The 72,089-nt window shown below is 36.4% G+C and overlaps 3 protein-coding genes and 2 pseudogenes across 5 annotated transcripts; all 5 read right to left on the bottom strand.

Moving 5' to 3' along the window:
• Window positions 1-8,413: 8,413 nt before the first annotated feature.
• On the bottom strand, window positions 8,414-9,346 carry LOC114032295 (olfactory receptor 8G1-like). The gene has a single exon (XM_027847545.1). It carries the CDS (start codon window positions 9,344-9,346, stop codon window positions 8,414-8,416), a length of 933 nt encoding a protein of 310 aa, XP_027703346.1.
• Window positions 9,347-20,979: 11,633 nt separating this feature from the next.
• On the bottom strand, window positions 20,980-21,912 carry LOC114032296 (olfactory receptor 8G1-like). Its single transcript, XM_027847546.1, has one exon. It carries the CDS (start codon window positions 21,910-21,912, stop codon window positions 20,980-20,982), a length of 933 nt encoding a protein of 310 aa, XP_027703347.1.
• A 15,859-nt stretch (window positions 21,913-37,771) lies between these two features.
• Window positions 37,772-38,568, bottom strand: LOC114032326 (annotated as a pseudogene).
• A 14,569-nt stretch (window positions 38,569-53,137) lies between these two features.
• On the bottom strand, window positions 53,138-54,246 carry LOC114032311 (annotated as a pseudogene).
• Window positions 54,247-62,771: 8,525 nt separating this feature from the next.
• LOC114032299 (olfactory receptor 150-like) lies at window positions 62,772-69,021 on the bottom strand. Of its 3 annotated transcripts, none has more exons than XM_027847549.1 (2): window positions 69,012-69,021; window positions 62,772-63,688 (listed from the first exon to the last, which is right to left on the bottom strand). In XM_027847549.1, the coding sequence occupies exons 1-2, from the start codon at window positions 69,019-69,021 to the stop codon at window positions 62,772-62,774; spliced, it is 927 nt and encodes a 308-aa protein (XP_027703350.1). The 3 variants fall into 3 exon arrangements, with proteins under 3 accessions (XP_027703350.1, XP_027703353.1, XP_027703351.1); XM_027847552.1 differs by lacking the exon at window positions 69,012-69,021 and adding an exon at window positions 66,087-66,096; XM_027847550.1 differs by lacking the exon at window positions 69,012-69,021 and having other exon boundaries at window positions 62,772-63,713.
• Window positions 69,022-72,089: the final 3,068 nt, after the last annotated feature.

Here is a 72,089-nt window from a genome sequence, read left to right as displayed (position 1 = left end):
ATAAGAGAGGATTCAAAATATATAACGATAAATTTACATTTCAAGAAAGTCAGTATGATAAATACTACACTTTCAGTTGACAACTGCCGATCTTTTCTTTGCTTCCTTCTAAGTTTTCCTTTGTTCTCTGCTGTGTACTTTCTACTTTGTTCTTTTTTTATCCTTCCTTCCCCCTTCCCCACCCCAGAAGGCTACAATTAAGTGTGGATATATATGTGTGTATATATATGTATATGTATATGTATATGTATATACACACATGTATATATGTATGTATGTATGTATACATACACATATACATTATACACATGTATACATACATATATGGACATAAACTTTCCCTAACAAATTCTACTCCTGATCTGTTTTTACATTTATGCGTATCTCTTGTTTCCTATCCCTCTATGTGTCCCCTTCTTATCCCCTTACCATTTTATTTCTTCTAAATTTAGAAAACTTTTAGACTCTTCTAGATACATACATATTGTTCGCTCTGAAACCCATTCCCAATGAAAGTAGGTTACCAGAATGACCAGCCCTCCTCCCCCGTCTACTTCCTCTGTGTTGATTCTTCTTTTTGCACCTCATTTGTATAAAACAATTACTCTTTTTAGCTGTTCCTAAATGGTTTTACTTTTTAAAGTTATGTCATGCTCAGGTCTACCCCAATCTTTCTTACAAACTACACAGTTACTAATGACGATCTTAAACAAACATTTTACATTTTACTTATATAAGATTTCAATGGTCTGTACTTACTGAATCCCTTATGATCATTCTTTGGTATGTACCTTATGTTTCTCTTGGGTCTTATAGGTCAAATCTTCTATTGTTTAAGTTTTTTTTTTTTAAATAAAATTCTGAAAGTCAGGCAGTTGATCAAATATCTATTGTTTTTTCATTCAGGATTATGCTTTGCTGGGTATGATATTTTTGGCCAGTAGACCAGTACATTTGCTCTTCAATATATAGTGTTCCAAGACCTGTGGTACTTTAGTGTCTCTGCTGGTAGGTCTTATATGATTTTAATTGTGGCACCATTATATTTAATTTTTTTCTTGTTGCTCTTAATATTTTATCCTTGAACTGGGAATTTTAGAATTTGGCTATAATATTCCTATGTGTTTTCCTCAAAGGATCTCTTTGGATTGATGGAATTTCTCTATTTCTACTTTCCCTCCTTGTTCTAATGCTTCAGGACAATTTTCCTTAATTGTTTCTTGTATTATCGTATCAAGATTCTTTTTTTGATCATAGCTTTCAGGTAGTCTGATTATTCTTATATTTTATCTTCTTACCTTGTTCTCTAGATCAGTTGTTTTTCCTATAAGATGTTTAACTTTCTCTTCTATTTTTTCTTTCTTTATATTTTGTTTAATTATTTCTTGATTGCTTATAACTTTTCTGGCTTCACCTTGCTCAGTTCTAATTTTCAAGTTGCCATTTTCTTCTGTAAGATTCTGGATCTCCAGGGGAAGGTAGGTGGCGCAGTAGATAGAGCACCAGCCCTGGGGTCAGGAGGATCTGAGTTCAAATCCAGCCTCGTACACGTAACACACACTAGCTATGTGACCCTGTGCAAGTCACTTAACCTCATTGCCTAGCAAAAACCAAAAAAAAAAAAAAAAAGATTCTGGATCTCCTTTTCTAATTGGCTGACTTTCTTTCATAGTCTTCTTGTTTTTCTTGGATTGTTATTTTTGTTTTTTAGTTTTTCCTCAATCTCTCTCATTTGACTTTTAAAGTCTTTATAAAGTTCTTCTATAAATCCTTTTTGGGCAGGTGACCATTTGACATTACTCTTTGGTGTAGAAGAGGGTTTCTTTGCTTCAATAGCCTCCTCTGAAGATGAACCCCAGTCTTTCCTTTTCCCATAATAACTTTTTATGGTTGAATTCTTTATCCTTTGCTTGTGAATTTTTTGTAGTGATAATTTAATTTTTGAAATTACCTCTAGTCTTCAGGTATGGGGGATAGTGCCTCTTGCCCCAGTTCTTCAGTTCTCCCCTCTAACCTGGAACCAAAGCCAAACCTCCAGCCTCCTGTAAGTGCCCACAGCCAGGGACATTCTGCCTCACTGCTTCTGCACTCACCAGGAGTAGTGGCTCCTTCTCCCCCCCTCCCCCTCTCCCCTCCCGCCACTCTCCACAGTACAGCTGTGTCTGTTCCTTGTCAGCAGAGATTCCCTAGATCTTCCCTGGCTCAGATGCCCAACTCCCCTCACTATCCCTGGGTAAAAGTTCCTGTGGCTGAGGCTGAGGCAGCCTCCCAAACCAGCTAACCCCAGGGCTTGTTGCTTGTTGTTTATGGAGCTTGGCTAGTTGTTAACATTGACTCTAGTCTGGGGGTGTTTACTCTTCACAGGGATGAAACGTCATTCTGAGACTTTTCTTCTGATCTTCTGGAATTGTCCCTGTTGTGGAAGTTCCTTGTTGTTCCTCTATTCTTATTTGTTTTTACCCACACTTTGTTGGCCCTGAAGTGCAATTATTTCTTTTGCAGGGGAAAATCTTGAGAGCTTGGAATTTTTTCACTTACTCCACCACCTGCCCTGAATTCTCCCCCTCCTAATTTCTTACAGCACAATAGTATTCCATTACTATCATATACCATAACTTGGTTAGCCATTCTCCAATTCTCCATATATCTCTATCTATATCTATATATGTATACACACACACATATATATACATGCATATACATATACATACACACACACACACACACACATATATATTTAGGTCCTTTCCACTTCTTTGCATCTATTTGGGATAAAGATCTGGTAGTGATGTTGCCGGATCAAAGGGTATGCACAATTTTATAGCCATTTGCACATAGTTCCAAATTGCTCTCCAGAATGGTTGGAACAATTCATGACTCCAACAGTATGTTAGCGTCCCAATTTTCCAACATCCTTTCTAACATTTATCATGTTCCTTTTCCATCATTTTAGCTAATCTGATGGGTTCTAGGTGGTAAATTTTAAAATTTGCATTTTGCTAACTAATAGTAATTTAGAGCATCTTTTATGTGACTAGATAACTTTCATTTCTTCATCTGAAAACTGCCTGTTAATATTATTTGACCACTTATCAATTGGGAAATGACTTGTATTCTTATAAATGTCTGTGGTTTTCTATATATTTGAGAAACTTTATCACAGAAACTTGATGTAAAAAAATTTCCCCAGATTTCTGCTTTCCTTTTTATCTTGATTGCATTGTTTTGTTTCTGCAAAATCTTTTTCATTTAATAAATTGAAAATATCCATTTTACAACTCATAATGCTTTCTATCTCTTATTTGGTCATAAATTCTTTTCTCATCAATAGGTCTGACAGGTAAACTATTCCATGCTCCCCCAATCTGCTTATGGAATCACCCTTTATGTCCAGATCATATAGCCATTTTGACACTATCATGGTATAATGTGTAAGATGTTGGTTTGGACCTACTTTCTATCAAACTGTTTTTCAGTTTTGCCAGTAATTTTTGTCAAATAGTGAGTTCTTGTCCCTAAAGCTTTGATCTTTGTGTGTATCAGACACTGGATTACTATGGTCATTTACTACTGTGTATTGTATACCTAATCTATTCCACTAACCACCACTTCATTTCTTAGCCCATAGAAGATTGTTTTGATGCTTATCACTTTATAATACAGCTTGAGAGCTGGTATGGATAGGGCACCTTCCTTCACATTTTTTTTCCCATTAATTGCCTTCATATTCTTGACCTTTTTTTCCTTCCAAATGAATTTTGTTCTTATTTTTTCTAGCACTTTAAAATATTGTTTTGGTAGATTGATTGGTATGACACCAAATAAATAAAATTAATTTAGGTAGAATTGTCATTTTATTATATTGGCTTGACCTACTTTTGAGCAATTGATATTTTTCAAATTGTTTAGATCTGAATTTATTTGTGTGAAAAAGATTATTTCACATGAAGAGGCACTAAAGGCCTATTATAGTGGAGGGGAAGATGAAAGGGTGGACAGTTGGCATCACTTGAACCTTACTCTCGTTGGAACCTTACTCTCAAAGAAGGGAGCATATACACAATCAGTTGAATATAGAAATCTATCTTGTCCAAAGTGGAAGTAGGAGAGGAGGAAGAAAAGAGAAGGGGTGAATGACAGAAGGGAGGGTAGATTGGGGAGCCAGTGGTCAGAAGCAAAACACTGGTGAAGAGGGAAAGGTCTGATTATTCTTGTTTTCTCTTCTTGATCTGTTCTCCAGATAAGTTGTATTTCCTATGAGATGTTTTACATTATCTTCTATTTTTTCATTCTTTATATTTTGTTTTATTATTTCTTAGTCTCTTTCTTTTTCAGCCAAAGACTAGGTTTATTAAAAATCTGCCATATTAGCCAGACTCTTAAGGAATCTGAGTGCCTATGAGCTATTGACTAGATTGTAAAAATCTGAGCAGTGGCTAGATTCTAAGAATCTGAGCACCTTAATGGAGACAAGATGGACCTTATATACAAAAAGATTATGGGAGGGATCTAGGAGTGCCAAGTAGTCTGCAGGGACTGTGAGATGATACAACACCAGGGACCTGGACCACATGGCCAAGGGAGAATGAAGCCTAGTTAGGATTAAGGGTGGGAAGTGGCCAGGAGCTATAAGGAGATATATTTCTTAGTCTCTTACAACTTCACTGGCTTCACTGGCTTCCCAATTCTGATTTTCAAAATCTTAGGATTTTTGATCTTTTCTAATTGGTTGACTTTCTTTTCATCATCTTCTTGTTTTTCTTGGATTGTTCTTATTTTATTTCAGTTTTCCGCAATCTCTCTCATTTGATGTTTAAAGTCTTTTTAAAATTCTTCTATAAATTATTTTCCTGCAAGTGACCATTTGACATTACTCTTTTGGGGTTGAAGAGGGTTTCTTTGCTTCACTATCCTTCTCTGAAGATGAACCCCACTCTTCTCTATTCCCATAGTACCTTTCTATGGTTGAATTCTTTCTCCTTTGCCTCATTTAAAAAAAATGTAGCAGCTTTTTTTTGGTAATCACCTCTGGGGGTATGGGAGATGGTGACTCTGGCCTCACACCCTTCATTTCTTCCTCTGCCCTGGAACCAAAACCAAGATCTCTAGCCTTCAGTAAGTGCCCATAGTCAGCAGTGTCCCTGCCCCACTGCTTCTCTACTCACTGGACATGAGCTGGTTCCTTCTCTCCCAAGGCAATGTCTCTACAACACAGCTGGGTCTGGTGTTCCTTGTCAGCAGAGGTTACCTCAATCTTCCCTGGCTCAGCTGCCCAACTCCCTCACTGTCCTACGGTAAAAGTTCCTGTGGCTGGGGCTGGGACTGCCTCCCAACCCAGCTATCTCTAGGTCTCACTGCTTGTTGTTTAAGCAGAACTAGCCTGGAAGTGTTTACCCTTCAGAGGGGCCAAATCTCATCCTGAGATTTTTTTCTTCAGATCTTCTCTGATTGTCCCGGGTTGACCATTGTTCTGCTTCTAGTCTTATTTATTTTTACCACTCTGTGTTGTCCTTGAGGGGCTATTTTATCTCATTTCTGGGGGAAATCTGGAGAGCTTGGAATTTTCTGACCTACTATGCCATCTTCCTAGAATCCTAAATGTTTTTTTTAATAAGAATGCATGTGGTATCTTGTCAAAACCTTTCCCACACCTATTGAGATGATCATTTGATTTCTGTTGGTTTTGTTATTGATATGGTCAATTGTGATTTCTTAATATTGAATCATCCCTGCATTTCTGGTATAAATCCCACCTGGTAATAATGTGTGATCCTTATGATTTATTGCTATAATCTATTAGTATTTTTTTCATCAATAGTCATTAGGGAAATTGGTCTATAGTTTTCTTTTTCTGTTTTTGTTCTTCCTGGTTTAGGTATCAGCACTATATTTGTGTCATAAAAGGGATTTGGTAGGACTCTTTCTTTGACTATTTTTCCAAATAGTTTATATAATATTGGAATTAAATAGTCTTTAAATGTTCGGTAGAATTCACTTGTGAATCTATCTGGCCCCAGAATTTTTTCTTAAGGAGTTCATTGATTGCTGGTTCAATTTCCTTTTCTAAGATGAGGTTATTTAATTATTCTATTTTCTCTTCATTAATATGGGCAATTTGGATTTTTGATTTCACTTAGATTGTCAAATTTATTGGCATATAATAAGAGAAAATAGCTCCCAACAATTATTTTAATTTCTTTTTGTTGGTGGCAAATTTATCCTTTCCATTTTTGATACTAGTAATTTGGTTAAAACCTTGGCTGAACTCTTACCTAAAATTCTCTAATATTCATATTTATAGAGGATCTGAAGACTAATGGCAATGAAGGACAAGGTGTAAGCAATACATGTGCCAAAGGCAATTTACACCTTTTGAACCTCAAGGCCTGGAAGTCCTCTCTGTGACCCAACTCACTATTATCAAGGACATTTCCTAGGCAGCTTTTTTGTTTCCTTACAGAGGTCCTGCTCCTCAAAGTCCCCTTTTCCCTTGTCTGACTCCTTCCTTGTATCTGTGTCTGACTAGAGTATGTGTATCTTAGCTCCCTGATAGGTATGTGTCTCCCATTTGTCTAGTTAATTTACTTCAAAATGAAATGACTGACTGGGAGTGGGTAGGAGAGAGAAATCCTCTCTCCACATCCTATGAATGATTGCATCTCTGGGCCTCAGTTTCTTCTCTACTAATGGATAATAATGATAACACATAGGCCAGGAACAGTTAGATCAATGAGATTTTTCTAGACTGCAAAAGAAATCTAGACATTCTAACATCAATTAAGCAATTTACTTTACAAAATGGAACAAACTTTCAAATCAACTTCTCCTTTACTTGGACAGAGAGAAGGAAGGGGAAAAGGGAGATTATGCTTCATAGACTGGTACCTGTTCTCCCCACTGGAAAGTTAGTTATCACTACTCCTACACTGGCTAGTGAAAGGGAAGGAAACTGCAAGGCCTGAGGCAGCAACAGTGGGCCCACAGGCCACTTGCACCCAAGGCCTAGGCAGCATGCCCAAAGACTTCTGGGACATAATGTCCTCTTCCCCATATGTCATCTTCTATCCCAAATGCCATTCAATATCATTAATTTCTCAATATATATGCCACCCCACCTTGCTGCTGCCACAGCCAATATTCTCAGCTGCAACTTCACATACATCATTCTGCATACATGCTTATTTTTAAATAGATTTTTATTTATATATTTTGTTTTTATATAACTCAAACATCTCTAAATATTCATTCCTATTCCTTTCTCAAAGAACTCTCCTATGTAATGAATATTTTTATTAAAGAAAAGAAGTAAAAGGATGAGAGGAAAAAAATCAAGAGAACCAATAGACACATTGAAAAAATCTGAAAATATATGCAATTTTCCACACCTGTTATAGGGTCAGCTTTAAAAGTGCCAGTGAGACAATAGTCTTTCCCACAGCTCATGCTTCTATTTTTGCTATTGACTCTGAGCCTGAGATAGCCTCAGTTCTTGCAGCACAGGAAGAAAAACACTGTGTGACTGGAACAACATTTCCCAGAAATGTTTCTCTCTACCTGCATGAGGTCATCTTAAAAGCTGGTTATATGAATAAGGAACTTTTTTATACATTTTTATGGGGTTAGAGGATGGGTCCTTAATATTTCCTGTATACATCCTTTCACATTTAAGGTTGTAATTTTATTTTCCACTTTTTAATTCCTTTGTATTGATGAGTACGTGATGTTTTGGAGAAGATAAAAGACTGAGAGCGAAGAGACTAAGTGCTAAACCTGGTTTTGTTATTGGCTTGCCCTCTGACTTTGGGCAAGTTACTTCTCTTTGTTATCCAATTTCTTCAGCTGAAAAACAAGTGGGAGGCAATTGCAATTCTTTAAATACTTTTCTAGTCTCTGTATCATTCATGTTGTGAAGGCTTGGAAATTTAATTTCTAATTGCAGCAATCATTTCCTCACAGAAGGTTATCCAGGAAAATTACATTTCTATAGATGTTTTTAAATTAGAAGAGCCATCTCTTTCAGTATAAGGAGCAGATCAATCCATGGATAAATTTCACAGTTATTCTACTCATCTGATATGCAAGCCAGAGTTGTAAGAGAAGTGTAAATGTGGGAAGAGAAATTCAGCCTACCCTGGTTTAAGATACATCCCCAAAGCATCTCTGAGTTGGGACTCAAATTAATTATATGTGTTGGACAGGGTATCTGCTTTGTACAAATCTCTCCCTCTTTCCCTACCTTCCCCCATCTCTCTCTCTTTCCTTTCTCTCTCTCTCTCTCTCTCTCTCTCTCTCTCTCTCTTTCTCTCTCTCTCTCTCTCTCTCTCTCTCTCTCTCTCTCTCTCTCTCTCTCTCTCTCTTTCTTTCCCTTGCAATATTAACTTCCACTAAACTAATTATTCTGATACTGCTCCTTTCAATAAAATTTTCTTTTTATCATTTTCTTCAAGGCAATTTTGACATCCTTATTTCTCAGACTGTAGATGAGGGGGTTTAACATGGGCACTATAATAGTGTAAAAGACAGAGGACACCTTCCCCTGATCCATAGAGCTTACTGAAGATGGCTGCAAGTACATGAATGCACAAGAGCCAAAGAAGACACCAACTGCTGCAATATGGGAGCTGCAAGTGCTGAAGGCTTTTGATCTGCCTTTGGTGGAGTGAATTTTTAAAATACTAGCAATGATCAAGACATAAGAACAAATAATTGTCAAGGTTGGGAAAAGGAGGTTAAATGTACTGAAGGCCAGAGCCACCACTTCATTAACATATGTGTTAGAACAAGAGAGCTTCAAGAGTGGAAGGAGATCACAGAAGTAATGATTAATGGCATTTTCCTTACAGAAGAGCACTCTAAGCAAGCAGCCTGTGTGAGCTGTGGCCCCAGTGAGGCCCAATGCATACACCCCACCCACCAACCAGGAGCACACTTGCCAGGACATGATAAGACTATAAAGAAGGGGATGACATATAGCAACATAGCGATCATATGCCATCACTGACAACATTTGACATTCAGAAATTGCAAAAAAGGCAAAAAAATAGAACTGAGTCATGCATTCAGGGTAGGAGATGGTGTTTTTCTTTGATAAAAAGTTCATCAGCATTTTGGGAGTAATGACAGTTGACTGACAGAGATCAATGAAGGATAAACTGCAGAGGAAATAATACATGGGGTTGTGAAGATGAGGACTGAGTCTAATCAATGTTATCATGCCCAGGTTCCCCACCACTGTGATTACATAAATCCCTAGGAAGAGGAAGAAGAGGGGCAGTTGGACCTCTGACTGGTCTGTTAGCCCTATGAGAATAAACTCAGTCACTAGGGAATAATTTCCTTTCTCCATTCTTTTTGATTGCAGAGGAGGAGGAGGCAAGAAACTGTAAACATGAAGAAAAAACATAAATAACAAGAAAGAGGGTGTCTTCATTATTACCAGTCTCAAAAATCAGCTCAGACAGAATACAATTGTGTACAATCATCTAATCTTTTTGTCTTATTCTGTTTTGCTACAAATAGCTACTGACTATCAGTTTTCACAGCTACATAATTCATGTATGCCAGATCTTTGGAAAAATTCATGACTGACATTCTCTCCAACATACAATAATAATTATTTTTATTCTTATAAACATTCATAGTTTCAAAGTTCTTTGCTTGCAAGGTATAGCATATGCAACAAGGATTGAAGTAGGTATAAAAATCTTGTATAAAATCTTAGATGGCTCTGGCCTTCAGTACATGTATAAAAATCTTAGAGAATATTGAGGGTCACAGCTAGTAAACATAAGAGATAGAACCCAAAATTAATTCTCACTTGATGTCAATTATAGTAGCGGTTATGCTGAATTTTAAATAATGCCTTTCTACAATTGTTAATATGGCTATGGGGGTGAGAAAGACAATGATGATATTATCCAAGGTCCAAGATTGATGCCATTGAGGAAGATGTATAATTCTTTCATCTACAATCTAAAAAGATTATTTAGCTTCAATCTGAATGATTAGATTAAATCTATTTTACTTTCCTGTGACCTTTCCATTATAGATCTTAAATCTTGCAAAATTCTGTCCATAGCCCATGAACTGTGCAGAAAATACTGTTGGAGTTTGCCAACTTGGCGACTGTGGACTCTGTCTCCTTTCTCATGACAGTGAAAAAAGGTCTCAGAGAAGTACAGTTATTGCTAAGGGCAAACAATTGGAAAGCTATGAGCTGAGAAAAAAATCTGGTGTCCTCTGTTGAGACAGTTCTTAGGAACTCCAGATAGTTTTTACTAGAATGGCTTGTTAATAGGATTGCCACCCAGGAATCTGCTGTAATACATACTGTGCCTAAATTTTATCAAAATATTTCATAAAAATCCTCTTATAGAAAGAACGAAGGGATATGGATTGGTTAGAATTGGAATTTGGTGGACTCACAAAGAGTAGTCATACTTCTTAAAAGTTATCTTGAAAGACAGTCTCCAGTATAGCGCATCAGGAATTCTTGCTTGGTCTTGTGTTGTTAAATACCTTGGATATAAGCATAGATGGTATGCTTATCAAATATAAACATTACACAAAGCTTGGAGAGATGACTGATTTACTGTTACAGTAAACTTACAGTTTGACCTAAACATGATCCAAAAATATCATGACAGTTTAAAAGATTGGGCCGAATCTAATATGATGAAATTTACTAAAGACATACATGTAAAATTGTGAACAGCAGTTAAAACATGTTTCAATAGTCCAAAAAATATAGAGATATGTTTAAAAGTCAGTTTGTTTGACAAAGAGCTGAGTTTTTTAGTTGACTGCAAACTCAATATAATTAAGAAATATGTGACAGTAAAAAAAAAACAAAAACAAAAAGTAATGTTCTTCTGAGCTACATAAAGAGTCTTAACTTCCAACAATGGTAAGTGTGAACAAAGTTCCTGCTGATGTACCTTAAGGCTTTTATGACTGTTTAGAAGATTCCTAGTCTCTCATTAGTAATACAGAGACAGAGGTTTTCATGATGGTTTTGGTGATAGTTTTATCATACTCTACTTTGGTCAAACCACACTGGGAACATTTTATCCAGTTCTGTTTGCCATAGTTTAGGAGGGCCATTGACAGGTTGGAGAACATTCAGAAAAGGGCAATGAGGGTCATGAGTGGAATTATGCATTATAAGGATTATTTGTACATTATAAGGTGCATTATAAGGATGTTTTGAACTACTTTAGAAATTTTGGCCAGAGAGCGGAAGAATCATAGGAACATAATAATTGTTTCTAAGCATTTTAAGGGCTTTCATTTAGAAAAGGGATTAGACTTGTTCAGTTTATCTCCAAAGAATAGAACCAAGGGCAGTGTATGAAAGTAGCAAAAGGGCAAATTTAGGTTTAATGCGAGGATACAAATCTCTAACAATTATACACACCTCAAAGTGAGATAGACTGCCTTGGTAGTAGTAGATTCCTTCTCAGAGCCGATCTTCAAGTGGAGACAGAATGACTACGCTGCTGCATGGGTATTGGGGGAAGTTGTAGGGGATGAAAATGGAAGGTCACTTCTGATTCTAATACACAATAGTTCTGAGCTGGAGTTCCTCATACCTCCAAAATCTCTTTCCAATTTTGAAACCATTTGTTTCCAGTCTTCAGCCTCATGCCATTGTCAGTGATTCATAGAAGAGGATGTGGAGATGCCTTTTCTTTTGTAAAATTCCATGAATCCCTATTTAGAAGGAAGAATAATTTCAAATTGATCAAATACTCACCCTGTATCATTGGATCTTAGAGCCTTTTCATCCACAGGTCAATGTCTTCTATGAAGGTTAATATGGTCCAAGTATAGAGACTTCTTGTCCTTTTTCGTGTTGATGGGAATTAGGGCACAGAACTGTCTGTGAAATCCTTTGGGAATTGATATAATTTCTAGTTGATTATTCTTAATTGCAACCTTAGCCAGAGTATTCTCTTTAGCTATAGGGAAACAAATAGTCAACAGAGCTCCTGATAATGTATCTTAAGGTTTTTATTGCTATTTATAAGAATCCTGGGACCTCATTAGTAACACACAGATAAAGGCTTCCACAGAGACTTATCTCATAAGGGATTCCCCTTTTCTAGGAAGAAGTCTTCAATATTTTCCTCAACCAGGGGCAGTTAGGTGGTACAGTGGACAGTGCACTGGCCCTGGAGTCAGGAGGACCTGCATTCAAATCTGGCTCTGGATTTGGAGACAGAAAGACAGGTTCAAGAGCCACCTCAGACACTGGGCAAATCATTTAATTGTTCTGTGCCTTATTTTCCTCATTTGTAAAATGAGAGGTTTGACTCAGTGGCCTCTACAGTCCCTTCAAGGTCTAAGCTTATTCTGTGATAAGATCCTATGAAACCAAATCAACTGAATTGACCAGATCAACCAAATACTGATTGACCAAAAGTGGAGGTTATAACTTGTATGTAACAGTCTCCTCCCTATCTCCTACACATGCCATGATATTCTTGTCTCTGTGCTTTTGTTATATTCCCTTCCCTGGCCCCCTATTTGCTTTCTATCTATTCATTTTTCAAACTTCACAAATCCTAGCTCCAATAAACCTTCCATGACTACTGTAGCCCACAGTTCTCTTTATTGAACTGCATTCATAACATACTTCATATTTTAGCACTTAATTATAGGACATTTAATATTGTTTTGTTTCATATCTGACCGCAGAGACATGATGTTTACTAGCTGTGTGACCCTAGGCAACTCACTTTTGGTGAGGCAATAGGGGAGAAAGGGGAGAAATATATATATATATATATATATATACACATATATATATATATTTCTCCCTCTCTCTATTAATTCTTTCACTTTTTTATTATCCTTGAATTTATTTTAAGCTTAAATACAAAATAGAAAAGAGAAAAATTGTCATGTACACAGCAGAACATGAGAGGATTCAATGTAAAGCAACAAATTTAAATTTCAAAGAAAGTCATATAATGAATACTACATATTTATTTTCAAAACTGTCCCACTTTTCTTTGCTTCCTTGTATGTTTTCTTTTGTCTTCTGCAGTGCATTTTCCATTTTTCCCCACTTCCCTTGTCCCCACCCACCCAAAGAAGATTACAATTAAGTATGGAGATATATATATATATATATATATATATATATACACACACACACACACACACACACATATATACATACACACCAAGAGACACACATATACACATACATAATACACACATATATACATACACATAAACATATATATACCTAAGTATATATAGATATCACTACATATGTACATATATATACATATACACTGAAATGCATGTGTGAAAGACCACATATTTTCCTCCTTCCTATTTTCCTCACTATTGTTCTAACCCAATTTCTATCCCTCCTCACTCCTCTACTTTACTTCTATCTGCTACCTTACCCTCCTATTCCTTAACCTACCCCCTTCAAGAATCCCTCCCTTATCCTCTCCCTCCACTCTATTCTTTTACCTTATTTCTTTCCAAATTTAAAAGATTTTTATACCTTTCTAAATATTTATGTGGCTCCCTCTTTATCCCATTCTCATTAATCTATACACTGTTTTATACCACATATTATCCTATTCCCTATTTCTCCCTTAACCTCTCCCTCCACCCTTTCCCCTTACTTTCCTATTTCTTTCTGAATTTAGAAGGCTTTTATACCCTTCTAGATATATGTGTATTGTTCTGTCTTTACCAATTCCTGATTAGAGTAGGGTTCCAGAAGTACCCAACCTTCTCCTTCATCTAATTCCTCTATATCAGTTCTTCCTCTAACACCTCATTTGTGTGAGACAATTACTCTTTTTGCTTTTCCTACGTCATTTTGCTTTTTAGAATCACATCATATTCTACTCTACTCCACTCTTTCTTTTGAACTACCCAATTACTAATGACAATCTTAGACATACAATTTACAGTTCCATGTATAAAAAGTAAATCATTTGTCCTTATAGATTCTCTTGTAATTAGTCTTTGATGCTTACTTTATATTTTTCTTCAATCTTGTATGTTCAGGTCCTTTTGCAATAAAATCCTGAAAGTTTCTCAATTCATTGAATGTCCCCACACTGTCCAGGAAGTGAAAATTCCTGTGACTGAGGTTGAGACTACCTCCCAACTCAGCTGCCCCCAGGGCTCACTGCTTGCAGTAACAGTGGAGCTGGGCTGGAAGTGTTTGCAATTCACTTAGACGGAACCTCCATCCTGTGATTTATCTCCAAATTTTCTCCAATTGTCCCAGAAGGACCACTGTTTCACCCCAACTTTTCTGAATCTTTGCCATTCTACATTGGCCATTAAGTGCTATTTTGTCTAGTTTTTGGAGGAAATCTGGAGAGCCTGGCATTTTCTGACCTACTCCACCATCTTTCCAGAATTCTCTGTCTTCTTTCACTTTTATTCACTCTCCAAATACACAACAAACATTTAGAAAATTATCCCTAGGTAATATGTAGAAACTCTGGCATCTGGAATCAATTTGAGTTGGTATTTAGAAGTCTTTGGGATAGTGTCTGAGGTATAAACACTCCCCATGGCTGAAGTAGCCTGAATTCAGAGGTCATGGTAGTTGTGGAATTCAGGCAACTAGGAGGACTGAATGTTCATGAGGGGGAGAAGGGGTATAAGAAGTGTGAAAATCAGATGCTGAACTTATTGGGAAAAAGATAAACTGAACTAGAGTTTCATAGTTGACAACAATAAGGATCTCGAGAAGATAGTGACTGAGTGACAGGGATAGATTAAATACGTTAAGGTGGCAAGGCCAAGTAAAGAGTATGCCAACTTCTCTTCTTGATCCTGTATGTGAGAGGGTACGTGAGAAAGCACTTACAGCCTTGATAAGGATGTCCAGAGATATCATTACTGCAGGAGGTTTTACTTACTATAAATTATTATGTATTACTGTACTAGATTTCAGGTTTCCTGTGGTCCATAAGTTTCCAAAGTGAGAAATAGTGGATCCTGGAGAGAAGCACCACATTGACACATAGGGAATAACACTGTGTTAGAAATACATATTACTGAGAAATACATCAGACTGAGCAGATGCATAGGAACATGGGTTGTAAAAGCACACAAGTTTCTAAGCTGATTCACATCTCTTTAGTTTCAGAATATAGGTATCTTTGGATAATTTCATCAGTGAAGCTATTTTATCCATTGAGTTTGATTCCTTTAATGCTAAGTTCCTTTTGCTCCAGTGCTCTCTGCTGGACACCTCTATTGTCCTCCTATTTACAACTCTTTTCTGGTAGTTTCCACTGAGCTGCTTTCTTTTGAGTATCTCTGTTGCTGCTCTCTGCTACCATATGATGGACTGCAGCAGCTTGGCAGCACCTCCCCTATAGGAAGAGGATTCAGTTCTTGTACTTCTAGGGTTCTTTGTAAGTACTCGTAGCCAGGCAACCAGCCAAAGTCAGCAACTCCACAGGCCCAATATTCTGTTACTTAAATTTCCTTTCTCCTAATGGGATCCTTTCATCTAAACACTTGCCTAATTTTTTTATACACTTTTACTTTTGTAATATCCTTGTGTAACTAGGCAGGGCCCCATTTTAATGATACTAGGAACTCTCCTTAAGAAAACTGCAAAGAAACTAGTTCAAAGAAGAGAGGTTGAAGAGTTTGCTTTCAGTCCTTCATAATGCTGCTGACTCCTAAGAAAATCAGCTTAAGAGTAAACCTCAAAAAGCTGGGATAAAGTTGGTGGAGCTGGTAACTTTTGTTCCTTTCAACAACCTCAAATCACTGTCTTCCTTATACCTTTTTTTTTTCAAATTCTGTGAAATAGGATAGTGTTGATAGGGTCATCAGATTTAGATGTGAAAGATATTTTAGAGAACATTTAGTTCTTGTTTTTTTTTTTTTTCTTTTTGGCTAGGCAATGGAGTTAAGTGACTTGCCCAGGGTCACACAGCTAGTGTTATGTGTCTGAGGCCAGATTTGAATTCAGGTCCTCCTGAAACCAGTGCTCGATCCACTGTACCACCTAGCTGTCCCTGAGAATATTTAGTTCAACCTTGTCATTTTACACATACAGAAACTGAAACTCAAAAAAGTAGAATGATTTGCTAAAGGATACACAGGAAGTAAGTGATGTTCAAATCTATGTTTTTTTTGTTTCCTACTCTACCTGTACTTCATATAACATCCTGGTATCAGCTTGAGTATCAACTGTTTTAGTGTATATATTATGAAACTTTGGCCATCATTTTGATATTGATAAAATAAAATCCCGAATGGATTTGATTAGGCAATAACCTGAGTGACATTTTTTCCCCAAAATATCAATGCATATTTCTGTTGAGTAATTTATTTAAAAAAACACTCCTGGAGCTTCTAGTTAAAGTTGAAATTACTTAACACCTAAACACTTTCCTTTGGGACTTAAATAGAGAGATGTAGGATCTCTCTCATGTAACAGAAGTACAGTAACGTCTAATGCAGCAAAGCTTCTAGAACCATTATATGGCCTTCTCAGTGTCATCAGGACATTCTAGTGTGGATAGAATATCTTGGAGTAGGCAGTATGGACAGAAGTCATAGAACCTTAGAGTTGGATGTGACCCTAGGGGTCATCTATTCTAACTTCTGTACTCTGGTAGAAATATAATCTACAAAATTCCTACAAGATATTTATTTAACTTATGCCCTGATACTTCAATTGATGATGACCTCACAACCTCTAAAGGCAGCCCTAGCATTTGCAGGAGTGTGGAACTTTGTTCTGAGAAGGAAGAATTGTATCAAATGTAACTCTTTTCCATGTCCAGCTTCTATCTACTGGAAAATGGCCAGAGGAAACTACACTGTAGTGATGGAATTAATTTTCTTTCTTTTTCCCCTCAATTTTTTAACATCTGTATTTAAAGTTTTGAATTCCAAATTCTATCCCTCTTTCTCTCCTCTCCCCCCTTCCTGAGATAGTAAGCAATAAGATGTAGGTTATACATGTGCAATTACGTAAAACATTTTCATATTTGTCATTTTGTACAAGACAATTCAAGTAAGAGAAAAAAATGACAGAAAGTAAAAAAAAATAGCTTCAGTCTGTATTTAATCAATATTTAATCAATATCACTTCATTCTCTGGTGGTAGATTGTCTTGGTTCATTGTATTACTGAGAATATTTAACTTGCTCACAGTTCTTCATCAAATGATATTGCTGTTACTGTGCATAATGTTCTACTGGTTCTGTTCACTTTGCTCTGCATCAATTCATGTAAGTCTTTTCTTTTCAGCCAAAGACAAGGCTTATTAGAACACCTGTCATATTGGGCAGACTCTTTTTTATATAAAAATTCATACTAGTTTTTATATTTTTTATGAAAGAAAGTTTAGATATGTCAAACTGCTTAGCATATTTTTTGTTTTTTTATTAATTTATTTTGATTTATCAGTAATCACTTCCTTATGCTTTTGAGTTTAAAATTTTTCTCCCCCTTCCTCCCCATCCCCATCCCCAAGATGGCGCACAATCTGATATAGGTTATACATTTACATTCATATTAAACATATTTTCACATTAGTGATGTTGTAAGTAAAAATTAAAACCAATAAGAGGAATCATCAGAAAGAGGAAACAAAACTCAACAGAAGAGAAAAAAATAGCAATTCAACTTCCATAGTTCTTTCTTTGGATGTGGATAGCATTTTCCATCACAAGGCCTCTGGAGATGTCTTAGATCCTTGTATTGCCAGGAAGGGTTAAGTTTATCAATATTAGTCATCACACAATGTGGCTGTTATTGTGCACAATGTTCTCTTGGTTCTGTTCACTTCACTCAGCATCAGACCATACAAGTCTTTCCAGGTTTTTCTGAAGTCAGCCTGTTCATCATTTCTTATAGCACAATAGTATTCCATCACATTCATACACCACAACTTGCTCAGCCATTCCCCAATTGATGGGCAACCTCTCAATTTCCAGTTCTTTGCCACCACATAAAGAGCTGCTATGAATATTTTTGTATGTGTAGGCCCTTTTCCCATTTGTGTGATCTCTTTGGGATATAGCCCTAGAAGTGCTATTGCTGGGTCAGAGGGTATGCACATTTTTATAGCCCTTTGAGCATAGTAGGCAGACTCTTAAGGAGTCTGAACATGGATAAGCAGTGGCTAGATTATAAGAATCTAAGTAGTGGCCAGATTTTAGGAATCTGAGCAGTGGCTAGATTATAAGAATCTGAGCAGTGGCCAGATTTTAGGAATCTGAGCAGTGGCTAGATAATAAGAATCTAAGCCTCTTAATGGAGACAAGGTGGACCTTATATACAGAAAGACTATGAGAGGGATCTAGGAGTGGCCAAGTAGTCTATGAGGTAATAGAATTCCAGGGACCTGGGCCACATGGCCAAGAGAGAATGGAGAAATGGCCTCGGGCCATAGGGAGGTCCACAATGAAAGACCAGCCTCAGGGGAAAGCCAGAGATTTGGCCATGTGGGAAAGTTCAGGGTTTTTCCTTTCTGGGGCCCAGATCCCAACCCTATCATTCCCCCCTCAAATAAATGGGATCCAAATTCTTTTGTAGTAAAAGGTGAAGGTCTCAGCTTCTGAAACTGCTTCCTGCTGGCAAGGGGCGTAGAGCTGTCCCTGCCTCAAGGGGGTCCCAAAAAGGAGGTTGACTGGAACCGAGCACAGGCTGCGTCCAGGCAATGATGGGAGACTTTGACTGGTACTCGCTGTTTCACCTGTAGGTGAATGGGCTGTAATCTGGCAGACACAAATCTGACAGAAAAGACTGCAGGGCCCAGATATAAAGCAGGGACTAGATTTAGGGCCCAACTTTGAGAGGATAAAACATCCTTAGCTCTGTTTGTATTCAGATAATTCAGGTTTCCAACCATGCAGTATCAAATCCACCTCATAGCCAGACTCAGGAATAGCCAGGTGAGTAACATTCCCTTTCAAAGGAACATAATGGGGAAACTGAGCCAGGAGGATCCCATCTTAGACTGAGGCTAAAATTGTCCTCTCAGCTTTTCTCAATGCTGACTTCCCACCAGTATCACCTTCTTTGAGTAGCTTGTGGCATTTCTCTCAGATGGTAGATTATTGATTATCAATGGATTATGACCCATCAGACAACTCAAAATAAAACCTTGTGAGTTTTTACCTCAAACGGCAAGTTTTACTTATCACAGCTTAAAAAAAAAAACATTTCCAGGATTTACATCTCAAACTTAAATTTATCCTAATGGAAAAAGTCAATCATTAGAGATTTCTATATACTTGCAAATTCTCCGCAAGCCATACATAAGCCAAGCAAGCTTTTTGGCTAGTTTACACATTAAAATAATAACCAACAATAGCCAAATTATTTTAGCAGTAACCAAATTATGAAAAGTTGCCTGACATAAGTGAAACTTGAAACAAACCCATTACCAATCAGGTGACTTCAGTTTTGTTAAATGCACTTCTAAATTACTTTACACAGAGAATCAACATCTCTTCCTTAACAGTTAAAACTACAAATTTAAAAGAGCATGCTTACCCAAGTTCAGAGGCAAGCTTCTTTACCTTGAGCGGGATGTGCTGAACCTGGGTGATGCTTCCAGGCAAAGGTTGCCCCAAAGCCCAAGGCCATTGCCACTGGGGCCCATGCTGTAGCTGCTGCCCCTCCCCCCTTTTTCCTTTCCCAGGTGGGGGAGGGTGAAATCCAAAGTGTTTCAAAACTCCCTAATGATCAATCACAAAACCTCCAGAATCTGCCAAGATACTTTCAGGTGTTCTAACTTTCCCCTGTAACCTCCATGAAGGAGAATTTAGGGGCATAGAGGGAAGGGAGTAAGTAAGCCTCAGGGAAACAAAAAGCAACTGGAGTTTTCCCCAATTACCTAGCACCCAGGGAATTCACAGATACACTTCCAGATAGGGTGTCCATCCTTGTCCCCTATGCTGCGGAAGGTATACCCAGGTCCATGGCCTTGAACCAACCCAGTGGACTGAGAGCCTGAGAGTGTCAGGACGAGTGCAAGACAGCCTTGTAACTGTCTTCCAGAAAAGCACCTCCAAGCCTTGGTGCTTGGAGAGTGACCCCAACTACAGAGCAAGAAAGGGAGGGAAAGGAGGCTTACATACCTTCCAGTCTTGGCTGGAGAAGAACTTGGGGTTAGGCAGTTTCCCCGTACGGGCCACCAAAATGATGCACTTTAGGGGTTCAGGAGTCCCAGGACCCTAAAATCACAAACATATGGGTCCTACCTGAAAGGATTTGACCCTAGCCTTCTTTCAGCCAAAGACAAGGTTTATTAGAACATCCACAGCACTGGGCAGACTCTTAAGGAATCTGAACATGGGTAAGTAGTGGCTAGATTATAAGAATCTGAGCAGTGGCTAGATTTTAGGAATCTGAGCAGTGGCTACATTTTAAGAATCTAAGCCCATGTAAGTCTTTCCAGGTTTTTCTGAAATCATCCTGCTTATTGTTTCTGATTGCACAATAATATTGCATTACAATCATGCACCACAGCTTGTTTAGCCACTCCCCAACTGATGGGCATTACTTTGATTTCCAATTCTTAGCATCAAAAAGAGATGATATAAATATTTTTATATAAATAGGTCCTTTTCTATTTATTTGGATGTCTTTGGGATAATGACTAAGCATCCACACAGATTTTTAAATTAGGAAAGCTATCTCTTTAAATATCAGAAGCAGGTTAATCAATGATTATCTTTCATAGATATTCTACTAATTTGGAATGCAAACTAGAGAGTTATTAAACAGTACAACAAAGTAGAAACAGAGGCCCAGCCTACACTGGCTTGACAAATGTTTCCAAAGCAGCTGAGTTTAACTTTTTTAGTATTTACAGGTGTGGGGATAGAGTACCTGATTGTCACAAAGTAAAATCTCTCTCTCTCTCTTTCTCCCTCCCTTTCCCTCTCTCTCTCTCTCCATTTCAGTATGCACTAAACCCATTAACTCATTATTCTAATATTTCTCCTTTCACTGGAATGTTCTTTCTATAACTTTATTCAAGGCAATTTTGACATCCTTATTTCTCAGACTGTAGATTAGGGGGTTTAGCATGGGCACTATAATAGTGTAAAAGACAGAGGAGACTTTCCCCTGATCCATGGAACTAGATGAAGATGGCTGCATGTACATGAATGCACCAGAGCCAAAGAAGACACCAACTGCTACAATATGGGAGCTGCAGGTCCTGAAGGCTTTTGATCTGCCTTCAGTGGATTGAATTTTTAAAATGCTAGCAGTGATCAAGACATAAGAGCAAATAATGATCAGAGTTGGGCAAAGGACATTAAATGAACTGAAGGCCAGATTCAAGGCTTCATTGACATAGGTACTAGAACAAGAGAGCTTCAAGAGTGCAGGGAGATCACAGAAGTAATGATTGATAGCATTTTCCTTACAGAAGAGTACTCTAAACAAGCAGCCTGTGTGAACTGTGGCCTCGGTGAGGCCCAGTGCATACACCCCACTCACCAACCACGAGCACATCTCATAGGACATCATAAGACTATAAAGAAGGGGATGACATATAGCAACATAGCGATCATATGACATCACAGCCAACATGTGACACTCAGAAATTACAAAAATGATGAAAAAATATAACTGAGTCATGCACTCAGGGTAGGAGGTAGTATTCTTCTCTGACACAAAGTTCACTAGCATTTTGGGAGTGATGATAGTTGATTGACAGAGATCAATGAAGGACAAACTGCAAAGGAAATAGTACATGGGGGTGTGAAGATGAGAACTGAGTCTAATCAATAAGATCATGCCCAGGTTCCCAACTACAGTGATGACATAGATGCCAAGGAATAGGAAGAAGAGGGGCAGCTGGAGCTCTGGCTGATCTGTCAGTCCTATAAGGATAAACTCAGTCACTAGTGAATAATTTGCTATAGCCATTCTTTTTGAGTGCTGAGTAAGAGGAGACAAGAACCTGTTTACATGAAAGGAAAAAAAAAAGTCCTCATTATACAAGTCTCAGTTGAGAGATCAGACAGAACAGTAGAATTATCATTTCTATTTTAATTAACTTTTTTTGTCTCTTTCCCTACAACCCACTTATGGGGCAAAGCTTCAGATACCATGTACCTGAATTTTGACAAAGTATTTGTTGATCAATATTTGATATTAATATCAAAATTCATGGATCATCTTTATCAATATCTTACATAAAAACATCGATGTTATGCTTATCAAATTTAAACAGGATAAAGCTTGGAGAGATCACTAACTTGCAGTTTGATCAACACATTTTCTAAAAGTAACATGAAAGGTTAGGACAACAGGCTGAATCTAATATAATGAAATTTAATAAAGGTAAATGTAAAACCATTCACAGTACTTAAAACATTAGTTTCAAGACCACAACAGTATGAAGGTATGTTTGAAAATCTGTTTGTTTGACAAATATCTGATATTCTTAATAGACTGTAGATTCAGTATGACAACAATATATTGTGGCATTCAAAAATTAATGTAATCTTTGGTTACATGAAGGGAGTCATAGACTAGGAATAAGGAGGTAAGGAGGTGATAATTGTATTGTACTCCATCTTGCTCAAACCATATCTTAGGATTTGTGTACAATTCTTTTTGCCCTAATTGGGGATGGACTTTGACAAAGTAGAGAACACACAGAAAAGGGCATGAATGATCTTAAATTCATGCCACAGAAGGATAATTTGAATGGCTTGCAAAATTTTAGCTTCAAGAAGGGGAGGACCAATGGCATGTGACAATTGTTTTTATGTGTTTATAAATGTTGGATATGTAAAAGGGATTCTACTCATTCAGTTAGTGCCCAAGGGCAAGGCATGAAAGTTGCAAAGAGGCAAATGTGAAGATGAAATGTGTAACAATTATAAGTAGATCATAGTAACCTGGGCTGCCTGGGCAGGAGTGAGCTCCCCCTCACTGAATGTCTTCAAGCAGAGGCTGGATGACCACCATTGCTGCAATGGGTGTTAGGGAGAGGTCATGTGGCATGGTTTAGAATAAATGGAAGGTCTCTTCCAAATCTAAAATTCTGAAATTCTGCAATTCTGAGTTGTAGTTACTCCTACCTCCAAAGTCTATTTTTTTCAGCCACCTGTTTCCAGTCTTCAGCCCCATGCCATTGTCAGAGACAAGTGGAATGGAATGTGGAGATGTCCTTTCTTTGGCAAAGTCCTGAGGTTCCATGAATTTCTATTTAGAAGGAAGAATAATGTCAAATTAATCAAATACTCACCCTCCTGCAGTGGATCTCAGAGTCTCTTTACTCACTTCCTGGCAGGTAAATGTCTTCTATGAAGGTTATTATGGTCCTGTCATAGAGGCTTCTAATCTTTTTAATGTTCATGGGAATTAGGGCACAGAACTTAGTCTCTGAAATGCTCTCGTAGTTGATTTGATCTGAAGATGATTATTCTAATTGTGATTTTATCTAGAGTATCCTCTTCAGTCATAGGGAAAGAAACTGTTTATCTGTGTCAATGAAGTTTTTGATGATGTAACTTTGAGGCTTTTATGGCTGTTCACAAGATTCTTGGGAGCTCATTAGTAATTCACAGTCAGAGGCTCCCACTGGGACTCATCTCATAAGGGACCCCTCTTTTCTAGGAAGAAGCCATTGATATTTTCTTCTTGCTCTCAATTATTTTCTTTTTATTTCCTTTCCAAGTGCATAATGATCTTTTCAGGACATAATCCCAGTGCTTTACCTAGGAATTCTGGCATCTGGGACCAATTTATTTGAGTTGGGGGTTGTGAATCTTGGGCAGTATCTAAACAATGAATAATATTTTTTTCATGATTGAAGTAGCTTGAATTCTTAGGTCATAGAAATTGAGGAAGTTGAGTAACTGGCAGGCCTGAGGCTTCATGGGAGGGATGAGAAGGAGTAGAAAAGAACTATGAATGTCAAGCACTGAACTTATTGGAGAAGTAATAAAGTGAACTGGAGTTCCTTAGTTTTCAGCAGCAAAGACCACTATAAAATAGTTGATGAATGAGAGGGGTAGACTCAAAAGTTTGGAAGTGGCAGGGCCAAGCAAAGAATACGTTAAATTTTCTTAGTCCTGTGTATCAGAAGGTGTGTGAGAAGGCATTTAAATCCTTGAAAAGGATACCCAAAGAAGTCGTGTCTTCAGGAGAATGCTATGTTTCAGTGAGCACCAGAAAAAAGAAGAAATATAACGAGAAAGATTTAGGTTGAAACAGAGTTTATTAATAATAGAGAAGTGTTCTAGAGGGATGAGCTATGGTAGGTTACGGCTAAATTAATGGCAGCTGGCAGCACTTCCTTGACTGATCTCCCCTGTAAATATGTTTACTGATCTTTGGTGCTCAGTGTGTCCATCTTCTGTGCATTGGGATGATGCTGTTCATGCAGGTGAGCCCTGGTAAAGAACCATGGTGTTCAGGGTACCCTGGAAGATGCAGGGTATATATGTAAGGGAGTAAGTAGGCTGGGTAGTAAATTTATCTACCAAAAAAAGAGAAAAGAAAGCAATGTGTGCCTGCTGCATGTCAGGACCTGGGACAATGCTCTGGTGTCCTTGTGCTAGAAAAGATCTGAGTGTTCTTGTCTATCCTTGGCTATGTACAAGAGGATTAGACATATAGACCTAAAGGATTAGGGAGTGTTTCTTACAAGACTCCAATAGAGATAAGAAAATTTTGGAAATTATGAAGGCATTGTTATAATTATAACATTAAAATAATGAAAGCTTGCATTTATATGATGAGAATAAATAGTGGGACTCACATTGCATTCTCATGCCTGGACCTGTTCAAGAGGAGACCAGATGACCAATTGTTGCAGACATAATGGAGGGGATTTCTGTTTCAGTGATCTGGTAGGCTGTGGTAACTTTATCCATTTGTTTCTCTCAGAGCTCTGCCCAACAATCTGGGAAAGTTCTTTATGGACTAAGGAATACCAATTACGGATTAATATCTTTCAAAGCTTCAGGGCACATTTGTTTTCACAATTCTGCCTCTTAATATACTGTTGTCTTAATATACTGTTCCTAAGCTACCAAATTGAGAAACAATGGAGCCAGGAGAGAAGGACCTCAGTCTGACTTCTGCAAACTCTATTAATCTTGGAAATTTTGGTATTGAGATTATAATTCAAAATGATGTCATAAATTATGGATTTTGTCATCATAAAATTCTCTCTCTGACATTCTTCCAACCCCTCAAAGAGTCACTAACACTAGGACATATCTATCTTTAATCCTTATTTCATTTTTTTCTTCTGCTTTCATTCTCTGAATAAAACAAAATTTGATCTCATGCTTCTCTAAGAGAAATGAGTGACTTCAGTGAGAAAGAAGCCATGATGATGCTTCCCAGATCTTACTCCTACTTTGTACTGAATCCAACAGACAAAATTAAGGTAGAGTACCTCACAATTTATTGAGAGCTAACACTGATATGTCATGCCAGCCAAGGAAATGGGAAATTGCTTTCAGAATTTAATAGTAATTGAAATTTACTTAGTGTTTTAAAGTTTATAAAACATATTCACTCATTAATTCCTCACACTAGTTGTCTAAGTTATTGCTATTGTTATGCAAATTATACACATCAGAAAATACTGCCTTGGAGAGGTTAAATGACTTGTCTACATTTACACCTCTGATAAATGCTGAAGGAAGGATTTAAACTTAGATCTCTCTTAACTCCAGGGCAAGTATGTTTTCTCTGCCATTTTCATTTTAGTCCTTTAGTCCACTTGATTACAAACTGCTTGAGGGTAGGACATATCTTTTGCTTCTTGTTTTATCCACAGCTCTAAGCAAAGTACACAACACATAGAAGGTACTTAATGAATGTTTATTCATTCATTGATCAATTGATATTGACTCTTATAACTGTTGTTGATTGTGGACCTGGTCTAATTTTATCTCATGGGTCCTCAATGATTATGGTTGTTTTTCCTTTTCCTTGTGGCGAATGGGTAGGTTCACATTTTGGAGGAAGGTTAAGGAGTGAGTTACAATTTGATCTTCATGAGCCTGTCTTCAGGCATCACCATCTATAAAAAGGAAAAATCTCCAGTTTGTTGGGAAGGGCTGAAAAAATTATCAATGAGGCCATTATAAATGAAGCCTCAGGCTTAAAGTCTCTGACTTTTGAATTCTTTTTTTTTTGTTTGTTTCCTGCTGTTCCTTTCATCTAAACTGTTATCTGATATATTATCCAAAATTTCTTTCAACTCCTATCATATCCCTGAGTCACAAACCTAGTCATGTGCAACTCTTGGTGACCCCATTTAAGGCTTTCTTAACAAAGATACTGGAGTGGTTTGCCATTTCCTTCTCCAGTTCATTTTACAGATGAAAAAACTGAAGTGAACAGGGTTAAGTGACTTGCCTAGGCATCACACAGCTAGTAAGTGTTTGAAGCCACATTTGAACTCAAGTCATTTTGACTCCATGCCTGTTTTTCTATCCACTGTACCATATAACTGCCCCATATGATCCTAGGGACTCAATTTAATAATAACTCAATAAAGCAGGATGATGAGTTTGTTTTCAGTTCCCTATAATTCCTTTGATTCCTATGTAAATCAGCTCAAGAGCAAACCCCATAAAACTGTGATGGAGTTGATGGTGATTGTAACCCTTGTCTTACCTTTGGCAATCCAAAATAATTGCATTCCCTATACCTTTGTTTCAAATTCTGTGAAAAAGGATGGTGTTCACAGGGTCATCAGATTTAGTGATAGAAGGGATTTTAGAGATCATTTATTTTATTTATTTTTATATAATATATATATACATATATATTTATATACATAATAAGTATTTTAAAGATTGCTTAGTTCAACTACCTCATTTTAAAGACAGAGAAAATGAAACCCAAAGAGTTAGAATAATTTGCCTACACAGGAAATAAATCATGTTCAAATCCAGGTTCTCTGTCTCACTAGTTTTCCCAGTACATCTGTTCTTTATAAATGATCCTGAGATCAGCAGGAACGTCAACTGCTCTACTCTGTGTACTATGGAATTTTGGCCATCACTTTGACTCTTCTTTCATGGAGGAAAAGTGCAAAGTTACTATCTGAGAGGAGTTCTGTAGTTGTTGTTACTAGGGGATATAGCTGGAGTTGTGTCTTTAGAATACAAGGTTTTTTGATTCCAGGAACTGTTTTTAATTTGTCTTTGTATTCCTAGTGCTAGCCCAGAGCCTTACATGCAGAAATTATATAATACATGTTTGATGTATTGAACTGAATTAGACACAACAACCAGAACTTTTGACTCCTTACTGTCTCACCTATTTCCATCGACTATGGTGAGGATTGCATGGAAGTATCTTTTTTTTTTTTAACAGGCTGAAGGCAATTGGTACATAACTGATACCATTTCCATTATATATACTATGTATTCATTTATTCATTCCACTCCTTGTGGTCAGAAGGTATGTAGGTCCTTTAGACCTTTCTTATCATCTATTACGAGGCAGTGCTCTCTGTAAATAGTCAATAAATGCTAACTGAAGAAATCAATGAAAAGGTTGAACAAATGAGTTTTCCTTCAAACCACTACCAATGCTTTACTTGATGAGAAATGTTTTCTTCTTCCCAGGGATTTAGATTAACCTGTAACTCAATTTTGCTCTTTTCCCAGATACTTATTAATCTATAGCTCTGGGTTTCCAATATATGAAGTTTCAAAGTGAACCAGTGATCATGGAAAGGCCAAGAAGAAAGATAATCAGAGGCTAGAAGTGTTTCTTCTGACCCATTTCTCTCTGTCTCACTCATGATTATGTAGATGTGCATATATTTATGTTTGTGCATATATATACAATATACATATACATATATATTTGTGTGAATGTGACTGGGAATATGAGTGTGTATTATGCCTCTATGTATAAGCAAGGGTATGACAGAGCCTATGCTAAAGGGCTCTGAGCCAATTGTTCAATTTTCATTGTGAGCATTTACACATCAGAAATTGGCAAATGCTACAAACCAGGTCATGATATATTATTTTGTTGATTGTATAGACTTGAGAAAATGTTAAAATTGCAGCTTAAACTTAAATGTGTGTCATGCACATAAATATATGAGCTAGTTGTTAATCATTTGCCAGTACAACACTACACATATGTGTGCCTATATGCCATGGATTATCTAATATTAGAGCAGCATATCTTCTTACAACTAGAAGTGTAATAGATCTTAGATGACATTTAGTCCAACCTGTCATGTTATATGTAAATGTGCGGAAGCTCAGAAGGAGTAAGTGGTTTGCTCACGCTCACACAGGTAGAAAGGATAAAAGCTGGGAGGGATTAACAACACCAACACTCCCAACAATGGCTAGTATTTATATAAAACTTTAATATCTTCAAAACATTTCACTTATTATCTTGTCTCATCTCATCTTTATAACAATCATTCAAAATCAATGCAATTATCCCTATTTTTTTTTTGGTAAAGAAACTGAGTCAGACAGAGGTTGAGTCACTTGGCTTTGGTCACAGAGATAGTGGAACAACTGGTACTTAATAATAATTAGTGGTAGTACTCATAGTGACTAGCATTTATGCAGCATTTAAAATCTGCAGAGCATTTCATATATGTTACCTTGTTTCCTCTAATATTTATAAGAAGTCTTCAAATTAGGTGATATTTTCCATTTTGCAGGTGAGAGAACTGAAGCAGCAAGAATTACATGACTTGGTCAGGGTCACAAAGTTAGTAAGTGGCTCATACAGGTTTAGAACTCAGGCTTCCTGACTCCAAGTCTAATCTCTATCCAATGCATTACCTAATTGTTTAAAACTAATTTCCTGTAACTTGAAGTTTATTGTTATTAGTACAGTTAACACTGTACCATATGCTCACATATGCATATTTTTATGTATGTATGTGTGCACATATGCATTTATATTGTGCCACACAACTCTGTATATATATGCATTTTTGTTATGTCATACAACTTTATATATGTATGTATATGTATATGTTTTTCTGTGATTTCTTGATGTATGGAGTTCCCAGTGTAAAAACTCCCTGTTTTTAATCAGCAATTTACCTGTAATTCCTCATCTTAGATAGTAGCCTGGAGCAGTTATCATTGATGTTATGGCCTAAAAGTCTTTCTGACTCTCAAGCTGGATCTCAATATACTATATAAATGTATTCCCTCCATATCCCTAATCCAACCCCCCAAAAAACCCAAAGTTTTATCTCATAAAGTGAATGACTAAAGGTTTTGAGACTGAAATGATCTCAATGTACACTCAACTTTTAACAGGAAAGAAGTACAGATCCTGATGAAGAAACAGGTAAGCAGCAATGACAATACAGGATAAACTGGGTAAAATTGCATTTCTATATATAAAAACAAATTATAATAGGTACATGTATTTATAACTGTGTATTTGTGTATATATTTAATATAGTAGGAACTTAGTATCTTTCTACCCATACACATAAAACCCAGTTCTATAATATTGTGCAGGAATATATTAGTGGCAATGACTTTCACCAAATAATTGATCAATCAACAAGTATTATTTAGCACGAATTTTTATCAAACACAATGCTAAACAATGGAGATACAAACATAATGAAGAAGTCCCTTCATGTTACGTCCTCTTGGGGGTGACAGCATCCATATATATATATGATATAGGGATGAGGATTGTACCTGTGATTTTATTGATGTATATGGAAATCTGAGGTGAAGAAATTTCCTCTACCAAATATAGGTTGGCACCTTTTCTGTAATTCATAGTCTTAGAATTTCTTGGAGACACTGAAAAGTTAAGTGATGGTCAGGGTCACAACATGCATCATTCAGAGGTGGGATTTAAGCCCTGGTTTTCCTAGCTTCCAGAAAAGCCCTGATTTAATATTTACAGTGTGATTTTAGCTGTGTTATTAGAATTCATAGCACACATCTCCCCAAACTGTCCTCTCCAAAGTTAACAGTGATTTCTTAGACATCTTCCACTCTTAATTGCCAAATCAATGGCCTTTTCTCAATCCTCATTCTTTTTGATCTCTCTACTGCCTTTGACACTGTTAGTTGCCTTCTTCTCCTTGTTACATTCTTCTCTCTAGGTTTTCAGGACAGTGTTCTCTCCTGTTTCTTCTCCTATAAATCAGATTGCTTCTCCTCAGTCTCCTTTGCTGGATCCTTATCCAGGTAATCTTCATTAACCTTTCCTCTACTCTTTCCTGGGTTCTCTTCTCTTCTCCTTCTATACTATTCTTTTAACTTGGTAATTTTATCACCTCCTATGGATTTAATTATCCTCTCTCTACAGATGGTTTTCAAATATACTTATTCCACCCTAATCTCTCTAATGATCTTTAACTTCACATCCCCAGTTTACTTTCAGACATCTCAAACTGAATGTTCAGTAGACACCTTAGACTCAACCTGTCCAAAATTGAACTCACTATCTTTCTCCCTACCTTCTCCTATCTTCCTTAATACCACTGAGAGCAGCACTATCTTCCTAGTAAACAGGGGTGGGGAACCTGCAGCCTTTAGACCATATGTAGCCCTCTACATCCTCAAGTGTGGCCCTTTAACTGAATCCCAACCTCACAGAAGAAATCCCCTTAATAAAAGGATTTGTTCTGTAAAACATGGACTTAGTCAAAAGGCTGCACCCAAGGACTTAGAAGGCCACATGTGGCAGGTTCCCCAACTCTGTTTAGTCTGTTAGGCTTATAACCAAGATATCATCCAAAACTTCTCACTATCTCTCACTTTCCATATTCAATTTATTGCTAAGGAATATAGATTTCATCTTTACAACATCTCTCAGATATGCCCTTTTCTCTAATATTGCCACCAACATGGTGTACACTCACATCTGCTCACACTTGAATTATTGTTATAACCTGCTTGGTGGGTTTGCCTGCCTCAGATTTCTCCCCATGTTAATCCATTGTCCCTTCAGCTTCCAAAGTGATTTTCCAAAAGCCCAAGTCTGACCATATCACCCCTCTTCCCACTCTTATTCAATATAGTTGAGTTGTTCCCTATTGTCTTCAGATTTAAATGAAAAAAATAATCCTTCTCTATGGCATTCAAAGCCCTTTATGACCTAATCCTTCACTCTCCATCTTTCCTTTTTAGGTCTTCTTACACCTTCGGCAAGTCACACTCTTTGATCCAGTGACACTGGAATTATTTCTGTTCCTACAACAAAATATCGAATCTCTCAGCTTTCAACATTTTCTCTGGCTGCCCCCATGCCTTCAGTACTCTCCCTCCCCATGTCTGCTTCTTGGCATCCTTGACTTTCTTCAAGTTCCAACTCAAATTCCATCCTTTACATGAAACTTTTTCCAACTGTTCTTAATTCTAGATGAAGCACCTAATTTCCACAGGTGCTAATTCTAGTGTCTTCCTTGTGTAATTATTTTTATTTTTCCTATATATAGCTTATTCGTACATATTTGTTGACTATTTTACCTAAACTAATCTACTTATTCAATGCCATTTCAATCAAATTCCCCCAAAATTGTTTTTATTAACCTAGAAATAATAATAAAAGTCATTTGAAAGAACAAAAGGTCAAGAATATCAAAGGAATTAACTGAAAAAAATGTAAAGGAAGGAGGTTTAGCAGTACCAGATCTTAAATATTATAAAGCAGTAGTTTTCAAAACCATCTGGAACTGGTTATGAAATAGAAAGCTAGATCAGTGGAACAGAGTTCATGTACAATACACAGTAGCAAATGATTGTAGTAACGTTATGCTTGACAAATATAAAAAATAAGCTTTTGGGATAAGAATTCATTATTTGCTAAAATTTTTCAGGAAAGGTAGAAAGCAGTCTGGCAGAAATTGGGCATAGATCAATATCTTATACCATTTGCCAAGATAAGGTCAAAGTGGATGCATGACCAAGATATAAAGGGAGTAATTAGATTTATAGATAGAACAATTTATGAATAAGCAAGAGATAGCATTGTGAGATGTAAAATGGATAATTTTGATTACATTAAGTTAAAGGGTCTTTGTAAAATAAAACCAATGTAGCCAAGATCAGAATGAAAGCAGAAAGTTGGTAAAATTTTTATAGTTTCTTAAATAAAGTTATCATATTTCAAATATATAAAGAACTTTGTCAAATTTGTAAGGATATGAGTCATTCCCTAATTGATAAATGTTCAAAGGATATGAAGTCAGTTTTTTGATGAAGAAATAAAAATTGCAAATACTCATATAAAAATGTTCTAAGTCATTATTGATTAGAGACATACAAATCAAAACAATTTGTATATGTCATCTTACACCTATAAGATTAGCTAAAATTATAGAAGAACAAAGTGACAAATAATGAAGACTGAAATAAGCAGAACCAAGAGAAGGTTGTACATAGTAACTGCAATACTGTTGTAACAACTTTGAATGACTAAGTCATTTTGAATGTTATAAATACAAAAGTCAAAAGAACCTATGAAGGAAGATGCTATCCACACCCAGAGAAAAAAACAGAAAAATAGAAGTATGTATAGTATGGTTTTATGTACATATACTATGTATGTATGTATGTATGCATGAATGTACATACATATATATTTCTCTGTGTATATATGTAGTGTGTCTATATGTGTGTATATCTTGTGTGTATATATGTGTATGTATATACACACATAAGTAATGATTATTTATGCTTAATGTTAGCCTTCTCTGGGGTGGGGTGGGGAAGGAGAAAAAATTAAGAGAAAGAGTGCATAGCAGAGAATAAAGAAAATCCTAGAAAGAAGCACAGAAAAGCAGGGTAGTTTTGACAAAGTTATGTAGTATTTATTTACATAGTTTATCAAAAAAGGTAAACAGCACGAAATGGAAATTATGGTTTTATATTGAATCTTTTTTTTTATGTTGTGCTTTGTACATGGAAATGTTCCCTTATTGTCATTTTGTATTTAAGTTCAAAATGAAAAAAAAAAACCCAGAAATATGCAAATTTGAACTTCAAGCCACATAAAAATTAAAAAAAAAACATTTTAAATTTATTCCAGGTCAGGAAGGGCATAAACAAACCCAAAACAATGCACTTCTTAGAATTAAAACATGGGTGCTTGGAAACACTCAGTAATGATTATATACCTAATCTGAAAATAATGGAATATTACTGATAAAATACACATACACATACAAACATTATGTATATATGTACACATACATATATACATTAACATATATATATTCATATACATGTATATATGTATATATGTACTTTTTTTTTGCAAAAATTAACCATCAAGAATTATTGCTATATTCCTGTAGAAGGGTCGCTACATAAAGGGTGTGTCATTTGATAATTGGAATATCAGTTAGTGATTCATTGAGGTAAGTGTTCTTCATTGAATCAAAGAGAGGAGTCAAAAAGACAAAATTAATGTCACCTCCATTTTCTACTGTATTGATTCTACACTGTAATTGACTTTATGCTGTACTGATGTTTATAATTAAGTCTGAATCTGCCTAAAGCCACATTTCTATTTCCTTGAGCTAAATTCTGGAATACAGCTTTCCCTCTGAGTTTAAAGTTATAATTAATGGGAAAACCTGTTACCTACCATACTTCACATCCTGGGAAAATTCCAGCACATCGGTTTATTATCTGTAAAGGATTACAAACTTATCTGTTATATTTCCACAAGTTATATTGCCCATCCTTGCCATTCCTTGTAAAGTTAAGGAAAATTTTATCTCTGCGACAAATGCTCCTATGAGCCAGGGAATCTCCTGTCCCTGGTCCACTGAAAATGTCCTCACGATGTAGATGGATTTCATCAATCCATCCTTCTTTCCTTAATGACACAGAGAGATGATTTCTAGCCCCACATGAGTGCTAACTCTTCTTTCCTTGATGTAACAAACATGTTATCCCCATTCCCATGATACTATCTACCCTGAAACCAATTGCATTGTTTTCCCCCATACTCCAACTCTGTTCTTTGTTCTCTTTTACTTCCCCAAGTTATATGAAAGCTAGGAAGCCCTAACTCATGGTCTTTGGTCATTCAAAGAGGCCAATGACCCATCTTATTGGTTACTGCTAGTCAAACTAATAAATTGATCATGCTCTGACTTTTGTCTCTCAGTTTACCTTAATTTTCAAATGTAACACTTTTATATGGACTACTCCATATCATAGTAGATAAAAGAGGTCACTGGGAGTCAAGATATCTGGGTTCAAGATATTGTTTTATTATTGCCTATCCACGTGACCTTGGGCAAGTAATCTTTACTTTTGGGGATACAATTTTCTCATCTGCAAAACAAAAAAGATTAGACATCTTTAGCTTTCCTTGTATGTCCAACATTCTTTATAATTTATCTTGTGAATCTGGATAACTGGAGCAAATATCTCCCCTCTAAAGGGAAATCTACCTGCTGTTTTAGCAATCTTCTCCCTTTTGTGAGGCATTCAGGCAAACTGCATTATCATGTTTATTTTTCATATTAACAAAAACAGGAGAAAGTCAAGACATAGGCAACAATACATAGTCAATCTACTACTCCTTAATTCTAGACAGAGTAGTCCCCAAAGTTTCCATAGGGTAGGCTTATCTTCATTAACTAGAATTGGTGGCAGGATATCATGTGTTTGCACATACAGACAGGTGTCTCATTTTGTATTGTCTTTTTAAAAAATAGGAAAAAATTAATTACTTTTTAAAAGTATTTATATTGACAAAATTTGTTTGTGTATTGCCTGTTTACCCCACATCCTTCTCTCCCCCACTTCCAGAGAGCCAGCCTTTATAACAAATAATTTTTTTAAAGCCTTATTGCTTTCAAGCTTAAAATATGATGTACTGCAATAGGGTGCTAACTGAACAAGCTGGGAGACTAGACATTGTCTCCAGTGGTCAATAACTCTCAAAAGTTCCAAAAGAAAAGTACCATGTGATGAAAGAAGAGGAATTATAGCTGTCTCTGCAGGCCTAAACAAGAAGACTGACAAGGGACCAGCCTTATGAATTAACAGTAGAGAATATTAATTCCTGCCCACGCTCTGGCAGAGGGCACAGCTGAACTCACTAGCTTGTGTTCTAGTATATGATGAACAATTTCCTTACTGCTATTGCCATCTCTGCCAACTCATCCTACTTTTCCCTCACCCCACCATTCCATAGCAACAAGCAAAAGATTTTGACTCTGTCCATCTACTTGCAAAAAGGAGGTGGTAGTATGGGAATGTGGTAATATTTTGCCTGGGGTGATGGTATTCTGTGAAAGAACTACAGAACAGAGGGGACAGTAAAACAACATGAATGTCGGAACTCACCAGGAAAAAGGATTGGCATTTATCTTGAACCAGTCTTAATCCCCTCAGAAATCACTTGGAACAAGGATTCAGGCTGGTGAAAAAGAAATTTCCCAATCTGCAAGGATGCTGAGACATTTTGATGACCAGAGTGATTAGGTAATATAGAAGGAAAAAAACTTAAGTCATCAAAGATCTCAGGAATAAGAAAAGATTTAAACCTAGAGTGCAAGCAAATTAATCAAAATGAATTATATTAAAACAGAAAGTGTTTCTCCTGGTATCATCAAGGAATTTGTTATTTGTTATTGGAATTGTTAAATTTAATTGCTGTATTTTTTGGACTTTGTGGCATAGATTTTTTTCTGGAAGTGATCTGTGAAATTTGCTTGATGTTTTGTTTTTTATATTCATAAATTCTGAGCAGAATTCTTGTATTATTTCTTGCATTATGGTATTCAGGTATTTTTTACTTGTCATTTTATTCTAGAAAGTTTATGAGATTTCAATTGTCCCTATGCATCCTGTCCTTTAGATCAATGTACTTGACTAGTAAAAAAATTATGTGTTCTTTTTTTACTGTACTTTTTTTTCCTACTTCTTATCTTAATGATTGTCCTTTACTTAATTATGTAGTTATTCCCCCAGATTGTCCTTTACTTCACATATATTTGTAATCTCAATCAATTCTCTATCTTTTTTGGGAAGACTCACTATTGTAGATTTAAGTCTTTCTATGCTGCAAATTATTTCTGCTCTGTAGGCCATAAATTTTGTTTAGTTTCTTTTAACTTCTTTCAATGTTGTGATTTCTCTTATAAGTTAGTTGGGAATATTCTGCTACATAGTTCTATACTTCCTTGGAATTCACATAGTTCTTTGTTTTGTTGGGTATTGGTTCAATTCCCTTCATCTTACAACATTTATTTTAAAATGGTTAGTTACTCAACATTTTGGCAGTTGTTTTCCCTTCAGTTTGTACTCACACAAATAGATTTGGTGCCTAGAGAGCTTCTGCTACCTTAATTCCAATCAGTAAGCCTGTGGATCTGTATTCCTAATGCTATAGTTCACAAACTTCCAATCAGTGTGCTTTCTGTTAACATTCAACTACTGTAGACATAGTGCTTGTTATCATTATTATTAAATATAACATAGTAAGAGTATTGCTTTCCTCCGAGATAAACCTTGGGTAAACTGTCATATAAATGAAAATGACATAAGTTGAAGACCAAGTTTTTCTATTGACTTGCTTTGTGACTTTGGGTAAATCATTTGTTCTTTTGGGGGTACAGTTTCTTGAACTTAAAATGGGTTATACTACTAGGTTTGTGTCCCAAAGAGATCATAAAAACAGGAAAAGGAACTACAAGTAAAAAATAATTATAGTGGCTTTTTGTGTTGTGTCAAAGAATTAGAAATTGAAGGGATGTCCATCACTTGGGGAATGGCTGAACAAGTTGTGGTATATGAATATAATGGAATACTATTATTCTATAAGAAATGATGAGCAGATGGGTCTCAGAAAAACCTGGAAAAACTTACATGAACTGAAGCTGAGTGAAGTAAGCAGAACCAGAACATTGCACACAGCAACATTGTACAATGATCAACTATGATAGATTTAAAACTCTTCTCAGCAATACAAGGATCCAAGACAATTTCAAAAGTCTCATGATGGAAAATGCCATCCACATCCAGAGAAAGAGCTATGGATCTGACTGCAGATCAAAGATACTATTTTCACCTTTTTTTGTTTTTGATTTTTTTCTTTCTTGTGGTTTTTCCCTTTTGTTCTGATTCTTCTTTCACAACATGACTAATAGGGAAATATGTTTAAATTTGTACATGTATAATATCAGATTGGTTGCTGTCTTGAAGAAGGTGGAGGGAAGGGAGAGACAGAGAAAAATTTGGAGCTCAAAATTTTACAAAAATGAATTTTGAAAACTACTTCTACATGTAATTGGAAAAAAGACTATTAAGTAAAAATTAAAGAAAAGAAAACAAAAAATGGGTTAGATTTATAAAACTGTAAATTTTCTCATTCAAAATTCTCTATCATTTCTCTTGTGAAATTTGGGAATTTAATTACTACTTGTAATAGTAAATTCCACAAAGAAGGATATCAAGAAAAATTCATTTCCACACAGGTTTTTGAACTAGAAAAGCCATCTCTTTAAATATCAGAAGCAGGTTAATCCATAATTGAATGTCATAGGTACTCTACTAATCTTGAATGCAAAATAGAGAGGTATTACCTAATTGGACAAAAGTAGGAAGAGATACCCAGCCTACAGTGGTGTGAGAAATGTCTTCCAAGCTGGTCTGAAGTAGGCTTCTCAGTAATCACACTTGTGGGGCAGAGTACCTGGTTGGTACAAAGCAAAGATTTCTCCCCACCCCCTGACCCCCATCTTCGTTCTCTCCTTGCTCAGCATCCCAGAATCCACTAAAACCAATAACCCATTATTCTGACATTTTTGCTTTCACTAGAATGTTCTTTCTATCATTTGCTTCAAGGCAATTTTGACATCCTTATTTCTCAGACTGTAGATGAGTGGGTTTAGCATGGGCACAGCTATAGTGTAAAAGACAGAGGATACTTTCCCTTGATCCCTAGAGCTCAATGAAGATGGCGGTAGGTACATAAAAGCACCAGAGCCAAAGAAAACACAAACTGCTGCAACAGGGGAGCTGCAGGTCCTGAAGGCTTTTGATCTTCCTTCAGTGGATTGAACTTGTAAGATGCTAGCAATGATCAAAACATAAGAGCATATAATGATCAAGGTTGGGCAAAGGATATTAAATGTACTGGAGGCCAGTTTCACCACTTCATTGACATAGGTGTTAGAACAAGAGAGCTTCATGAGAGGAAGGAGATCATAGAAGTAATGATTGATAGCATTTTCCTTACAGAAGACCACTCTAAGCAGGCAACTTGTATGAGCCAACACTCCACCCACCAATCATGAGCACACCTGGTAGGATATAATAAGATTATAAAGAAGGGGATGAAGATAGTGACATAACAGATATATGCCATCACAGCTAACATTTGACATTCAGAAGTTCCAAAAATGGCAAAAAAATAGAACTGAGTCATGCACTCGGTAGGAGATGGTGTTCTTCTCTGAGACAAAGTTCACTAGCATTTGGGAGTGATGACAGTTGATTGACAGAGATCAATGAAGGACAAACTGCAAAGGCAATAGTACAAGGGAGTGAGAAGATGAGAAATGAGTGTAATCAATATGATCGTTCCCGGGTTCCCCACCACAATGACCATATAGATACCCAGGAACAGGAATAAGAGGGGCAGCTGGAGCTCTGACTGGTCTGTCAGTCCTATGAGAATAAATTGAGTCACTAGTGGGTAATTTTAGAGTGTAGAGTAAGAGGAGGCAAGAACCTTTAGATAGGAGGGGAAAAAAGAAGTCCTCATCATTACAAGTCTCAAGTAGAGGGCTCAGACAGAACAAGTAAAACTATAATGATTTCAATTATCCTTTTCTTCTCTATTTTCCTACAACTAGCTACAAGGAAAAATTGTAGATATAATGTACCTAAATTTTGGCAAAGCATTTGTTGATCAATATTTGAAATCAATTTCAAGATTTGTAGCTCATCTTGATCAATATCTTGATCAATATCAATAACATAAAAACATAAATAGTATCCACGTCAAATTTGAACATAAAGCTGGGAGAGATCACTAACTTGCAGTTTGACCAAAAAATGATCCAAAAAAACACAATAGGTTAGGACAATGGGCTAAATCTAATAAAATGGAATTTAATAAAGATCAATGTAAAATCCTTCATAGGATTCAAAAGAAGCAGTTTCAAGACCACAACAATATGGAGGTATCTTTAAAAGTTTGTTTGGCAAAGATCTGTGATTCTTAGCAGACTGCAAATTGACGATGACTCAACATAATGAGGCAGTCAAAGGATTAAATGTAATCTTGAAGGGAGGCATACATTCTAGGAATAAGGAGTAGATAAGTGTAGCATACTGTATCTTGCTCAAGCCACATCTACAGTGTTTTTTTCCTGATTGTTTCCCATAACTGAGGAAGGGCATTGACCAAGTGGAAAACATCCAGAAAAGGTCAATGAGGGTCATGAATGATTTTAAGTACATGCCACATAAAGATAGTTTGAATGGCCTGTAAAATTTTAGCTTGGAGAAGCGAAATATCAATGGGAAATGATAATTGTTTCTAAGTGTGTGCAAGGGCTACCTGTGAAAAAGTAATTTGACTTGTTCTATTTATGCCCAAGAACAACGTATGAAAATTGCAAAGAAGCAAATTTAAGCTTCATGTGAGAATGAAATCCACAGAATTGTGAGAATGGGTCTTCTGTCTAGATTACATACTGGGATAGTTTGTTCCCACAATTGATCCCTGGTAAAGAGCTGTGTTTGTCAAGGTACCCAGGTGTACCAGGGGAATGGGACATTCCTTTCAACAGCCAACAATAACTGACATCTATTTAGTGTTTTAAGGTTTACAAAATATATTCATATGTATATATATATATATATAAATTATTCCTCATAACACTTCTGCAAGTAACTGTTGTTATGCTCATTATACACATCAGGAAATGCTACCTTGGGCAGATTAAATGACTTGTCCACATTTACATCTTTGATAAGTCCTAAAGGTAGGATTCAAACTTAGGTCTCCCTCCTTCTCTCTCTTTTTTAATTAATTAATCAATTTTTAGTTTTCAACATTCACTTCCATACACTTTTGAGCTTTAAGTTTTCTCCCCTTCCCTCCTTGCTTCCCTCCCCAAAATGGCATTCAATCTGATATAGGCTCTATATATACATTCCTGTTAAATATATTGTCACATTAGTCATAATGTAAAGAAGAATTAGAACCAATAGGAGGAACCTCAAGAAAGAAGAAATGAAACAAAAGAGAAGAAAAAAAGAGCAAATAGTATGCTTTGATCTGTATTCAGACTCCATAGTTCTTTCTCTGGATGTGTATAGCATTTTCCATCATGAGACTTTTGGAGATGTCTTAGATCCTTGCATTGCTGAGAAGAGCTAAGTCTATCAAAGTTAGTAATTGCATGATGTGGCTTTTACTGTGTACAGTGTTCTCTTGGTTCTGCTCACTTCACTCAGCATCAGTCCATACAAGTCTTTCCAGGTTATTCTGAAGTCAGCCTATTCATCATTTCTTACAGCACAATAATATTCCATTACATTCATATACCACAACTTGTTCAGCCATTCCCCAATTGATGGACATAACTTCAATTTCTAATTCTTTGCCACAACAGAAAGAGCTGCTATAAATATTTTTGATTATGTGGATTATTTTCCCATTTTCTTGATCTCTTTGGGATACAGCCCTAGAAGTGCTATTGATGGGTCCAAGAGTATGCACATTTTTATAGCCCTTTGGGCATAGTTCCAGATTGTTCTCCAAAATGATTGGATTAGTTCACAACTTCACCAACAATGCATGAATGTTCCAATTTTCCCACATCTTCTCCAACATTTATCATTTTTCTGTTTTATCATATTGGCCAATCTGATAGGTATGATGGGGTACCTCAGAGTTGTTTTGATGTGCATTTCTGTAATCAATAGTGATTTAGAGCATTTTTTTCATATGACTATGAATAGCTTTAATTTCTTCATGTAAAAACTGCCTGTTCATATGCTTTGACTATTTTTAATTGAGGAATGACTTGCATTTTTGTAAACTGGACTTAGTTCTCTATATATTTTAGAAATGAGGCCCTCATCAGAGACACTAGTTGTAAAAATTATTTCCTAGTTTTCTGCTTCCCTCCTAATCTTGGTTGCATTGGCTTTGTTTGTGCAAAAAATAGGTCTCTCTTAACTTCAGGGCAAGCATGTTTTCTCTAACATTTTCTTTTTAGTCTTTTAATTCATTACATTGTAAGCTCCTTGAGGACAGAGAATATCTTCTTCCTTATTTTAAAATGCTTAGTCCTTAGCACAGTACTAAGCACATGGTAGGTGCTCAAGTTGTGGATGATGAGTCTTTTCTAACTTAACCCATTAGTCTTTGATAATTGTCTCTTTCTCCTATTCCTTGTGGTGAATGGACAGGTTCAAGCTTTTTTGGCAGGTTAAGGTGTGAGTTGTAATTTGATCTTCATGTTCTTGTTTTCAAGAATCTCAAATAAAAAGGAAAAAATCTCTAATTCAGGGTTGGAAGGGACTGGAACTAACCACTTCACTTCCCTGTGGGACCATCATGAAATAAGCCTCATAAAACTATTGAATGTAAAAATGAGTTGTAATAGTATTGGAGTTGTTGTTATTCAGTCATTCAGTTGTGTCCAACTCTTCATGATCTCATGGACCATAGCACTCAAGGTCCTTCTATCTTCCACTATTCCTTGAAGTCTGTCCATTTTTATGTTTGTTGTTTCCATGATATTATCTATCTATCTCATCCTTTCCTGTCCCCTTTCCTTCTGCCTTCAGTCTTTCCCAACAACAGGGTCTTTTAATGTTTTCATTATGTGGCCAAAGTATTTAAGCATCAGCTTCAGTAATTGGCCTTCCAGTGAATAGACTGAATTAATTTAAGGATTGACTTATTTGACCTCTTTACTGTCCAAGGGGACTCTCAAAAGTCTTCTCCAGCACCACAATTTCAAAGTGTTGATTCTGTGGTGCTCAGCTTTCCTTATAGTCCAACTCTCACAGCCTTACATTGCTACTGGATAAACCATAACTTTGGCTATATGAATACCTTTGTCAGGAAAGTGATGTTTCCGCTATGCTATCTGGATTTGCCATAGCTTTCTTTCCAAGAAGCAAGCATCTTTTAATTTCATGGCTACAGTCACCATCTGCAGTCATCTTTGAGCCCAGGAATATAAAATCTGACATTGCTTCTATTTCTTCTATTTGCCAACGGGCCATGAACAACATTTCCAAAAGTCTTATATAAGTGTCGAAATTTGACATCTATGTTTCAAGTGAAGGGATGGTGCTGTGAATTACTTGTGTCTAGCCAGGAGTGATGTAGAATACATGATGTTTATTGTAAAGGCAGGTGTAAATGTCTAGGACCAAGGATGGTGTTTGGCAAGACTGATTGCCCAGAGCTGTCCATACTTCCAAGGGCATGGGACAGTCCTCAAAAGCTAGATCATGACTCCCCTTGGGCAGAGTCAAGTGGGTTCTCCCATCCCACTAGCAAGTCAGCCTCAGTGACCAAGCTGCTGGTCTGCTCTGGCTAAGACTGGCTAACCAGTGAATAAAACCATGGCTTTTTAATACAATTTTTAGAAGGGTGTATCTATGTGTAAGGGGATAGGTTGGAGCTTTATCTGGGGTACACACACAGTGTGAGTTTAGATAGTGCCTTGGTGGCACCCAAGTTTATGATACTTACACCTAGAAGATGTAACCAGTGGGTGTGACTATGAAACATATGTTTCTTTATATTAAGAAAGGAGTTATTCTGAGGTACCACATCACACCTATCAGATTTGCTAACATGACAAAACAGGAAAATGAGAAATGTTGGAGAAGATGTGGGAAAATAGGAACACTAATGCATTGTTGGTGGAGCTGTGAACTGATCGAACCATTCTGGAGAGTAATTTGGAAGTATGCTCAAAGGGCTACAAAATTGTGCATACTCTTTGGTCCAGCAATACTACCTCTAGGTATATATCCCAAAAAGATTATAAAAATGGGAAAAGGACCCACATAATCAAAAGTATTTATAGCAGCTCTTTTTGTGGTGGCCAAGAATTGGAAATTGAGAGGATGCTCATCGATTGGGGAATGGCTGAACAAGTTGTGGTATATGAATGTAATGGAATGCTATTGTTCCATAAGAAATGATGAGCAGGTGGACTCAGATAAACCTGGACTTACATGAACAGATGCTCAGTGAAGTGAGCAGAACCAGGAGAAAATTGTACACAGTAACAGCAACATTGTACAGTTACCAACTTTGACAGACTTAACTCTTCTCAGCAATACCAGAATCTAAGACAATTCCAAAAAACTCATAATGGAAAATGGTATCCAAATTACAGAAAGAACTATGGAGTCTGCAGATCTGAACATATTATTTTCTCTTTTTTGTTTCTTCTTTTTCTGGTTTTTTCCTTTGGTTTTAATTCTTCTTGACAATGTGACTAATGTGGAAATATGTTTAGTATGATTGTACATGTATAGCCAATATGAGATTACACACTGTCTTAGACAGCAGTGGGTGGAAAGAGGAGGAGAAAATTTAGAACTCAAAATCTTATAGAAGTGAATGTTGAAAGCTAAAAACAAATAAATAGAATTTAAAAAAAAGAAAGGAATTATTTTGCTAAGGGAGAGGCACATGCCTTGCAATTACATTCATATATAATATAGGCGCTTTAGGAATATTTTTTGTGGGGGGGGATTAGGACACATAGGACAAGGCAGAATGGTTAAAAGTGGAATTTTGATGAAGAGCAAAATAGGACATTAAAAATTTACAGATCAAAGAACTGATCACAGAAAGGGACAATATATGTCAGGTCAAATCAAAAAGTGATCAGAAAACACTAGAGCTGAAGCTAGTATCTGAAGCTGGAATTTTGTAAACACAAAGAGCAGTAACTAACCAGATAGGACTAAGGCTGTAGATAATGTCTCAACTTAAGTAAGTAGGGGTAATCAAGCTGAGCCAGTAATTCTTCTATGATTTATCAGTTAATTACCTGAGTTAATATTTGGTGTCTCAACTATATTCTTCATGCTCTATATAGTGATATAACTAGCTATCTTAAAGAAATAGTAGTCATAAAAAATAGAGAAAAACTTCTCTTACTGAAGTATGAAGAGAAAAAATGCAAATAAAATATGTTTTCCAAAATAAGAAGAGTAAATCCACTTCTGAGACAAAATTGACCACAGCTCAAATAACTGAAACTTTCTAAGTCAAAAGCTCCTTCTTTTTTTATAGTTTTATAGTTACAGTGTTAGTCTAAGGCAACAACCCTTTGAAGGACAGAAGACTAGATAAGGAATGGAACTAAGGAGGTGGCATCAGGATTCACCATCAGAAAAAAAATCAGTTTAAAAATCAGTTTATTCTTTAAAATTTCTTTAAAAAATGGAAAGCATACAAATGTAACCTTCAGGCCATTTAGATTTTAGAAAACAAATTCCAGTTTAAATTCCTTCCAAATTGGGAAGAGTTTAAACAAACCTTAAAGAATGTGCCTCTTAGAATTGAAGGTTGCGTGCTTGGGGGCACTCAATATTGACAATATGCCTATCCAGAAAGCAATGGGATACTCCTGAGACAAAATACTATAGATTCCTAGAATTATAGAATTAAAAAATGCTCAAGGCTTTAAAAATTCTCATCCTCTCTCTTTCTCTCAACATATATATGTAATTTGCAAAAATTGTCCATGGGGAATTATTGCTCTATTCCTCTGTATTTGCTAATATATATGTATGTGTATATATATATATATATATATGTATACACACACACACTCACACACACACACACACACATGTACATATATATATAGGGTGTGTGTTTATGTTGCCCATGTAGGTTAGGTGGGTCCACATAGTCTATCTAGAAGTGGTTCATATGCAAGTTAGTAGAGATCTTTCTAGTGTCTCCTCCTCTCACTCTTCGTCAAAAGAGACTGATGAAACAGGAAATTTGTGCTAGGAAGATGATGAATAGGAAAATGGATAAAACCTATATTCTATGAGTTGGAGGGGCATCTCCCACCATAAAAGTAAAGACAGAAGTCAAATAAATAGAGCCTACTGAGTTGTGTAAATACAGACTCTAAGCCTAATTCTTTGTTATAAGAAAACTCTACTATCTTGGAGACCTCTAGTCCCACCTCTAATTATGATGTTATTAACCAGAGACTTTCTGCCTCACAAAGATGGTTTGATGACAGTAACTACAAGGAAAGATCTCCACCTGAACAGAACTGATCTTCTGATAACTCCAAAGATTATAAGGTTAATAAGTTATAATCCCAAGGTTAATTACCACCCACCCAATCACCTAACATCTTGTCCCTCTCAAATAAGGAAAGTAGCTGAACAATCTCACTGATATACTCCCCCAACAACATTGCTTAAAATGCAATAAATACATATCTCCTTTTGTTCTGTGGAGTTCCTAGCCACATAGGAAATTTTTGTTGTTGTTCAGTTATTTCAGCCTTTTCATGACCCTATTTGGGGTTTTCTTGGGAAAGATACTGGGGTAGTTTGCCATTTCCTTCTCCATCTCATTTTACAGATAAGGAAACTGAGGCAAATAGGTTTAAGTGACACTCAGTTGGGTATAGAAATTTATCTTTTTCATTAGGGAACTAGAAGAGGAAGGGGATAAGAGATGGGGGGATGATAAAAGGGAGGGTAGATTAAGGGAGGCAGTGGTCAGAAGAAAAACAGACTTTTGAGGAGGAACTGGATAAAAAAGAAAGATAGAAGAATATGGAAATGGACAGCAGAATGGATTAGAAACCAGAATCCAACAATATGCTGTGTACGAAACAGAAAGACACACAAAGTTAAAATAAAGGGCTGGAGCTTGTCAAAATATTTTGGAGACCCTCTTTTTTTCCAGCGCTAGGGCCCAGCAAGCAGGCTGTGTTCTGAGCATGACAGCACAATAATCCTTTGTACTCAGGATGATATCACCCTGTGGCAGTGTATTGCTTGGATCAGTACCAGGTGTCCACTGAGGAATTTAGTTCTCTTTATTTCCCAGGGCCATTCATCACGTGTTCACAGTCCCTGTTCCTTGACTCTGACAGGTACTGAACTCCTGTTCCCATCGCAGTACTCTGGTTGTGTACCTGGCAGGGTGGTCACAACCCTCAAGACTTGAGGCAATGACTGTTTCCATGGGCCCCAAGAATATTTGTATTGTCCCAAGAAATGCTAACCATGAGAACTATCTTAAGACCTAAAAATGATTATGTCATAGTCTAGCCCAGGATGTATAGAAGACCTGCCTTTTGTTAAGACTGTTAAGACCTTCTTAAGAGATGGAGCTTCCATACACACACACATCATTTTCCTCACTCTGAAACTAATTAAACTTATGCTTGTGTTGTGACTCTCCTGTCTCTAATATGCTTTGTTTGTTTGACTCCAGCCACTCATGGGTTAGAAGCTGGTTCTGGTCCAGTTGACAAGCTCAATCAATTGTACTTCAGCTGAAATAAAAAAAAGACAAGGTTAGTAATCATGATCTCAGACATGATTAATTAAAAGAGATAATAAAGGAAACTACATTTTGTTAAAAGGTAAGATAAACAATGAAATAATATAAAGAAAATTATAACAGGTTTCTCTGATAAAGACCTAATTTCTCAAATATATGGGGAACTGAGTCAAATTTATGAAAATCAGAGCCATTCCTCAGTTGATAAATAGTCAAAGGATATGACTGGGCAATTTTCAGAAGACAAAATCAAAACTTTTATAGTCATATGAAAAAGTGCTCTAAATCATTATTGATTAGAGAAAGGCAAATTAAAACAACTGAGATACTACCTCACACTCATAAGAGATGACAAAAGCTGGAGAGGATGAGGGAAAATAGGTATATCAAACTAGAGACTGAATGTCACAATTAAATCCAGCACTGTTGGTGCGACAGTGAACTGGTCCAATCATTTTGAAGAAGAATCAGCAACTATGCTCAAAGAGGTATCAAACTGAACTTACCCTTTGATCCAGTAATACCACTCCTAGATATGAATCCCAGAGAGGTCAAAGGAAAGGAAAAATACCTCTATGTATTAAAATATTTATAGTAGTTCTTTTTGTGGTGGCAAAGAATTGGAAACTGAGGGAATCCCGTCATTTTGAGAATGACCGAACAAGTTGTCGTATATGATTGTGATGGAATACTATTGTGCTCTAGGAAATGAAGAAGGGAGTTGTCTCAGAAAAAATATATGAACTGATGCAAAATGAAGTGAAAGAATTGGAAAATCATTGTGCATAGTAACAGCAATATTGTAATGATGATCAACTGTAAAAGACTTGACTACTCTAATCAATCCAGTGATCCAAGACAATTCCAAAGGACTTATGATGAAAAATTGCTGTCCACCTCCAGGAAGAGCTGATGTACTCAGTGCAAATTGAAGTATAATTTTCTCAACTTTTTTTTACCTTTTTGGTAATATAACTATTGTGGAAATATATTTTCTATGGTTTCATATGCATAACTGATATCATATTGTTTGCCTTCTCAGTGGGTAGGTGAGAATTGGGAGGGAGAGAGAGAATCTGGAACTCAAAATTTAAAAAGCAAAGTGTTAAAAATAAATATTTTTTTAAAAAGAAGAGAGGTTGATCAAAGTCTAGAAGTGGTTCTCCTGACTTATCTCTCTTTCTCTCAGTCAGGCATATGGACATACACATATATATGTATATGTGAATGTGTATGTGAATATATATTATATATTTATCTGTATATGTGTATGTTGGAGTGTGCTCAAGCCAGCTCAAAACAGCTCTGAGAGTAAATTGTTAAAGTTTTAGTGTAACACTTAAACCTACTTAATAAACTCCAGTGACTCCTCTTTATAACCTAACACCCCCATCCACCTTTCCAGTCTTCTTGTACCTTACTTCCTGCCTCATAATTTTTGATTCAGGGACACTGGACTTCTTTCCTTTCCTCCAAGATGCAACTTCATCTCTCAGTCTGGCCATTTTCTCAGGTTCTCCCTCATCTGCGTTGCTCTCCTTCCTCATCTCTACTTATTGCCTTCCCTGATTTCCTTTAAGTACCAGCAAAAATTCCATCTTCTAGACTCCTCTTAATTCTGGTGTTAATTATCTCATCTTTATTCTACATATGGCAAGTTTGTACATATTTGTTTCTTTTTTGTTTCCCCTATTAGATCGTGAGCTCTTTGAGGGCCGAGATTGCCCTTGCCTTTTTTTGTATCTCCAGTGCTTAGCACAGTGCCTGGCACATAGTAAGTACTTAATACATGTTTATTGACTGATTGTCTTCTACCCTGAAGACAAACTCAATAGGTTTTCTCCTTTGCAGTACATAGCATTAGAGACAAAATTAAAGATGATCTTCTTCTGATCTGCCCCTCTCATGCATGTCAGCTATGTTTTGTATATATTCATGCCAAATGACATTTGACCATGCATCAAATGTGATTTTAATGACTGTTCCCCTTAGATTCTCTCTTAGTCTTATCACTTTGTTTTGCTCAGGGATCTTCCAGTCTCTTGGGACTACAATTATCTTTCCAACCCAAGTCTCTTAGTATTGTTCCACTGAAGGACACAGTTCATGCTGGAAGAAAATACCAATTTGGAGCTTATGGCATCTGTGTACCATAGGAAAGACCTATGTGGCTTTAGCCTTACTCATTGATGATATAAAAGTGCTGGATTTAATTGTGATATTCAGTGACTCAGTAGGAATGCCTCCTTTGAGTTTTCCATTAATTCTAACAGTTTCATGGCTTGCCCCTCAAAATCTGTCTTGACTAAAGTCAAATTCGTGCCAGAAAAGGGTAGAATTAATGCAGCACTCTTATCAAAAAGGGTTTCTGGCTTTTTCTTTGAGAGCTTCAGGGTTGAGGGGGAAGAAACACCCACCTTCTTCACCTGTGCTTGGGAAGGAATGAATTGATTTCTTGGGCTTCTTGACTGGCTGCTCTTTATAGAAGGTTATCACACTGTTTTTCATAGTGCCAATTTCCTCCTCAGGTCAGCATACTTGTACCAACTGTAGTTTTCTTTCAGTGGTTCCAATATGTTTTGACAAGTTAATCACCTTCTCTAAAGACTCTTGGCACTTTAAGCAATTCTTCATTCTCAGATGGTAGACTAGTATGAAATTCCCAGGAATAATTTCCTAATGTCATTTCCTCAGGCACATCTTCCAACTTCTGGCCCAACTCTCTGCTTCAGCTTCTCAGGTAGGACTGGAAAAACTTGCTGAATTGTCTCACTGGCCCTAACAGTCATAAGGTTGGACAATTTCCTCTTTTTAAAAAGGGGGAACCAGGATAGAATTATATCTCTCAGCTCTCCTAAATAATGTTATTTGTGAGGAAAGGAATGAATACTTGAATGAGCAAACTTTTTTTTATTAAGTAAATAGTATGTGCCAATGACTGTGCTAAGTGCTGGGGTCACAAATGCACAAACCAAGGCAGTTTACACTATGAAGAAACTTCTATTCTAAAGGAGAAGACAACATTTAAAGGGGAGAGGTGGCCAGGGAGGGATCATTTAATCTAAGAAATTATAGGAATTTTGGGTGAATTTATAGGGCAATTGATGGACAATTCTTTCTAGGAATAGTGATAGTTCTGATTATTATTCTCAGAGGTAGAGGTGAAAAGTGTGTATGTGTGTGGGTGGAATTGCTGCATGGCAGAAAGGTGGTTAGATTGCATTGAGATGGGTCTATGGAGAGTTATATATGGTGAGTTCTCATCACATGGAAGCCCAGGACCCCAGAGATCAGGAAGTGGAGGGATAGGTCTTGTTCTGACTGAGAGGTAGAGAATGGTCAAAATACCATGGCAGGAAGATGGAAGACAAGAGAGGCAAAAATGAAATCATTCATTGTCTCAAGAAAATTACACTCACAGCAATAGAGTATTGCAGCATAATAATGATAACAGAATTTTCACCAACAGAAAGTTATTTCATTACAAGGGATTGCTTCCAATTTTGTGTGGTACCAGCTATTGTAGTATGGAAATCTTTTCCCTTTGAACACTTGTACTAGGAAATAGATATCTAGGGAAACATCTTAATATTATTATGAAAATAATTTTGACCTCATAAACACCATGGGGAGTGGGTGGCTGCTTTTCACTTGTCTTTTTATTCCTAGTGACTAATACTGTATGTTACATGCAGTAGGTACTCACTAAATGTTTGATTGATTGGATTGAATTGATCACAGGAACCAGGACTTTTGACTACAGTGCTGAAGACAAAAAAAGATATCTAGACCTATGGAAAACTTATTGGTTTCTGGACTCCTTTATAACTGCTAAAAATGGAATACTCCAAAAAACTTTCATTTATGTAGATTGTATCCATCTATAATTACTATATTAGAAATTAAAATATCTTAATATAATTATAGAAATAATTTTGACCTCATGGATCCCATGAAAGTGTTTTGGAGACCCCAAGGGATCTCTCTGAGAGTCACTGATCTAAAGCAAAGCACCTGAATAATGAGGGGGGACAATTTCTGTATTTTGTTTACAGTAAGATCAGTTAGAATCAAAAGTTTATTCTACCCATCTATCTATCTCTATTATCTATAATATATTTTATATATTACTTTCATATCTCCCTCTCCACACACACATATATTTATATTTTAAATTTATATGTATGTGTATACATACATACATATATACATCATATATATATAAAAGAATATCTCTAGCTTTCTATCTATCTATCTACTCTTTTACATATCATGTAATATCAAGGAGAGAGGTACAACATGGTTTCAACAGGAATTTAGAGAGAGCTTAAAGGAATGGTAATAAATTAAAATTTTATATATTTTAAAAAACAAGCTAAACAATAATTTCTGGATGAATATCTATTTACATGCAAAGTTGCAAATTGGGACAACTTTTGTTTCTCAAAGAATTAGGAAGCAATTCAAAGGTGCATTATTAGCATAGGGATGACAGGACATAAGATACAGTTTTAAGGACTCTAACATGAGACTCAATCAGTTGCAAATCACAGGTATAGTAACTTGCCATATTCTCAGAACCAACAGCTTTTAGAACATTCTTATTGCTTTCTCTTTCTGTAAATATATATGAAATAAAATTTAATCTGTGTTTTGTGACCTAGTTTCTTAAGAGTAACATTCTATTTAATGTCAATGAAAACTATAAATTTGAGTTATGAACTTTATGCTTCACCATATTTCCCTAATTTCACATACTAATATTTTAGAGTATTATATTACCATATAGTTATGTATAACGATTTGTTCAAATACTCTTCATATTGGCAAATTAGACAACATACAACACAACAGCAGGTAGAATGAAAGACTCTATCTAGTCAAAAAAATTCCAAATGTTGACAGAGAAATTAGTAAAGCAATTCTAAAATTTAATGAGGTTTTGAGTCATCTGCTCTCCTCAGCCAGAGAGGATGGGGAAAGAAGGAGAGACCATAATTTAGAGTTTGTCATTTATTCTTTATTCTTCTTAATGGGAAGTTAGCCACCACATCCCATTCTGGCCCTTGATAGTAGAGACACTGGCAGAGCCAAGGACTCAGGAAGTGGCTCAGATGCTTCTGAGCCTCAACAGTCAGCTGCCTGCCATCAAATCTACCCCTTCAGTTGCCATTCCATCTCCCCTTTAAACAAGCCCCATGGTGTTAATACATTCAAATGCTTCTGATGTTGCTTCAATCACTCCTGAATTTGTCATATGCTCAGTCCCACAGCTCATACTCCTGAGGCAGTTCTTGACTTGGAACTCAGGACAGTTTGACTCCCTTCATGTAGTTATTATTTAAGATATCCTATAAAGAGCAAAATATTAGTCTTCTCACAGTTAAATGTTGAAACATACACAACATCCATGGAAAGAGAGGGCATAGAGTAACATAGCAATGAGGTACACTTATGAGGAAGACATCTACCAAAGGCAATTTACAACTTTTAAACTCTAGGGCTCAGAACTCCTTCCTATAACCAAACTCTCTTTTAACAGGGCTAGCTCCCTTTCTCATAGAACCCTACCATATAACAAATAATATTTTTTTTAAAAACAAGAAAAGAGAGAGAAAAAAATCAGTGAAACTAATCAATATATTGAAAAAAATTCTGAAAATATATGCAATGTTCCACACTGTTGCATGGTCGGCTTTAAAACAGCAAATATTGCTCATGCTTGTATAGCTGCTATTGGTTCTACGCTTGAGAAAGCACTTTACCAGGGCAAGAAGACACTTGAAAGAAAATTCCCCAGAAACACTTCTCCCTACCTGTATGAGGCCATCTTAAAAACTGGTTACAAGACTAAAGAACTTCTTTATATATTACGATGTTAGGTTGTTGGCAGATGGATCCTTAACCTCTTCTTTAGACATCCATTCACATTTAAGGCTGTAATTATGTTTTCCTCCATTAGATTCCTCTGTATAGATGACTATATAATGTTTTAAAGGAGAAATACAAAGATCAACAATCAAGAAACTTGTATACAAAACCTGGTTTTACTCTTGATCAGTTCTGTGACTAAGAGAAAACCATTTATCCCCTTCAAGGTATAGTTTTGTTTTTTAACTGAAAAACAAGGGGATAGGACTTGTAAATTGTTAAATCTTCTTCTAGCCTTAGCATTCTCTGTAACATTCATCTTGTGAAACTTTGGAGATTTAACTGCTAGTTTCAGGAATTATTAGCCACAGAGGGTCATCTAGGAAAAATGTTTTTCCATAAAGATTATTAAAATAGCAGAGCAAACTCTTTAAATATCAGAAACAGGTCAATTCATGGTTGAATTTCACAGCTCAACTGGAATGCAAGTCAGAGATGTAATAGGAAGATAAATGTGGGAAGACAGATGTAGCCTACTGATCTGAGAAATGTCCCCAAAGTAATTCTGAGTAGGGCTTCTAATTACTTACAAGTGTGGGATAGAGTATCTGGTTTGTACAACTCTCATTCTCCCCTTCTCTCTCTGTCTCTTTTTGTCTCTGTCTCCCTCCCTCCCTCCCCCCTCTTTCTCCCTCTCCCCTTCTCTCCACAGCATAACAACAACCACTAAACCCATTAACCCACTATTCTAATATTTCTTCTTTCAATAGAATGTTCTTTCTATTGCTTTCTTCAAGGCAATTTTGACATCCTTATTTCTTAGACTGTAGATAAGGGGGTTTAGCATGGGTACAATGATAGTGTAAAAGACAGAGGACACTTTTCCCTGATCCATGGAACCAACTGAGGATGGCTGCAGGTACATGAATGCAAGGGAGCCAAAGAAGACACCAACTGCTATAATATGGGAGCTGCAGGTACTGAAGGCTTTTGATCTGCCTCCAGTGGATTGGATTTTTAAAATGCTAGCAATGATAAAAACATAAGAGCAAATAATGATCAGTGTTGGGAAAAGGATGTTAAATGTACTGAATGACAGTACATAGGTGCTAGAACAAGAGAGCTTTAAGAGTGGAAGGCGATTACAGAAGTAGTGATTAATAACATTTTCTTTGCAGAAAAGCACTCTAAGCAAACATCCTGTGTGAGCTGTGGCCCCAATAAGGCCCAATGCATACACCCCACTCACCAACCATGACCACACATGATAGGACATGATAGACTATAACGAAGGGGATAATATATATCCACATAGTGGTCATATGCCATCACAGCCAACATTTGACATTCAGAAATGGCAAAAAAGGTGAAAAAAAAGAACTGAGTCGTATATTCAGGGTAGGAATTGGTGTTCTTTTCTGACAAAAAGTTCATTATCATTTTAGGTATAACTACAGTTGATTGACAGAGATCAATGAGGGACAAATTGAAGAGAAAACAATACAATGGGTTGTGAAGATGAGAACTCAGCCCAATAAGTGTAATCATGCCCAGATTCCCCATCACAGTGACAACATAAATCTCCAGGAACAGGAAGGACAGTGGCAACTGGAGCTCAGGCTGGTCTGTCAGCCCTCTGAGGATGAACTCAGTTACTAGTGAATAATTGCCTTTGTCCATTCTTTTTGAGTGTAGAGTAAGAATCTGTATACAAGAGGGAAAAAATAGTCTTCATTATTGGAAGTCTAAAATGATGGCTCAAATAAAACAGTAAACTTGTAATATAAATTCTTTTTATTCTTTATTCTCAGCTTTTTTTCCTACCACAAGCTAAAGACTATCAGTTTCACAAGAATGAAGCATATAAACCATTCTGTTGGAAAGAGCTATGCTTGAACTTCTCTCCTACATGCAATGATCATAATATTTTTGATTCATATAATTATTTTCAAAGATATTTGCTCATAGCCTAAAATGTATGTAAAAATATTCAAGTATTGAATATAAATCTTAAAGAACATTGATGCTTAAGTACCCATAGCTAGTAAGCATAACAGATTCATTACCAAAAGTAATTCACTCCACCTCTTCAGTTTTTGTGATACACCATTCACAACCAGTGGTCTTTGAGCTGCCCACTGACTACCTTAGGAGCCTGTCACCTTGGGAGCTATGGCTTCTGTCTCCTTTTCCAAGGGATGGAAATGGTGTCTCAGAGAGTTCAGTCATTGCCAAGGGCACATAATTTGAAAGCTATGTGCCAGCAAGGAAATCTGGTTGTCTTCCATGGGGGGTAGCTCTTGGTACCTCAAGACATTTTTGACTAAAATGGTGGAGTGCTATTATAGCCAATCAGACAAATGCTGTACACTCATTGAACATAAATTTTTGGCAAAATATTTGTCAAAACCATAATATGGGAAGCATAAAGTAATATGGACTAGACAAAAGGGCAATTTCATGGATTTGCAATTGGTGTAATATTTGCAAAGAGTAGCCCTTAATAATTCAATGTCAACTTGAAAGGATATTTTAAGTAGAGTGCCTTAGGGATTTGTGCTCAATCTTTTGATGTTAAACACCTTGAATAAAAACATGTCTCCTCTGCCAATTCAGTTGACCCTGGGAGTGAGGTGCTATTATTATCTACATTTTATAGGTGGTGTGCAGGTTCCTGGTCACGGTCGCATGGTAGAGAAGAGTACTAGTCATAGCTTACAGACCAGAGCATAAGCCAGGAGAACAGTAACTACAGCTTTCCTTGGATGATGCCACTTTGGAAGAACTAAGGCTTGCAGACCCACAGACCTAGCTCTAAAAAAGCACTGGCAGGAATGAAAGTCTGTTTTGGAGAATTGTGGGGGAACATATAGAGGCAAAGATATCTTTTCAGCCTCCCTTGCAGCCACACACAACTAAAGCCCCTCACCACATGTGGTCTCTTTCTCCATTTGCCATATTCTTACATATGGGAGCTCTTGTTCTTAGGAATATAATGTTTGTTTGCTTAAATTATGTAAGATATTTTGGAGCTTGGGGGCTAGATTTTTTTTTCTCTAAAAGCTGGGATAATTTACTTTTGTCCTGTGCTGCTGTACAGTATATTTTCTCTGGACGAGCCTATTGTATTTCAAATGGAGCTATTTGACTACACCCTTAAATCCAAATCATTCTGGCTCTCATTGAATGTCCAATAATAACCCAGCCCAGGTCTCTATGGCTCATTGTTTAAGTTTTGATGGCTTGGTATGAGTGTAAATAGCAAGTCCTTTCTATTCTGTCAGAAAAGTTTGAGGGTCTTTCCTCTCTCAGAATGATATTTTTGTGATGGCAAATTAATCCATCTTTTGTCTCAATTCTTACCTAGCCCTTGGTCATTGAATGGGCCCCTCATACAAACTAAGGCATGGGAAATGACCTTAATATATAAAAACCAAGGTCATCCACTGAAGGACTTTTGTCTTAACCATTGCACTTTGAGGGATTTGGAGGAAAGAATAAGGCATTGGACTTTGCATAGCTCTGGCTCACTTAAATCCAATTCACACCCATGTCAGGACATCACTCTTTTGATGTCTTTGGTCCACTTTGAAAACAAAAAGATGAACAAAAAACAACAACAGATGGTATGTTTTTGAAATGACACCAAGCTTGAAGATATAACTAACTCACAGTTTAAGAAACACGCGATCCAAAATATCATGATAGGTTAGGATAATCAGCTTAATCTCATATGATAAAATTTAATAAAGATAAATGTAACACCTTGAATGATAGTTAAAGAATCAGTTCTAAAAGTGTAAAAATATGGAGGCAAATTTATATGTCAGTTTGTTTGTTAGAGATCAATGATTTTAGTAGACTACAAACAATATAACTGAACAATCTAAGGTGGTAGTCAAAAAAAAAAAGTTATGCAACCTTGTGTTCCACAAGGAAAGGTGTGACTTCCAGGAATAAGGAAGAGTTAGTTTTACCACACTTTATCTTGTTCAAACCACATGTGGGGTGTTTTGTCTGGTTTTCTTTCCCATAGTGGAGGAAGGATATTGACATGATAGAGAATATCCAGAAAAGGGCAATGAGGACCATAAATGATCTTGAGTACATGTCATATAAAGATAATTTGAATGATTTGTGAAAGTCTAGCATGGAGAAGGGAAGAACCAGAGGGAAATGAAAATTATTTCCTAGTATTTTAAAGGCTATTATGTGTAAAAGGAATTACATGTAAAAGTTTGTCTCAAAAAAGGAAAATCCAAAAGTAATGTTTAAAGTTGGAAAGAAGCAAATTTTAGGCTTGATACGAGGATAAAATCTATAACAGTTATACATAACCCAAGTGAAATTTATTGTCATAGCAGTAGTGAGTTCTTCTTAAGTTGAGGTCTTCAAGCTAGATTACTGCCACTGCTGTAGGTGTATTGAAGGGAAGTTATGGGGTAGGGTTTGAACTAGAAGGAATGTCCCTTCTAATTCAAAAAGTGCTGTAGTTCTATAATTCTGTGAAGACCAGTTACTGTAGCTTGGCAATCTGTTGTTTTCTTGAAAGCTTGTACTGAGAAATACAGATCTACAACAGTGGTTCTCAAATACTTGCTTTCAAGATTCCTTTACACTGATGAGCAGTGACTGCCCCAAGAAACTTTAATTTGGTGGGTTGTATTTATATTCACTATATTAGAAATAAAAATATTTTTGCATTATGAAAATAGTTTTGACCTCATGGACCTCACAAAAGAATTCTGGGGACTCCAGGGGATACCTATACTGCACTTAAAGAGCCACTGATAAAGGGGTATCTAGGTGGTACAGTGGATAGAGCACCAGCCCTGGATTCAGAAGGACCTGAGTTCAAATCCAGTTTCAGACACTTGACGCTTACTAGCTATGTGACCCTGGACAAATCACTTAACCCCATTGCCTAGCCAAAAAAAAAAAATAGGAGCCACAGATCCAAACCAAAGCACCAGAACTGTTGAGGAGGAAATAATTTTGTGTTATGTTTAGAGTAAGATCTGTTAGAATCAAAAGTTTATTTTATCTATCTATCTATCTATCCCTATTATCTATCTATATATGTATATTATACATAATAGCAATACTACTGTTAAAATATTCCCTCTCCATACCCAAATACATGTGTATTTTAAATTTATATATGTGTATAGTATTTTATGTATCAGGTAATTTCAAAGAGAAAGATACAACAGGGTTACAATATGAGTTAATAGAGAGCTGAAAGGAACTGAAATAAACTAAAATTTTTATATATTTTAAAAAAACAACATAAACAATAATTTCTGGATATATGTCTACCTAAATGTAAAGTTGCAAATCAGGGACAACTGAAAGAATTTAGGAAGCAATTTCAAAGATGTATTTCTAGTGTAAAAAGCATGACAAGACATAACAGAGTTTTAAGGACTCTAGTTTGAAATCCAAACAGTTGCAAATCACTAAAACAAACAGATAAAATAACTGTCTACATTCTCAGAACCTACAGCTTTTAGAACATCCTTATTACTTTCTCTACCTTTCTGTAAGCACATACACAATAAACTTGATGGTTTATGACCTAGTTTCCTAAGAGTAGCATTCTATTTAATTTCAATTAAAACTATAATTTGAGAAAGAAGCTTTATGTTTCTTTATCATACTTCTCCAATCTCCTCATATTAATTTTTAAAGGGTAATATAATATTACTTGACAAGCATGTATTATAATTTGTTCAATTACTCATCATATTGAAAAATTAGACAACACATAACTCAAGAGCAGGTATTGTGATTGGATTTATTCAGACAACAAAAATTCAAATTATTTATGGAGAAATTAGGAGTGCAATTCCAAGATAGATCAAGTTTTGGTGTCATCCTCTGTCATCATCAGGCCAGAGAGGATGGGGAAAAAAAGGGATACCATACTTCAGCATTTGTCATCCCAAATGGAAAGTCAGTCACCACCCCCTCATTCTGGCCCTTGAGAGTAGAGACAGTGGCAGAGGTAATGGCTTAGGAAGCTGTCTTAGAGGCTGCTCAGCCTCAACACTCAGTATCAAATCTTTCACACTATCTGCCATTCCATCTCCTCCTTGCACAAAACACACAACTTTACCACATTCACCTATCCCAGAGCTCACACTCTTGACTCAGAACTCATAAGATTCTTAATTCCTTCCACTATGTAGACATAGTTGTGATTATTATTTAAGATACCATAGTAAGAAGAAAACATTGATCTCATCACAGTTAAACCTTGAGTGAAATGTTTCATGCAAATATAGACAATATTCAGGAAAATAGATAGGCCAGAGTATAATGATTGAGAAGGGGTACTTATAAGGAAGATATGTATGAAAGGTAATTTACAACTTTTAAAATTAATTTCTGTAATTAAACTCTCTATTATTGGAACTAGATCTGTTTCTCACAGATTGTCCCATGTAACAAATAACACTTTTAGATAAAAGATAGAAAAAGAGAGGATAAAAATCAGCAAACCCAATTAATACATTGAAAAAAATTCTGAAAATATGTTCCGTTTTACACACCTTTGGCATGGTCAGCTTTTAAACATATAGTTTAGCAGAATTCTGTCTCACAATTCATGCTCTTGTGGCTGCTATTGGTACTGAGCTAAAGAAAGTCTCAGTTTTTCCCAGGGCAAGAAGAAAATCACAGTGTCTGTCTCCCAGAAACACTTCTTACCTGTATGAGGCCATCTTTTATGGTGTTACAGGATGGATCCTTAACACCTTTATATATCCACTCACATCAAAGTTTGCAACTGTGTTTTCCTCCACTCCATTCCTTTGTCTAGATGACTCCATGATGTATTGGAGAAGAAGAAAGGCCAAGAATCAAGAGATTTGGATTGAAGACCTGTTTTTACTCTTGGCTTTTTCTGAAACTATGAACAAGAAATTTATCCTCTATCAGGTATAGTTGCTTCAGCTGAAAAACAATAATTTGGACTTGCAAATCATTAAATTCTCTTCTATCCTTAGTGTTCTCAGTGACATTCATCTTGTGGAACCTTGGAGATTTAACTGCTAATTGCAGGAATCATTGGTCCACAGAGGGGCATCTGGGAAAGCTGCATTTACATACTGATATATAAAATAGCAAAACCAACTATTTAAATATGAGGAACAGAGGGGGCGGAGCCAAGATGGCGGAGGGAAAGCAGTGACGGTCTTGAGCTGTCTCCCAAAGCCCTCTAAATACCTAAAAAATGGCTCTAAACAAATTCTAAAGCAGCAGAACCCACAAAAAGACAGAGTGAAACAAATTTCCAGCCAAAGACAGCCTGGATGGTTGATCAGGAAGGTTTATTTTGCCGGGCAGGGAGAGGAGCACAGTTTGGCGTGGGCACGCAGGCCACAGCAAACCTGGAGCAGGCCTCAGAGGACTGAATTGCAGGCAGCTGTGCTGGTTTCCAGACTTTTCAACCCACGGACACCAAAGAAAACTTAGAAGGTCAGTGGGAAAAGTCTGTGACTGCGGTGAGAGAGGAGCTAGGTCTCAGCCCCAAGTCTCGAGCGCGGTCTCTGGGGCCACGGCTTTTTCCTGAGCTTCCAGGCCACAGACTGAGGGGCAATCGAGTGGTTGATCAGAGGGGGATTGCAAGGATCTCTTTGCCAGTGCTGAGGCAGGAATCTCTTGCTTTACCGGTTGTTGGATCTGGGTCACAATTCTGAGGGGTGGTCCTGGGGCAAGGAGGAGCGCTGGCCTGGTGGAGCTTGTTGTGGCAGTGGAGAGGAAACACCTCGCCCCTTATCATAGCACCTTGGAAGAACTGAAAATTTTCAGGTCCCTAGAAGTATCTCTTAAAACAGCTGTACAAACCTCCAAAGCTTGGGACAGTACACTCTTCACATTGGAAGCAGAGTTTAACCTTAACAAAGAGTTTAAAACTCAAGTAATTGGCCAGGATCATGAGTAAGCAACACAAAAAGAGTCAGACTGTATTATCTTACTTTGGTGATAAAGAAGATCAAAATATACAACCAGAAGAAGACAACAGAGCCAAAGCTCCTACATCCAAAGCCTCCAAGAAAAATATGAATCAGTCCCAGGCCTTAGAAGAGCTCAAAAGGAATTTTGAGAAGCAAGAAAGAGAAGTAGAGGAAAAACTGAGAATGATGCAAGAAAATCATGAAAAACAAGTCAACAGCTTGCTAAAGGAGACCCCAAAAAATACTGAAGAAAATAGCACCTTAAAAAATAGCCTAACCCAAATGGCAAAAGAGGTCCAAAAAGCCAATGAGGAGAAGAATGCCCTAAAAAGCAAAATTGACCAAATGGAAAAGGAAGTCCAAAAGCTTACTGAGGAAAATACTTCCTTAAAAATTAGAATAGAGCAATTGGAAGCTAGTGATTTTATGAGAAATCAAGACATTGTAAAACAAATCCAAAGGAATGAAAAATTAGAAAACACTGTGAAATATCTCATTGGAAAAACAACTGACCTGGAAAATAGATCCAGGAGAGAGAATTTAAAAATTACTGGACTATCTGAAAGCCATGATCAAAAAAAGAGCCTAGACATCATCTTTCAAGAAATTATCAAGGAAAACTGTCCTGATATTTTAGAACCAGAGGACAAAATAGAAATTGAAAGAATCCACTGATCTCCTCCTAAAAGATATCCCAAAGGAAAACTCCTAGGAATATTGTAGCCAAATTCCAGAGTTCCCAGGTCAAGGAGAAAATATTACAAGCAGCCAGAAAGAAACAATTCAAGTATTGTGGAAACACAATCAGGATAACACAAGATTTATCAGCTTCTACATTAAGGGACCACAGGGCATGGAATAAAATATTCTGGAGGGCAAAGGAGATAGGATTACAACCAAGAATCACCTACCCAGCAAAACTGAGTATAATCCTTCAGGGGAAAAAATGGTCATTCAGTGAAATAGAGGACTTTCAAGCATTCTTGATGAAAAGACCAGAGTTGAATAGAAAATTTGATTTTCAAATATAAGACTCAAGTGGAACATGAAGAGGTAAACAGGAAAGAGAAAATCATAAGAGACTTATTAAGGTTGAACTGTTTACATTCCTGCATGGAAAGATGATATTTGTAACTCATGAGACCTTTGTCAGTATTAGGGTAGTTGGAGGGGAAAAATTATATATACATATATATATATATATATATATATATATATATATAGACATAGATAGATAGAGGGCACAGGGTGAGTTGAAAATGAAGGGGTCATATCTAGAGAATAAAATTAAGGGGTAAGAAAGGAGTATACTAGGAGAAGGAGAAAGGGAGAGGTAGAATGGGGTAAATTATCCCACAAAAAAAAACAGTAAAGAAAAGGCTCTTACAGTGGAGGGGAAACGGGGGAAGTTGAGAGGGAGTGAGCGAATCTTATTCTCATAGGATTTGACTTAAGGAGGGAATAACATGCACATTCAATTGGGTGTGGAAATCTGTCTTACCCTATAGGAAAATAGGGGGGGAAGGGGACAAGGGAGTACGGAAATGATAGAGAGGAGGGCAGATTGGGAAAGGGAGTAATCAGAAGCAAATACTTCTGAGGAGGGACAGGGTCAAAAGAAAGAATAGAATAAATGGGTGGGTGGGAAAGGATTAAGGGAAATAGAGTTAGTGTTTCACAGCATGTCTACTATGGAAGTGTTTTGCATAACTGCACATATATAACCTATATTTAGTTGCTTGCCTTATCAATGAGGGTGGGTGGGGAGGGAGGAAGGGAGAAAATTTGGAACCCAAAGTTTTAAAAACACATGTTTAAAAAAATGTTTTCACATGCAGCTGGGAAATAAGAAATACAGGAAATGGGGTACAGAAATCCATCCTGCCCTACAGGAAAATTGAAGTGGAAAGGGATAAGAGAAGGGGGAGAGAGATAGAAGGGAAGGCAGACTAGGGGAAGGGATATTTAGAATGCATGCCATCTTGGGGTGGGGGGAGGGGCGAGATGGGGTGAAAATTTGAAACTCAAAGTCTTTGGAAGCAAATGTTGAAAACAAAAAAATAAATAAAAATTACCAAAAAAAAAAAGAAAAAGAAAAAGAAAAAAAAATCAGGAACAGGTCAGTCCATGGTTGAATTTTACAACCCATTTGGAATGCAAGTCAGAGAGACAAGAAGAGGATAAATGTGGGAAGAGAGATACAGCGTACTGGTTTTAGAAATGTCCCCAAAGTAGCTCTGAGTTGGTTTTCTAATGAATTATGGGTGTGGGGCAGAGTATCAGCTTTGTACCAATCTCTCTCACTCTCACTCTCTTTGTCTTTCTCTCCTGTTTCTCCTCTCCACTCTCTGTCTCTCTTTCTCTCTCCCTCCCTCCCTCCCCCTGCTAAGTATCCACTAGACACATCAATCCATTATTGTATTATTTCCCCTTTCACTAGAATATTCTTCTTTCTATCACTTTCCTCAATGCAATTTTGACATCTTTATTTCTCAGACTGTAGATAAGGGGGTTTAGCAAGGGCACAATGATTGTGTAAAAGACAGAGGACACTTTCCCCATGGAGCTGACTGAAGATGGCTGCAGGTACATGAATGCAAGAGATCCAAAGAAGACACCAACTGCTACAATATGGGAACTGCAGGTGCTAAAGGCTTTTGATCTACCTTCAGTGGATTGAATTTTTATAATGCTAGCAATGATTAAAATATAAGAGCAAATAATGGTCAGTGTTGGGAAAAAGATATTAAATGTGCTGGAGGCCAAAGCCACCACTTCATTGACATAGGTGCTAGAACAAGAGAGCTTCAAGAGTGGAAGAAGATCACAGAAGTAATGATTAATTGCATTTTTCTTACAGAAAAACACTCTAATCATGCAGCCTGTGTGAGCTGTGGCCCCAACAAGGCCCAATGCATACACCCAACCCACCAACCATGAGCACACTTGATAGGACACAATAAAACTGTAACGAAGGGGATGGCATATAGCAACGTAACGATCATATGCCATCACAGCCAACATTTGACATTCAGAAATGGCAAAAATCCCAAAAAAATAGAACTGAGTCATGCAGTCAGAATAAGAGATGGTCTTCTTCTCTGACACAAAGTTCACTAGCATTTTGGGAGTAATGACAGTTGATTGACAGAAATCAATGAAGGACAAATTGAAGAGGAAATAATACATTGGATTGTGAAGATGAGAACTCAGCCCAATAAGTATTATCATGCCCAGGTTCCCCAACACAGTGACTATATACATGCCTAAGAACAGGAAGAAGAGTGGCAAATGGAGCTCAGGCTGGTCTGTCAGCCCTATGAGAATGAACTCAGTCACAAGTGAATAATTTCCTTTCTCCATTCTTTTTGAGTGTAGAGTAAGAAGAGACAAGGATCTGTTGAGAAGACAGAAAAAAATGATGTCCTCATTATTGCCTATCTATAGTGAGACCTTAGATAGAATACTAAAATTACAATATAAATTCTTTTGATTCTTTTGTCTTTGCCTAATTTCCTACCATAAACTGAAGATTTGTCAGCCTTGCAGGTATATAAGGTATTTAAATCAGACTTCTGGAAAGCGCCATACTTAACTTCTCTCTTACATACAATAATAATAATTTGATTCATACAACTACTTTGTTTCAAAAGTGTTTACTCACAAAACAAAATGTATACAAAACATTTAAGTGTGTATTACATATATAAAAATTCTAAAGAACATTGAGGCTTAATGCAGTAAATGACCATAGTAACTTAATATATGATAAACACAAAGATCTAAGCTTTTGGAACAAAAACTCATTATTTGACAAAAACTGCTGGGAAAACTGGAAAACAGTATGGCAGAAATTAGATATACACCAACACCTCACACTGTATAATAGGATAAGGCCAAAATGAATACATGATTTACAAATAAAGGGTAATACCATTAGCAAATTAAGAGAGCATGAAATAGTTTATTTGTCAGAGTTATGGATAAGGGAAGACTTTAAGACCCAAGAAGATATAGATAGCATTGCAAAATGTAAAACAGGTAATTTTGATTATATAAAATTTGAAGGTTTTTGTGCACACAAAACCAAAACAATCAAAATTATAAGGAAAGCAGAAAACTGGGAAAAACTTTTGCTATAATTGTATCTGATAAAGGCCTCATTTCTCATACCTTTTATACGTATGGGTGTGTGTGTGAGTATGTGTGTGTGTGTGTTTGTGTGTGTATACAGAGAGAGAGAGAGAACTGAGTCAAATTAAAAAAAATATATAAATCAATCTCCAATTGATAAATGGCCAGATGATATGAACGGGTAGTTTTCAGATAAAAAAAATAAAGCTATTTACAGTCATGAAAAAAAATGCTCTAAATTACTATTGATTAGAGAAATACAAATTGAAACAACTGTGATGTGCCACCTCACACCTATCAGATTGGTTAATATGATAAAAAAAGGAAAATATTGGATGTTGGAGGGAATGTAGGAAAACTGGGACACTAATGCATTGTTGATGGAGTTGTGAACTGATGCAACCATTCTGGAGAGCAATTTGGAACTATACCCAAATGGCTACAAAACTGTGCATACCCTTTGATTCAGCAATACCACTGCTAGGTGGATATCCCAAAGACATCCAAAAAAGGAGAAAAGATCCATTTGTACAAAAATATTTATAGCAGCTATTTTTGTGGAAAATTGGAAATTAAAGGGATGCACATCAATTCAGAAATGGCTAAACAAGTTGTGATATATGATTGTAATGGAATATTATTGTGTTATAAGAAATGACAAGCAGAATGAGTTGATAAAAACCTGGAAAGACTTACATGAACTGATGCACAGTGAAGTGAACAGAACCAGGAGAACATTGTACAAAGTAACAGCAATATTGTTCAATGAAGAACTGTGAATGACTTAGCTATTCTCAGCAAAACAATGATCCAAGAAAATCCCAAAGGACTATTGATGAAGCATACTATCTGCCTCCAGAGAAAGAACTGATATTGATAGAATACAAACTGAAGCATGCTATTTTTCATTTTCTTTCAATTTTTTTTCTTTTATTCAAGTCTTCTTGTACAAAATGACTAATATGGAAATGTTTTATATAATTGCATGTATAATCTGTATCTGATTACTTACCATCTCAGGGAGGGGGCCAGGGAGGGAGGAATAGGATTTGGAACTCAAAACTTTAAATAAAAATATTTTTAAAAAGAGAACATTGAAGCTTAAGTTCACATAGCAAGTGCACACAATAGATAGAACCAAAATCAACTCTCTCCTCACAGCATTTCACCAAAACTCTTGATTTTTTGTGGGACTTGATTAACAGACTAGTGGCTGTTGAGCTGCCTACCAATTACATTTGAAGCTTATCAAGTCATGAACTCTTGCCTCTCTTTCATATTCAAAGGTAAGGGGCTAAAAAGGAGGTGGGGCTGAGGGAGCTCAGTCATTACCTAGTGCACCTAACTGGAATGCTGTGAGCTGCTAAGAAATCTGGTTTTCCTTCATGGGGAGAGTTCTTCAGGTGCCCAGACATTTTTTAATAAAATGGTAAATTAATATAATGAGCATAAAAGAAATAATATACACTTGTCATACTTAAATTTTGCCAAAAACATCTGATAAAAACTTGTTATGGAAAAGATGAAATGATATAATAAGGACAAAAGTGTGGTTTCATGGATTTGCACTTAGTGGAACACCTCACAAAGAGTAGTTATTAATGATTCAATGTCAACTTGAAAGGTGGTCTTCAGTAGAGTGCTTTAGGAATTAGTATTCTGTCTTGCACTATTGATCACACACTGATCAGTGACTTAGATGAAAGCACTGATGGCCTACATTTGAATACGACACAAAGCTTGGAGAGATAAGTAACTCATAATTTGAACAATACATGATCCAAAAATATCATGATAGTTTAAGACAATAGGCTTAATCTAGTATGACAAAATTTAATAGGAATAAATGTAAATCTCTCCATTGTAGTTACAGGAATCAGTTCCAAAATTTTTTTAAAAATGGAGTTAAGTTTAAAAGTTAGCTTGATTGACAAAGACCAGGGGATTCAGCAGACTACAGATTCAATATAATGAACAATCTAAAGTGACAGTCAAAAAATCTAATGTAATCTTTGGTTAAATGGAGAGACGCATAGTTTGCAGGAATAAGGAAGTGATAGTCCTAACACACTCGACCTTGGTCAAAGCACAGATGGAGTATTGTGTCCAGTCCTCTTTGCCATAGTAGGTGAAGGACATTCATAAAGTGGAGAATATTGAGAAAAAGACAACGAGGATCATGAATGATCTTGAGTACCTACTATACAAGGATAATTTGAGTAACTTGTGAAAGTTTAGCCTGTAGAAGGGAAGAATAAGTTGGGCATGATAATTTTTTCCAAGTATTTTAAAGACTGTTATCTCTGAATGAGATTAGACTTGTTCAGATTGTCCCCAAAGAGTAGTACCAAGGGAAGTGTGAATGTTGCAAAGAAATAAATTTACCCTTGATGAGAGAATAAAATCCCTAACAATTACTTTTATACCAAAAGGAAATTGTGCTGCCTTGGTAGGTAATTGGGTTCTCCTTCTTCAAGTAGAGGCTGGATAACTTCCATTATTTTAGTGGGTATTTGGGTGGAGTTGTGGGGTATGACTTGAACTAGATGGAAGTTCCTTTACAACTCTCAAATTCTGCATTTCTTTCATTCTGAGCTGGAATTCTTCATACTTCCAAAAATCTCTTTCTAGCTTTTAAACCACCTACACCCAGTCTTCCGCCCCTGCCATTGTCAATGATGGCTAGAATAGAATATAGAGATATCCTTTCTTTTGCAAATCCCTGGAGTTCCATGAATATTTTTGGTAGAATGAAGAGTAATATCAAATTAATCAAATACTCACCCTCTAGCAGTGGCTCTTAAAGCATCTTCACCCATGGAGTTCTGGCAGGTTAATGTCTCCTATGAAAATTTCTATGGTCATGGCACAGAGGTTTCTTATCCTTTTTAGTGTTGGTGGGACTCAGGGCACAGAACTCCATCTCTGAAATGCTCTATAAATTTATTTGATCTGAAGATGATCATTTCTAATTGTGACATTTTCCAGAGTTTCCTCTTCAACTATAGGTAAGGAAACAACACTTACTCATACTACAAAGCTCTTGATGATGTACCTAAAGGGTTTTATGGTTGTTGAGAAAATTTCTGGGACCTCATTAGTAACACACAGACAGAAGCTCCCACAGGGACTCATCTCACAAGGGATTCTCCATTTTCTGGGAAGAAGTCATATTTTCTTTTGGCTCCTAATTGCTGCCCTCTATGTGCATAGTCATCTTCTCAGACCTTGATGCCAGTACTTTGCTGAGGAATTCTGTCATCTGGGACCAATTTATTTGATTTGTGGTTCAGGAATTTTGGGGTAGTTGTTATAAGCATGATAACTTTTTCTCATGGTTGAAGCAGCCTGAATTAAGATATGATAGTTGAGGAAGTTGGACAACTGACAAGTCTGAGGGTTCACAGAAAGGATTAGAAAGGGCAGAAAAGAAGTATGTGAATTAATTACTGAACTAAGTGGAAAAGAGATAAGGTGAACTGGAAGTCCATACTGATAGCAACAAAGACCTAAATTGTGTAGTTGCCTATTGATAGAGATGGAGTGAAGGTCTTGAGATAGCAAGGTTAAGCAAAGAACAAGTAACTTCTTCTGATCCTGTGGATAAAAAGGTGTGTAAGAAACTGCATGCAGCCATGTACATGTGTCTTCAGTAGAATATCAGGTTTCAATGAACACCAGAAAATAGAAATAATATGACAAGAAAGATTTAGCATCAAAAGAGTTTCTTGGGCACTGTGAAAGAGGATGAAATTAGGGCTAGGTTAAAAGTGTTCCAAATGCACTTTCTTAGTTGCTGATTTCACTTGTAAATATTTTTGCTGATCATCAGTGCCTAGTATATGGATCTTCTGTCCAAGCATTACATTTGGAAAACTTTGTCCCTTTCAGTGAGCCCTGCTACAGAGCTGTGGTAGCCAAGGTACCCTTTGTTACCTTTAGTTTTTTATCTATGTAAGTTAGACTGAGTGGTAAATTTTGCTACCAGAAAGAAGGGTATGCCACCTGCATGTCAGTACCTGAGACAAAACCCTGGTGTCCTTATGCCAGTATGCATCTGGGTTTACTTTTCTATTCCTAGCTAAATGCAAGTGTATTAGTCTAAAGGCTTAGGGAAAGTTTCTTATAAGACTTTACTAGAGATAAAAAATTTTTTGTTTGTTTGTTTGTGAGGCAATTGGGGTTAAGTGACTTGCCTAGCATCACACAGCTAGTAAGTGCTATGTGTATGAAGCTGGATTTGAACTCAGGTCCTCATGACTTCAGTGCCACCTAACTGCCCTGAGATAAGAAATTTTTAAAAACGATAAACTTATTTTTTAATAAAAGCCTGCAAATAACAATAGCTTGCTTTTATTTAGTACTATGATGTTTATAAATTGCTCTGTGGACATTATTTAAGTATATTACCTTATTCAGAGTAGTTGCTTACCAAGTGCTTGTTGGATTGGACCATACTAGATCATCTCTTTTGTTATCCATTACAATAATTTAAAGTTGATATTGCAAGTATTATTATCTTGATTTTAGGTAAAAGGAAACTGATGGTCATTTTAAGGAGCCCATGATTATACTACTGGTGAGTGCCACATGGCTTCTGTATATTCTATTTCAATATTCAGGGATGGATGTTTTCACTAAATCTTGCTGCTTCCCAAAACATGAATCTTTTCGAAAACTTTTTGCCCCAAAAATGAAATGTTGGTGACAATGGAAATAAAAAGAATATTTACTCTAGTGTCTTTACAAGGTCTAAATAATCTTTGATATTTTATTTTTTCTCTTTATTTTTTATTAACTTAATTTGATTTATCAACAAAAACTTCCATATGCTTCTGAGTTTAAAATTTTTCTCTCCCTTCCTCCACACTCCCCTCCCCCAGATGGCACACAATCTGATACATTCCTATTAAACATATTTTCACGTAAGTGATGTTGTAAGTAAGAATTAGAACCAATAGGAGGAACCACCAGAAAGAGGAAACAAAACACAACAGAAGAAAAAAAAACAGCAAACAGTATGCTTCGATCTGCATTCATACTCCATAGTTCCTTCTTTGGATGTGGATAGCATTTTCCATCATGAGGCCTTCAGAGATGTCTTAGATCCTTGTATTGCTGCTTAGGGTTAAGTTTATCAATACTAGTCATCACACAATGTGGCTATTATTGTGTACAATGTTCTCTTGGTTCTGCTCACTTCATTCAGCATCAGACCATAGAAGTCTTTACAGGTTTTCTGAAGTCAGCCTGTTCATCGTTTCTTATAGCACAATAGTATTCCATTAAATTCATATACCACAACTTGTTCAGTCATTCCCCAATTGATGGGGATCCTCTCAATTTCCAATTCTTTGCCACCACAAAAAGAGCTGCTATAAATATTTTGTACATGTGGATCCTTTTCCCATTTTTATGATCTCTTTGGGATATAGCCCTAGAAGTGCTATTGCTGGGTCAAAGGGTATGCACAATTTTATAACTCTTTGGACATAGTTCCAAATTGCTCTCCAAAATGGTTGGAACATTTCACAACTCCACCAACAATGCATTAGTGTTCCAATTTTCCCTCATCTTCTCCAACATTTATCATTTTCTTGTTTTGTCATCTTGGCCAATCTGATAGGTGTGATGTGGTAACTCAGAGTGGTTTTGCTATTCATTTCTATAATCAATAGTGATTTAGAGCATTTTTTCATGTGACTATAGATGGCTTTAATTTCTTCATCTGAGAACTGCCTGTCCATATCCTTTGACCATTTATCAATTGGTGAATGACTTGTATTTTTTATAGATTTGAATTAATTCTCTATATATTTTAGAAATGAGGCCCTTATCAGAGGGACTGGTTGTAAAAATTATTTCCCAATTTTCTACCTCCCTTCTAATCTTAGATGCATTGGCTTTATTTGTGCAAAAAAAATTCAGTTAAATGTAATCAAAGTTATCCATTTTGCTTTTCATAATGTTCTCTATCTCCTGTTTGGTCATGAATTCTTTTTTCCATAAATCTGATAGGTAAACTATTCCTTGCTCTCCCAGTTTGCTTACAGTATCAGCCTTTATATCTAAATCATGAACCCATTTTGACTTTATTTTGGTATATGGTGTGAAATTTTGATCAATGCCTCATTTCTGCCGTACTGTTTTCCAGTTTTCCCAGTAGTTTTTTTCAAAGAGTGGGTTCTTATCCCAGAAGCTGGGGTCTGTGGGTTTATAAAATAATAGATTACGATAGTCATTGACTACTGTTTCTTGCATATTTAACCTGTTTCACTCATCCACCACTCCATTTCTTAACCTGTACCAAGCAGTTTTGATGATTGCAGCTTCATAATACAATTTAAGATCTGGAATGGCTATGCCACCTTCCCCTGCATTTCTTTTCATTAGTTCTCTTGATATTCTGAATGTTTTGTTCTTCTAAATGAATCTTGTTATTATTTTTTCTAACTCTATAAAATAAATTTTTGGTAGTTTGATTGATATGGCACTGAATAAGTAAATCAGTTTAGGCAGAATTGTCATTTTTATTATATTAGCTCGGCCTACCCATGAGCAACTGATGTTTTGCCAATTATTTAGATCTAACTTTATTTGTATGAAAAGTGTTTTGTAATTGTGTTCATAGAGTTCCAGGGTTTGTTTTGTGAGGTAAACTCTTAAATATTTTACAACGTCTACAGTAAATTTAAATGGAATTTCTCTTTCTATCTCTTGCTGTTGGGCTTTGTTGGGAATATATAGAAATGCCTATGATTTGTGTGGGTTTATTTTATAGCCTTCAACTTTGCTAAAGTTGTTTATTATTTCAAGTAATTTTTACTTGATTCTCTAGAATTCTCTAAGTATATCATCATGTCATCTGCAAAGAGTGATAGCTTTGTTTCCTCTTTTCCTATTCTAATACCTTCAATTTCTTTTTCTTCTCTTATTGCTAAAGCTAACGTTTCCAGTATGATATTGAACAACAGTGGTGATAATGGACATACTTGTTTCATCCCCGATCTTATTGGAAATGCTTCTAGTTTGTCCCCATTACATATGATGCTTGCTGAAGGTTTTAGGTGAATGCTATTTATCATTTTAAGGAAGACTCCCTTTATTCCTATGATTTCTAGTGTTTTTAATAGGAATGTGTGTTGTATTTTGTCAAAAGTATTTCTGAATTTATTGAGATGATCGTGTGGTTTCTGTTAATTTTGCTGTTGATATGATCAATTATGCTGATAGTTCTCCTAATATTAAACCAGCCCTACATTTCTGGTATAAATTTGACCAGGTCATAGTGTATTATTCTTGTGATAAGTTGCTGTAATCTATTTGCTAATATTTTATTTAAAATTTTTTGCATCTATATTCATTAGAGAAATTGTTCTATAATTTTCTTTCTCTGTTTTGACTCTTCCTGGTTTAGGTATCAGCTCCATATTTGTATCATAAAAAGAATTTGGCAAGACTCCTTCTTACCTATTTTTCCAAATAGTCTATATAATATTGGAATTAATTGTTTTTTAAATGTTTGATAGAATTCGCATGTAAATCCATCTGGCCCTGGAGATTTTTCTGTGTTCTTCTTTAAGTGCTCGTTTATCTAATGTGTAGGGGGAAATCTGCAGA

This window comes from Vombatus ursinus, unplaced genomic scaffold, assembly GCF_900497805.2.
Source record: "Vombatus ursinus unplaced genomic scaffold, bare-nosed wombat genome assembly UNPS02015414.1, whole genome shotgun sequence".
NCBI classification, from domain to species: domain Eukaryota; kingdom Metazoa; phylum Chordata; class Mammalia; order Diprotodontia; family Vombatidae; genus Vombatus; species Vombatus ursinus.
Note: the sequence above shows the minus strand (reverse complement) of the source record. Positions and strands in the feature narration are given on the sequence as shown.

What these genes read in the sequence shown, in the direction of transcription:
- LOC114032295 (XM_027847545.1), bottom strand. Translation starts at nt 9,346, where the DNA reads ATGGAGAAAGGAAATTATTCCCTAGTGACTGAGTTTATTCTCATAGGG.
- LOC114032296 (XM_027847546.1), bottom strand. Translation starts at nt 21,912, where the DNA reads ATGGCTATAGCAAATTATTCACTAGTGACTGAGTTTATCCTTATAGGA.